This window comes from Coregonus clupeaformis, unplaced genomic scaffold, assembly GCF_020615455.1.
Source record: "Coregonus clupeaformis isolate EN_2021a unplaced genomic scaffold, ASM2061545v1 scaf0048, whole genome shotgun sequence".
Lineage (NCBI taxonomy): Eukaryota > Metazoa > Chordata > Actinopteri > Salmoniformes > Salmonidae > Coregonus > Coregonus clupeaformis.
In genome coordinates, this window is record NW_025533503.1 from 267,501 (window position 1) to 329,480 (window position 61,980).

At 45.2% G+C, this 61,980-nt stretch overlaps 2 protein-coding genes across 2 annotated transcripts; both read left to right on the forward strand.

The window, feature by feature from the left end:
• Positions 1 to 18,588: 18,588 nt before the first annotated feature.
• LOC123483220 (tripartite motif-containing protein 16-like) lies at positions 18,589 to 38,424 on the forward strand. Its single transcript, XM_045212745.1, has 6 exons — positions 18,589 to 19,185; positions 25,089 to 25,184; positions 35,376 to 35,609; positions 35,704 to 35,863; positions 35,989 to 36,048; positions 37,893 to 38,424. The coding sequence occupies exons 1-6, from the start codon at positions 18,589 to 18,591 to the stop codon at positions 38,414 to 38,416; spliced, it is 1,671 nt and encodes a 556-aa protein (XP_045068680.1). The 3' UTR covers positions 38,417 to 38,424.
• A 4,917-nt stretch (positions 38,425 to 43,341) lies between these two features.
• LOC123483221 (tripartite motif-containing protein 16-like) lies at positions 43,342 to 59,217 on the forward strand. The gene is made up of 6 exons (XM_045212746.1): positions 43,342 to 43,938; positions 44,352 to 44,447; positions 57,801 to 58,034; positions 58,125 to 58,284; positions 58,410 to 58,469; positions 58,706 to 59,217. Exons 1-6 carry the CDS (start codon positions 43,342 to 43,344, stop codon positions 59,215 to 59,217), a joined length of 1,659 nt encoding a protein of 552 aa, XP_045068681.1.
• The last annotated feature ends 2,763 nt before the right edge of the window (positions 59,218 to 61,980 follow it).

The window sequence follows — 61,980 nt, forward strand, 5'->3', positions numbered from 1 at the left end:
AACACAACACTAAACAATACATTAATTGCACTATAACGCTGACAAACGGTGCCCACAAACTGATAGAGCCTCCATAAAGCAGTCCCAACAGCAGTCCCAACAGCAGTCCCAACAGCAGAGTCCCAACAGCAGTCCCAACAGCAGTCCCAACAGCAGTCCCAACGGCAGTCTCAATACCTTACCACTGCTACACCTTCAGCCTTGTCTGGCAGCGAAACAGTTCATTCAGCCTAATTTGCTGCCTTTAAAAAAAATATAGCTGATATGGCTGACTTGCTTAAACAAATGTGGTTTTCTACTGACAATTGAGATGTACAAACTATGGCATAAGGGGACGACAAGCGGATAAGAGGCAATCCGTAATTTCGATTAAGACATTAATGAGCGATCTAGGACGGAGGTAGTCAATATAACTATTTGTTCAGCACTTTTGAAATGTACAGCAACAGAATTCAGAACATGGGCCGTTCTTACAGTGTTCTCCCTGTACACCAAGTCAGAAGCGTAGGATAAATAAAGGGGGCATATAAGCAGACAATGAAAGCTCTTACAATATTCGATGATTACATTTCTCTAAAAACAGGTTATAGGCTATATGTGCACCAACAAGTCAGAACAGTAGGCGAACTTAAGAGGTGAAAATATACCAAATTATTAGGGTGAGGCACATGGGCTATTAACAGCTTACTACACAACATACATCTCCCTGGCATATTAAATCATTTATGCAGCAGCATACAAGACATGTTTGGACTTGTTGTGCTGTGCTCACTTGAACAGGAAGGTGGCGTGGCGGTGTTGTCATCAAACTTTGTCATCAAAGTCTGGCATTCTCTGGATTTATGGTGCTTTCAAGACAACTGGGAACTCAAAGAAAAAAAAGGTTGAATCATGATGACGTCAGTGATCTTCAGGTCGTAGCTCTAGAAAGATGCCAGAGTTCCCGATTTACAATTCCGAGTTTGATGAAAGTTCAGAGCGTATTTTCCCAGCCGTAGCTCGTTTTTCCCGAGTTCCCAGTTGACTTGAACTCACTAAAGTCCGATTTTTCTTTTCTTTTTCTTTATTTCTTTTTTTTGGGGGGGATGGATCAGCTTAATATTGCAGATAGATTGTATCTTCTATCAATGTAATTTTCTGCATCACTTCCAATCCCCCATGTTTTTTATATATATACTCCCCTTTATTACTTTTCAACCCCGCCATCCTTTCCCTACTTGGAGTAAATTAGTGAACAACAATGCCCAGGCCTCTACTTCCGCCCTATACTTACTATCTACACCTTATGAACCTCGGCAAGACGGAGCTGCTCTTCCTCCCGGGGAAGGACTGCCCGTTCCATGATCTCGCCATCACGGTTGACAACTCCGTTGTGTCCTCCTCCCAGAGTGCGAAGAGCCTTGGCGTGACCCTGGACAACACCCTGTCGTTCTCCGCTAACATCAAGGCGGTGACCCGATCCTGTAGGTTCATGCTCTACAACATTCGGAGAGTACGACCCTGCCTTACACAGGAAGCGGCACAGGTCCTAATCCAGGCACTTGTCATCTCCCGTCTGGATTACTGCAACTCGCTGTTGGCTGGGCTCCCTGCCTGTGCCATTAAACCCCTACAACTCATCCAGAATGCCGCAGCCCGTCTGGTGTTCAACCTTCCCAAGTTCTCTCACGTCACCCCGCTCCTCCGCACACTCCACTGGCTTCCAGTTGAAGCTCGCATCTGCTACAAGACCATGGTGCTTGCCTACGGAGCTGTGAGGGGAACGGCACCTCCGTACCTTCAGGCTCTGATCAGTCCCTACACCCAAACGAGGCACTGCGTTCATCCACCTCTGGCCTGCTGGCTTCCTAACTCTCCGGAAGCATGGTTCCCGCTCAGCCCAGTCAAAACTGTTCGCTGCTCTGGCACCCCAATGGTGGAACAAGCTCCCTCACGACGCCAGGACAGCGGAGTCACTCACCACCTTCCGGAGACATTTGAAACCCCACCTCTTTAAGGAATACCTGGGATAGGATAAAGTAATCCTTCTACCCCACCCCCCTTTACTCCAACCCCCCAAAAAAAACAAAAAAACATTGTAAAGTGGTTATCCCACCGGCTATAGGGTGAATGCACCTATTTTTAAGTCGCTCTGGATAAGAGCGTCTGCTAAATGACGTAAATGTAAATGTAAATGTTATGGACACAGTTAATTTTACAATAATTATATTATACAGTGGGGAAAAAAAGTATTTAGTCAGCCACCAATTGTGCAAGTTCTCCCACTTAAAAAGATGAGAGAGGCCTGTAATTTTCATCATAGGTAAACGTCAACTATGACAGACAAATTGAGGGAAGAAAATCCAGAAAATCACATTGTAGGATTTTTAATGAATTTATTTGCAAATTATATGGTGGAAAATAAGTATTTGGTCAATAACAAAAGTTTCTCAATACTTTGTTATATACCCTTTGTTGGCAATGACACAGGTCAAATGTTTTCTGTAAGTCTTCACAAGGTTTTCACACACTGTTGCTGGTATTTTGGCCCATTCCTCCATGCAGATCTCCTCTAGAGTAGTGATGTTTTGGGGCTGTCGCTGGGCAACACGGACTTTCAACTCCCTCCAAAGATTTTCTATGGGATTGAGATCTGGAGACTGGCTAAGCCACTCCAGGACCTTGGAAATGCTTCTTACGAAGCCAATCCTTCGTTGCCCGGCGGTGTGTTTGGGATCATTGTCATGCTGAAAGACCCAGCCACGTTTCATCTTCAATGCCCTTGCTGATGGAAGGAGGTTTTCACTAAAAATCTCACGATACATGGCCCCATTAATTCTTTCCTTTACACGGATCAGTCGTCCTGGTCCCTTTGCAGAAAAACAGCCCCAAAGCATGATGTTTCCACCCCCATGCTTCACAGTAGGTATGGTGTTCTTTGGATGCAACTCAGCATTCTTTGTCCTCCAAACATGACGAGTTGAGTTTTTACCAAAAAGTTATATTTTGGTTTCATCTGACCATATGACATTCTCCCAATCCTCTTCCGGATCATCCAAATGCACTCTAGCAAACTTCAGACGGGCCTGGACATGTACTGGCTGAAGCAGGGGGACACGTCTTGCACTGCAGGATTTGAGACCCTGGCGGCGTAGTGTGTTACTGATGGTAGGCTTTGTTACTTTGGTCCCAGCTCTCTGCAGGTCATTCACTAGGTCCCCCCATGTGGTTCTGGGATTTTTGCTCACCGTTCTTGTGATCATTTTGACCCAACGGGGTGAGATCTTGCGTGGAGCCCCAGATCGAGGGAGATTATCAGTGGTCTTGTATGTCTTCCATTGCCTAATAATTGCTCCCACAGTTGATTTTTTCAAACCAAGCTGCTTACCTATTACAGATTCAGTCTTCCCAGCCTGGTGCAGGTCTACAATTTTGTTTCTGGTGTCCTTTGACAGCTCTTTGGTCTTGGCCATAGTGGAGTTTGGAGTGTGACTGTTTGAGGTTGTGGACAGGTGTCTTTTATACTGATAACAAGTTCAAACAGGTGTCATTAATACAGGTAACAAGTGGAGGACAGAGGAGCCTCTTAAAGAAGAAGTTACAGGTCTGTGAGAGCCAGAAATCTTGCTTGTTTGTAGGTGACCAAATACTTATTTTCCACCATAATTTGCAAATAAATTCATAAAAAATCCTACAATGTGATTTTCTGGATTTTTTTTCCTCAATTTGTCTGTCATAGTTGACGTGTACCTATGATGAAAATTACAGGCCTCTCTCATCTTTTTAAGTGGGAGAACTTGCACAATTGGTGGCTGACTAAATACTTTTTTTCCCCACTGTATATATATATATATGTTTTTTTTTGCTCCTGAACTTCTTCTACTCTCAACCTCTCCGATCATTTTCATGATGTCCATCCGGTTTGCTTCTATATGCCATATCTTTCTAACTGTGCTCTTTCCCAAAAGCTCCCAAAATAAAACATATATACTTATTATGGACACAGTATGCTTACATTATTAGCTATCTTTGTTAACAATATTCAAAACCTCCCATCTATCTCTTAACACCATCCATATAGGATTTCTATTTGCCATATATATTTCAACCGTACTGTGATGTTTTATAAAAGTTCTGAACCTTTCTATTGTCATTGCCTCTACAGATTGTGAATTAAAAATAAACATTTTTACTAAAAGTATTATTATATTATTGATCGATTGACTATGACTTTTCAGATCACCCAGTAATGCTATCTGCAAGGTTAGCTCCAGGTAAATATTGCAATCCTTTAGCCATTCCTGGACCTGTGTCCAAAAACAAGCTACAAATGGACATAATCAAAACAAATGATCTAATGATTCTGTCTCTTCACAGCAAAATCTGCAGAGCTGGGAAGATTGTATCCCCCATATAAATAACATTCTATTGGTAGCAAGAATTTTATATAATAATTTAAATTGAAAGATTCTAATTTTTGAATCCGGTGTCGTTTTGCGTGTCAGTTCATAAACACTATGCCATGGGATCGGAACGTCATGAATCTCTTCCCAACTATTTTGCAATCTATGGACGGCTGCCAATCCTTTGGTCCTTAAGTGAAACTGATATACCTTTTATTTATCACAGTTTTCCTTAACCAATTATGTTCTTTAATGCAAGGCCGACAGACAAGTTCCTTACTTTCTCCCCCTTCCACTTTCCTCTTCCACTTTTGCGGTAAGGCTGCAATTATTTGGTTGTAATTTTGGGTAGAGCAGACATTTCCATATGTTTTTGTTAGCTGCATATGCGACATAACTCCACCAGTCCTACCGATGATATCATTTACGAAGATTATACCTTTTTTAAACATTCTATCAAAAAATAAAGTTTTTTTGTCAATTAGTATATTAGAATTTAACCACAATATTTGTTGCATTATTTGTTCTGTTGTTTCTGGAGGATTAAATTGAAATTGCAACCAACTTTTTATGGCTTGTTTTAGAAATAGTGATATTTGGGAGATTATTTCCTTTTCAAATAACTGCAAATGAGTTGTTGTAATCTGAATAAGGGAAAAAAGGCCTTTCTTGAACATTGGGTGAGACAATCTTACTAATTTGCTTGAGAACCAATTCGGATTTAAGTATAACTTTTGTATGACTGAAGCTTTTAGTGATAGGTCTAATGCTTTAATATTTAGTAATTTCTGTCCTCCGAATTCATATTCATTATATAAATATGCCCTTTTAATTTTGTCTGGCTTGCCGTTGCAAATAAAATTGAATATTTTTTTCTCATATAATTTAAAAAGCTGTTCGCTAGGCGTAGGCAAGACCATAAGCAAATAGGTAAACTGGGATAATACTAAAGAGTTAATCAGGGTGATTTTTCCACAAATTGACAGGTATGTTCCTTTCCATGGTAGTAAGATCTTATCTATTTTTGCTAACTTTCTATTAAAATGTATTGAAGTGAGATCATTTATTTCCTTTGGGATATGTATTCCGAGTATATCCACATCACCATCAGACCATTTTATTGGTAAACTACATGGTAATGTAACATTTTTATTTTTTAGTGATCCAATACGTAATATAGTACATTTTTCATAATTTGGTTGTAATTCAGACTGTTTAGAAAATGTATCTAGATCCTCTGAGGCTGTGGAGGGATTCTAGTTGTGGATTTAAAAGAAAACATGAATCATCAGCGTACAATGACACCTTTGTTTTTAAGCCCTGGATTTCTAATCCTCTAATATTATTATTGGATCTGATTTTAATAGCTAACATCTCGATGGCCACAATAAATAGATATGCCGATAGTGGACAACCTTGTTTCACTCCTCTTGACAGTTTAAAACTTTCGGAGAAATAGCCATTATTTACTATTTTACACCTAGGGTTACTATACATGATTTTGATCTTTCTTTAATAAGTTTCTCCATTTCTTTTTGTTTTTCCTCTAATTTATTCTGAGCCTCTATGTTACAGTTTTTATTGCCATCTATCTGTTCTGTTAGACTTTCTATTTCCTTTGTTAGTATAAACTCTTTTGACCTAAATTGCTTTTGTTTTCGAGATGAGTACTGAATTGCATGGCCTCTAAAGGCACATTTAAAGGTGTCCCATACAATAAGGGGATTTGCTATGTTATGTTGGAAAAAGTCAGTTAAAAAATTCCTTTGTTCTAATTATAAATAAATTATCATCCAATAGGCTTTGATTAAATTTCCAATATCCTCGCCCACGTGGAAATTCAGTAAGAGTAATGTACAGTGAGGGAAAAAAGTATTTGATCCCCTGCTGATTTTGTACGTTTGCCCACTGACGAAGAAATGATCAGTCTATAATTTTAATGGTAGGTTTATTTGAACAGTGAGAGACAGAATAACAACTAAAAAAATCCAGAAAAACGCATGTCAAAAATGTTATAAATCAATTTGCATTTTAATGAGGGAAATAAGTATTTGACCCCCTCTCAATCAGAACGATTTCTGGCTCCCAGGTGTCTTTTATACAGGTAACGAGCTGAGATTAGGAGCACACTCTTAAAGGGAGTGGTCCTAATCTCAGTTTGTTACCTGTATAAAAGACACCTGTCCACAGAAGCAATCAATCAATCAGATTACAAACTCTCCACCATGGCCAAGACCAAAGAGCTCTCCAAGAATGTCAGGGACAAGATTGTAGACTTACACAAGGCTGGAATGGGCTACAAGACCATCACCAAGCAGTTTGGTGAGAAGATGACCAGAGTTGGTGCAAATTCGCTAATGGAAGAAACACAAAAGAACTGTCAATCTCCCTCGGCCTGGGGCTCCATGCAAGATCTCACCTCGTGGAGTTGCAATGATCATGAGAACGGTGAGGAATCAGTCCAGAACTACACGGGAGGATCTTGTCAATGATCTCAAGGCAGCTGGGACCATAGTCACCAAGAAAATAATTGGTAACACACTACGCCATAAAGGACTGAAATCCTGCAGCGCCCGCAAGGTCCCCTTGCTCAAGAAAGCACATATACATGCCCGTCTGAAGTTTGCCAATGAACATCTGAATGATTCTGAGGAGAACTGGGTGAAAGTGTTGTGGTCAGATGAGACCAAAATCGAGCTCTTTGGCTTCAACTCAACTCGCCGTGTTTTGGAGGAGGAGGGAATGCTGCCTATGACCCCAAGAACACCATCCCCCACCGTCAAACATGGAGCTGGAAACATTATGCTTTGGGGTGTTTTTCTGCTAAGGGGACAGGACAACTTCACCGCATCAAAGGGACGATGGACCGGGCTATGTACCGTCAAATCTTGGGTGAGAACCTCCTTCCCTCAGCCAGGGCATTGAAAATGGGTCGTGGATGGGTATTCCAGCATGACAATGACCCAAAACACACGGCCAAGGCAACAAAGGAGTGGCTCAAGAAGAAGCCCATTAAGGTCCTGGAGTGGCCTAGCCAGTCTCCAGACCTTAATCCCATAGAAAATCTGTGAAGGGAGCTGAAGGTTCGAGTTGCCAAACATCAGCCTCGAAACCTTAATGACTTGGAGAAGATCTGCAAAGAGGAGTGGGACAAAATCCCTCCTGAGATGTGTGCAAACCTGGTGGCCAACTACAAGAAACATCTGACCTCTGTGATTGACAACAAAGGGTTTTGCCACCAAGTACTAAGTCATGTTTTGCAGAGGGGTCAAATACTTATTTCCCTCATTAAAATGCAAATCAATTTATAAAATGTTTAACATGCGTTTTTATGGATTTTTTTGTTGTTATTCTGTCTCTCACTGTTCAAATAAACCTGCCATTAAAATTATAGACTGATCATTTCTTTGTCAGTGGGCAAACGTACAAAATCAGCAGGGGATCAAATACTTTTTTCCCTCACTGTATATGCCTATTATATGATGGTCCGACCGCATTCTGTCCCCTATCAACACTGTTTTTTACTTTTGGTGCCAACGAGAATGACATAAGAAAGAAGTCAAGACGACTAGCTTGATTGAGTCTCCGCCATGTATATCTCACTAGATCAGGATATTTAAGCCTCCATTTATCTACTAGTTCTAATGTATCCATGACGTTCACGATTTCCTTCAGAGCATGAGGGTGATTGTTTGTGGTGTGATTTCCTTTACGGTCAATTGAGCTTTTTAATACAGTATTATAATCACCCACCATAATAATATAGTCTTGAATTGCTTGCAGGGTTGATAATTTATTATATATTGTCAAAGAATTGTGGATCATCATTATTTGGTCCGTAAAGGTTAATGAGCCATATCTGTTTATGGTCCAATAACATATTTAAAATAATCCATCTACCTTCCGTATCTATTTGGACAATTTGCACATTCGGATCGAAATTACTATTAATTAATATCATCACCCCTTTTGAATTTTTTTGCCCATGGGAGAAGTATATATACACTCAACCCACCTCCTCCACAATCCACCATAAAATCAGATACTCAAAGGCTGTTATATCCCAGAGCCCAACTCAGAAATAACCTGATTTACGAGTGCACACATACAGTTAAAGCTTATTGAGAAAGCATGTAGATTGAGCAGAAATTGATAAGAATGTGAGATTTGATTAATCTACTTAATCTAAGTCAAGTCCTAGGTGATGGAGATCAGATCCACCCTCTTCACCTGAGACACAAACACTCTGATCCCCTGTTGTAACCATTTTCCCAAGCATCTCCGTACGGTCAGACCTTTGATTATTTTGTGCCACCTGGGCCACAATGATAACAGTTGTTTTGAGCTTGGCACAAATAATGCTTCATTGACAGCATGGCCAATGTTGAATGTTTATCATTTTAAACTAGGAAAAGAGACCCTTAATCTAAGACTTGGGACCACACAGCCACCACTGAAGCAATGCTTGCAGTTAGCCACTGATTCCTTCCAAACCACTCATTGTTGAATTTGCGATTTCCAACTTGTTGTGTAATGTTTATGTCCAATGGTCGATGAGCACCGATAGGTTTTATCTATAATTTCTCTTCATTATTTCTCTTCATATGACAAGGATTAAAATGATTTGCCAGTAGATTGTCGACTTGATTCATGATGATGACTGCTAGCTAAGATTTTGAAAGTATGATGTTGACATGATCAGTCCAATCAAAGCTACTGTAGATATAACGTGATTTGATGTGGTTTTATCTGTGGCCTATGACCTTGAGCCTTCTTGGATGGGCATTTCTAATGTAACTCCTATGGCAGCACCCAAGGGGCTTGAATTTTCTAGTTCTACCCTTAGACTTGGCGGTGACTAGTCTCCCCATGAGTGACAGAACACTGAGCCAATCACAGTGCAACGCTCCGTATTTTCTGCTGGCTTGTCCCACCACCACAGAAAGCACTGAGCTAGGCTGAAACACCTGCATTTTGGAGCTGCCTTACTCAAGAAAACAAAAAAGAGAACATGTTTGTATGCAGCTTTATTAATTCAATGACATATTATTATTTTATTTTTTTTACATTGTTTGCAAACTGATATGTGACACATTATTGCCAAAATAACATGCAAAACAGGCAAGCCCCCCCCAAAAAACAAAAAACATGTTTATTTTTTCATTTTCTTTAGCTAAATATGTGGGTCTCAAAACAGAATGACGGGTCGCCACTGGACACCTGTCCTTGTTCTCATCACATAAAGTGCTGTGAAAACAATGAACACAATATATTTTGGGATGTAAACCAGAAATATGAATCACTGATGATCCATACTGTTCTGATCTAATGAGATGGATGTAGGGTCTTCTGGGCCTTTCCCAGTCATGGAGGACAGAAACATGCAACTGTGCACCTCACTGAAGACCACTACTGAATTGGGGGTAGGGAGGATATTGTGTCAGTAAATACATTTATGACAGGTTAGGGTTAGGCAGGATATTCCATGTCAGACTCTTTAATGCCACTTTTCTCAACATCATAGACCCCAAAGGATGTTAATTAACCCTTTTTTAAGCTCATATGACTTGTAATATTTTGATGAGGGCTGAAAACCTCAGCCGAATGGGTTACAATTGACAATTTCTCTCTAGATATCGCCTCTTCCACAGATCGCAGGTTAGGGTATATATTCTGTCAGACTTTTTCAATACCACTTATCTCAACATATTAACACCCCAAAGGATGCCAGGTCAAGCTGTTTCGTAAGAAAAACCAACATGTACAGAAATACAGTGATGAAAAAAAGCAGAAGTCCATTTAATAAAAAAAGCATGAGTAAAAAAACACTGTCTAAGCTCTGTCCCACTCCCAAAATAATATGACCCAGGAATACACTGGGTATGTACCACACCGCTCATTCAGCTCTCCTCTCCTTCTTTCCTCTCCTTCTCCTCCCCTCTCTCAGCTCATCCTCCACTCTCACCCCAATCTAGGTCAAGTTAGGGCCGAAGGAGAGCGTGTTGAGAGACCTGCTGCTGACTGTCATGCAGTGAGTGATGCGGAGGGCCGAAGGAGAGTGTATGAGACCTGCTGCTGACTGTCAGGCAGTGAGTGATGCGGAGGGCCAAGGAGAGTGTATTGAGAGACCTGCTGCTGACTGTCAGGCAGTGAGTGATGCGGAGGGCCTAAGGAGAGTGTATTGAGAGACCTGCTGCTGACTGTCAGGCAGTGAGTGATCGGAGGGCCGAAGGAGAGTGTATTGAGAGACCTGCTGCTGACTGTCAGGCAGTGAGTGATGCGGAGGGCCGAAGGAGAGTGTATTGAGAGAGCACAACAGCTATTGGCTGAGTCACGGGAGCGAGAGGAATGAGAGCATTACGCACGTTGTTAGAACATTTTACCAGTTGTAGGTAGGATATTTAGGTTCTCATTATGGAGACACCTAATTCCAACCCTTTTCCCATTAAACATATTCATACGCTACAACTGATGCACGTCAAGAAATAATGGAGACAAAGCACTGGAAAACGACTCTGAGGTGGTTTAAACTGCATTCTAATGTTGACTGCTTAAAGAAAACATTATCAAGTGAAGCGCTTTATGCATGTTCAGTTCTTGGGTCTCAGGGGCTGCCAGAGTGGAACTTTGAAATGGAAGTTATGGAACTCCCTCGCGTGGTTCTTTTTATGGGGGAAAATCCTCAATGAAACTGACATTAAATGAGGAGAATGATACATTTGCCTCTGTTGGCCATCAAGTAGCCTATTAATGTATATGCCATTATAGGCTACCATTTGATACAATAAATATGTTGAAATGACGATATCACTCAATTAGTGCCACTTGTGTAGCCTACCTGGAGCTGAAAAACCTATTTAATAAGTAGCCTATAACTTCAGTTTGTTGTTGTTGTAGACTTGTGTTATTATGCAATTATTAATGGACATTTTTAGTTAATTAAATTGGAAATTATCAAAGCCGATCAGTTGTTAGAACGCATTAGATTGATGGTAACAGTAGTCAGATTAGGCTATAGGTAAAACAAATTCTAAAAAATAAACACTGGCTGTTGTTGACAAGCATATTTAATTCATATACATATTATTAATATTTAAATCAGTGATTGGTGACCAGTTTATAATAGTAATAAGGCACCCCGGGGTTTGTGTATATGGCCATATACCATACCCCATTGTGCCTTATTGCTTAATCATAGCAGTTAAACGAGTTAAATCAACATCCATTGATGGAAAATGATCTGCCGATTTTAATTAGGGCGAATTATATTTTCTCTTGCCACATATTCAAATTCCTTTATTATGTTATGTCATAGTCGCATCAATGCCTCTGCCTCGTCATTGAACATTCAAACATGGTGTCAGAGTCGGATAACTAACCATGCTTTCCGCAAATTAGATTCACCTGTTCTGGTTTACAAAAAAAAAAAAAGCTTAGTTGAGTAAAACTTTGCCGGAATTGTCCTTAGCTAGATTGAGTTTGCTAGTTAGCTTCCGTGTTGTTAGCACCGTTTAGACATTGCAGCGAACATTCCCCCTCCCGCCGTTATGAAGCTCAGCGGAGATTGGAGCACAAACTGGGATACGTTTAGAGGTGAATGGGAGGACTATGCACTAGCAACGGGACTTCGGGAAAAGGACGATGAGGTAGTGGCTGCCACTTTGAGGACTATAATGGGAGCTGAATGCCGACACGTATACAAACACAACCTGAACCGAACAGCAGCTCAGCAAGGTAACGCTACAGCTATTCTTGATGCTCTCGAACTTTACTTTAAGCCAGCAAAGAACGTTATCTACGAGCGTTATGTTTTCGGTTGTTGCAAACAGGAGGACGGGGAGTCCATTGACAGCTTTGTCACTAGGCTAAGGGAAAAGGCAGCTACATGTTACTATGGTGCTTTAAGAGATGAACTGATCAGAGATAAGATAGTGCTTGGCATAACTGATGAGGGCACCCGCAGACGTTTGCTGAGAGAACGTGACCTGACACTGGTCTTGGCAGTGGAGACATGCCGTGCAGCAGAGCTTACTGATATACGGATACGGTCCATGGAGCTAGAAAGGCAACATATGGACAATGTCAATGCTACATTCAGGCAGCCAGTAAAGAAATTCCCTTTTGCCACAGCTAATGCTAATACTACAGCCAACTCTGCAATAGACAACCCCAATGCATGCCGATATTGTGGCATTTCTCATGGACAGAAAGAACACTGCCCAGCCTATGGAAAAATATGCAAATCCTGTGGTACAGCCAATCACTTCGCGAAGGGCCTGCATGAAAAGCAAGAGAAAGGAGGGTAAAGTGCACTCCATTGAAATAAACACAGATGAAGGGAACAACAGCACAGAGGATGTATATGCTGGCGAGTGCATAGGGGCAGTAAGGGCAAAAGGAAAAAAATGGTTTGTCACTCTGCTACTTAATAATAAACCACAGCAATGCCAGCTAGATTCAGGGGCCACATGTAACGTTATGAGCCTTAAAGATAAAAAGGAGGCTCGCGCCCAGAGACAAACTCACACAGAGTAGCACCAAGCTGAAACTGTATTCAGGCCAGTTCATGACCTCTTTAGGCCTGTTTGTGACAGAGTGTGTTTTACGTGGCCAGAAACACACTCTTGAATTTGAAATAGTTGAGGCTAGTCAACAGCCATTACTGTCAGGTTCTACATGCGAGCGCCTTGGGCTTATTAACTTCACCATCCCAGCTGATCTTAACATTATAGACAAGGTCCAGGCTGGGCCCCTGAGCAAGGAGACACTCTTAAGCAAGTACCATGATGTCTTCAATGCACCGGTTGAGTCAGTTCCCGGCGAAGTCCACTTTGAGTTGGACGCAGCAATCCAGCCTGTCCAGTGTGCACCCCGCAATGTACCAGTGGCCATGAAAGCAGCTACGAAGGCTCAGCTTGACAAATGCGAAGCAGATGGCCACATCATATCCGTCACCGAGCCTACAGACTGGATAAGTAATATGGTTATCGTCAAGAAACCAGACAAGCTACGGATATGCATTGATCTTAAACACCTCAACCGGGCTCTGAGACGTTCACATTACATTATGCCCACGTTGGAGGATGTTCTTTACAAGCTCCCAAAGGCCAGAGTCTTCACGCTCGTGGACGTCAGAGATGCCTTCCTGCAGTGCAAGCTTGACGAGCCCAGCAGCTACATTACCACCTTTTGGACACCCTGGGGCAGGAAGAGGTGGTTGAAGCTCCCGTTTGGTGTCTCCGTGGCTCCAGAGGTGTATCAGCGGAAACAGCACGAGCTGTTGATGGGACTCAGTGGCGTGGAACCCATAGCAGATGACATCCTCGTAGTGGGCTGTGGGGACAGTGATGAGGAGGCAGAATGTGACCATGACGCCAAGCTGCTGGCCCTGATGGTCAGATGCAGACAGGTCAAGCTAAGGCTAAGCATAAAAAAGCTTCAGTTTAAAGTGCCAGACGTTCGCTTTCATGGGCACATCTTGTCCTCCACCGGATTGAAGGCGGATCCAGAAAAAGTGAAGGCTGTCTTGGATATGCCCCACCCATCTAACGTGAAGGCAGTGCAGCGCCGTCGGATTCGTCACCTACCTGGCCAAGTTCCTACCGCGGCTCTCTGAAGTGTGTGAACCACTAAGGAGGCTCATGGACAAGGACACCATCTGGCATTGGCTCCCAAAACATGACACAGCGGTGAGGGAAATAAAACAACTGGTCACCCAGACACCTGTACTGCGATACTACGATGTGTCAAAACCTGTCACGATTCAGAGTGACTCAAGCCAGTATGGACTGGGCTGTTGCCTCATGCAAGAGGGCCAGCCTGTGGCATTCGCCTCTAGGGCACTCACTCCAACAGAGCAGAACTATGCCCAGATAGAGAAGGAGTGCCTCAGCATTATGTTTGCATGCCAATGCTTCCACCACTACCTGTACGGGCGTGACAATATTACCGCAGAGACAGATCACAAGCCCTTATTGCTATATTCAGCAAGCCTCTCCTGAATGCCCCGAAACGACTGCAGAGCATGCTACTGGCCCTACAAAACTACAACCTCAAGGTGGTGTATAAGCCAGGGCCAGAGATGTATGTGAGTGACACGCTCAGCAGGGCTACTGCATCAGGCACTCACACACGCTCCATGCATGAACAACACGCAGTGTGCAGCTTACAAACAGAGCAAGTGGATGTTGAACACATCAACCAGGCTGACTACCTCAATGTTACGGACCAGCGCCTTATACAAATCAGACAGCACACAGACAGGGACGAGCAACTCCAGGCATTGAGGTCTGTGATTCTGATGGGCTGGCCCGACTGCAAGGAAGAAACTGCTTTAGCCACCAGAGAATATTGGCCAGTCAAAGAAGAGCTCAGTGTTCAAAACTGAGTAATATTCAAGGGTCAGAGAGTCGTTATTCCCCGGTCTCTGCGCCCTGAGATGTTGGCGCGCGTGCACTCAGGTCACATAGGAGGTGAGGCCTGTTACAGACAAGCATGTGACACACTGTATTGGCCAGGAATGCAGAGTGAAATCAAAGACTATGTCAGTAAATGCACAATCTGCAATGAATATGCCATTGAGCAACAGAGAGAGATGATGATGTCCCACAAGCTACCAATGCGCCCCTGGCAGATAGTGAGTCTAGATCTCTTCCAGCACAGTGGCAAAGACATTCTGCTGGTAGTTAATCATTACTCAGACTTCTGGGAGATTTACCTCCTTCCCGACCTCTCAGCAGAGACAAGAGAGTATCAAAATGTGTTAAGTGGTTAACTGAAAAAAATAATAATTCTGAACTGTTCATATTGGAAATTACTACTAGGTTTGTTTTGTTAGTGAATTGACAGTTCCTGTCCTATTTTATAAAAGGGAAGATGTTATGGGTGGAAGATGGCACAATGATTCCATCTGTTGGTAAATGTTAATTACTGCAACTCCAGTGTTTTACCGGTGTACTTGAGATACCCGGATGTATTGCAATATACTGAACAAGACTGGTTACTCGCATCAATGCCTCTGCCTCGTCATTTAACATTCAAACAAAGAGTGGGAGATCTCAGCTTAATGCACGATACTTGTACGGCTCCGGTTAACTTGAATAAAGAAGTACTTATGCAACATGGTACCAGGAGTGAAATAACTCGCCTTTGACTCGCAATCATGGAGTTTTGGTCGAAAATGCTGAACGCCGCCAAGAGGCTTCACGTCAACTAGCTAACTTGACTAACGTTAGCTAACTAGCCACTGGGCTAACGAGACTGAGGTAAAAAATAACCACGCCGGAGCTAACGGAGCGTGCAGTGCATGTAGCTAGTCATTTTGCAGTGCTAGCTGGCTAACGACATGGAGCAGCTAAAGCCTCCAACAGAACTGAAACTGAACGTCAACGTTGAAGAGCAATGGAAGCGGTTCAAGCAGCGTTTCACCCTCTATCTGACGGCGATAGGAGCGGCTGGAAAAGACGACGCACAGAAGGTCGCACTGTTTCTCACAGTCTAGGACACTATTGATGTCTACAACAGCTTTCAGCTAATGGATGAAGAGCAAGCAGATTATGAACTGGTATAAGTCAAATTTCTGTCTTTTTGAACTCCCAGAATAAATTATTATGGACTTGAATCTGAAATGTCAGTGGTGTAATTTCAGTCAAATTGCAGACTTTCTGATATGAGAGAATTGTCATGGCGGTGAGAGACAAGGGGCTGAGAGAAGTTATTTGGTGAGAATGAATTGAAACTAGAAAGAGCGATACAAATGTGTCAAGGTACCCAGGGCGGCAGGTAGCTTAGTGGGTAAGAGCGTTGTGCCAGTAACCGAAAGGTCGCTGGTTCTAATCCCCGAGCTGACTAGGTGAAAAATCTGTCGATGTGCCCTTAAGCAAGGCACTTAACCCTAATTGCTCCTGTAAGTCGCTCTGGATAAGAGCGTCTGCTAAATGACTAAAATGTAAAATGTAAATGTAAGGTAGAGAGGTGACTCAGAGTCGCATTCGGCCAATGGACAGCGGTGTTCTTAGTGACACCGTATGCAAAGTGGAGTACGTTAGCGAAGGAAGAGCTACAGCTAAACGGCTAACTTCAAAGGACAGCATCACACTTCAGGGAACCAGCGCTCCTGCAGCAGCTGTGGAGGAGAGCACAGACCTTGCCAGTGCCCAGCATATAGAAAGGAGTGTTACAACTGTGGCATGAAGAACCCCTTCTCACTCAAATGCAGGCAGCTGAGACAACAAAATACAGTACACTGTGTCAACGATGACCAGGACAACAGTGGTGACAACAAGTACAGTGAGGGGTCTTTGGGTGACCTCTTTGTGGGAACAGTCGCACTTGCAGGACCAGACGAGGACTGGACTGCTACCTACAAGACTAATGGAAATGATATTGTGTTCAAACTTGACACTGGAGCACAGGTCAACATCATTCCAGAGACAGTGTCATAAGTAAAGTACCATTTACATTTTTACATTTTAGTCATTTAGCAGACGCTCTTATCCAGAGCGACTTACAGTTAGTGAATACCTTCTTTTTTTTTTACTCCATGCTTCACGGTGGGAACCACACATACACCTACTCTGTGTCTCACAAAGACACTGCGGTTGGAACCCAAAATATCAAATTTGGACTCATCAGACCAAAGGACAGATTTCCACCGGTCTAATGTCCATTGCTTGTGTTTCTTGGCCCAAGCAAGTCTCTTCTTCTTATTGGTGTCCTTTAGTAGTGGTTTCTTTGCAGCAATTTGACCATGAAGGCCTGAATCACACAGTCTCCTCTGAACAGTTGGGCTGCAATCTGAGGTGCATTTAACTCTAATGAACTCTGCAGCAGAGGTAACTCTGGGTCTTCCGTTCCTGTGGCGGTCCTCATGAGAGCCAGTTTCATCATAGCGCTTGATGGTTTTTGCGACTGCACTTGAAGAAACATTCAAAGTTCTTGAAATGTTCCGTATTGACTGACCATGTCTTAAAGTAATGATGGACTGTCGTTGCTCTTTGCTTATTTGAGCTCTTCTTGCCATAATATGGACTTGGTCTTTTACCAAATAGGGCTATCTTCTTATACCACCCCTCCCTTGTCACAACACAACTGATTGGCTCAAACGCATTAAGAAGGAAAGAAATTCCACAAATTAACTTTTTAAGAAGGAACACCTGTTAATTGAAATGCATTCCAGGTGACTACCTCATGAAGCTGGTTGAGAGAATGCCAAGAGTGTGCAAATCTGTCATCAAGGCAAAGGGGTGGCTATTTGAAGAATCTCAAATATAAAATATATTTTGATTTGTTTAACACTTTTTGGTTACTACATGATTCCATATGTGTTATTTCATAGTTTTGATGTCTTCACTGTTATTCTACAATGTAGAAAATAGTACAAATAAAGAAAAACCCTTGAATGAGTAGGTGTTCTAAAACTGCCTTATTGCTATTAACGTACCAATGTAATTAGAGCAGTAAAATAAATGTTTTGTATACGGTCTGATATACCACGGCTGTAGGCCAATCAGCATTCAGGGCTTGAACTACCCAGTTTATAAATATATTTACACTCCAGACTCCTACATTGCTCGTCCTAATATTTATATATTTCTTAATTCCATTCCTTTACTTTTTAGATGTGTGTATTGTTAGTTATTACTGCACTGTTGGAGCCAGGAACACAAGCATTTCGCTACACCTGCAATAACATCTGCTAAATAAGTGTATGCGACCAATAATTTGATTTGATTTTTGAAAGTGTTACATAATTCTCAATCCGCATTGCGTTGTGGCTAAGAACAGCCCTTAGCTGTGGTAGTGTATATTGGCCATATACCACACCTCCTCAGGCTTTATTGCTTAATTATAACACATAAGTGTATTATAAGGCATTATAAAGGTCATTCAAATAATTATACCTATGTTCTTCATAGAAACTGTTACCCTTTATATATTCTAACAACTCACATTTTAAGATTCATTATTTCATTTGTTCCATGTTAAGGACTGTAACCTAGGAACAAAACTATTTGTCTCCCTCGTCCTGTTGCATGCAGTTCCTCTCTCTCTTCCTCCATTCCTCTAACCCCTCCCTCCCTCCTTTTAACCCCACCCCTCTCGCAGAACCAGTAAGTCCCTCCCCTCCACAAACTCTCTTCTGAGGAAACGAAACTGATCTGAGTCTCTGTGTCATCTGTCTGTGTGAGAGTGAACAACTGTCCAAATGGCTCAGCAGGGAGTTCTGCTGGACCAGGACCAGTTCTGTTGTTCTGTCTGTCTGGATCTACTGAAGGAGCCGGTCACCATCCCCTGTGGACACAGTTACTGTAGAAGCTGTATTGAGGGCTGCTGGGATCAGGATGTTCTGAAAGGGGTCTATAGCTGTACTCAGTGCAGACAGACCTTCACTCCAAGGCCTAATCTGACGAAAAGTAAAATATTGGCTGAGGTGGTGGAGAAACTGAAGGAGACAGGACTCCAGGCTGCTCCCCCTCCTGATCTGTGCTATGCTGGACCTGGAGATGTGGCGTGTGATTTCTGCACTGGGACCAGAAAGCAGAAAGCCCTTATGTCCTGTCTGGTGTGTCTGGCCTCTTACTGTGAGACTCACCTCCAACCTCACTATGAATTTCCTGCTTTCAAGAAGCACAAGCTGGTCAAAGCCACCACACAACTACAGGAGAAGATCTGCTCTGATCATGACAAACTGCTGGAGTTTTACTGTCGTACCGATCAGCAGTGTATCTGTTATCTGTGTACAATGGATGAACATAAAGGCCATGATACAGTGTCAGCTGCAGCAGAGAGGACTGAGAAACAGGTAAGACCAGAACTACTTGTTGGTGACTGTCTGATAAACAAATAATTAAAGATACAGTAGGAACTAAGGCTGTTTGAATATGAGATCATTCAAGTGATATCGATCCACAACAGAACAAATATGAACACAAACCTTGATTATATAGATATGTTAACCCAGATTCTCCAAATGTTTCACCATTTTCTAAAGTCAAACACCATTATCATTCGTTATCAAACTCCCAATCAGCTCCCTGATTTGTGTACTGTTAAATCTATAATCATTCACATAACAACATAATAATATAATTTCACATTCACTCTTCCTGTAACGATCCCGGCAGTCTGAGTCGGGTCCTGTCTGTGTACTAGTTTTTCCGCTCGTGATCTCCAGTTTCCCGAGGGTTCTGGAACGCTCCCTGCCTGGTTGCCGGGCAACATTGCTAGGCGGGAGCTCTCTTGATTTCCGCACCTGCATCCCATCAGCAATCTGCACACCTGGTCCTGATCATCACCCTTCTTAGGCTCTGGCCTAACATCCATTCCCTGCCGGATCGTTAGCCATGAACAGTATGTTTATCAGCGGATCAGTCTTAGAGCTTAGAGCATTAGTTTTGTTGTTTTGCACCTTGGTTGCTTGTTGTATGCTTACCTCCGTTTTGTTCTCCCTGCAGTCACTTTCGTCCGGAACCTTCACCCAACCTCTGCCTGATGGTCGGCGGCTGCCGAGCCATCATTGGACCAACTACTGCACCCTCAACAACTCATCCACGCCGCCCGCTCTGTTCCCTGGATTATTCAGCAGCACTCGTGGATCAGTTAAATAAACACTCACCTTTGACACCACTTACCTTGTCCTGGTCTGCTTCTGGGTTCTGGCTTAGTAAACCGTGACAGAGCGATCCGGCCAGTAATGAACCCAGCGGACCTGGACTCTGTTCGCCATGCCATTACCCATCAGGAGAAGATGTTGGGCCATCATAGCACGGTACTACAGGGAGATCGCGTTGTCAGTTCGGAACCTTTCTACCGGTCTGACGGAGGTCCAGAACCAGCGCAAGTTTCCGGTGGAGGATCCACTACGGTTTCACCCATCTCGCCTGCCGCTTCTGGAGCTGTGTCCTTCCGTGAGCCCAAGGTTCGCGCCGGATAAATATGAGGGGAGCTGGGAAGATGCCGTTCCTTCCTTATGCAGTGTGGATTAGTGTTCGATCTACAGCCCTACTCTTATGCCACAGACAAAGCTAGGATAGCCTTTGTGATTGAGTTGCTGCGTGGTCGAGCGCTGGAGTGGGCTTCAGCCGTTTGGGAGCGACAGGATCCCTGCATGGCTTCATACCAGGGGTTCACGGCCGAGATGAGGAAGCTCTTCGACCATTCCGTCCGAGGAGGGACGCAGCTAGGCGCCTGTTTTCGCTCGCACAAGGAACTCGCAGCGTGGCTGACTTCGTGATCGAGTTCAAGACGTTGGCTGTGGAGAGTGGGTGGAATGAGGAGTCTCTGCAAGCGGCCTTTTACCAGGGTCTGTCGGAGCAGCTCAAGGATGAGTTGATCTCCTATCCGGAGCCTAGTGACCTGGACAGCTTGGTAGCCTTGTCTATTCGGGTGGATAATCGAGTCCGAGAGCGAAGGAGGGAGAAGCAATGGGTCCCGTCCAACCGATCAGCTTCTCAGGTTCCAGTCGGGTCGGGGATTGGACCAGAATACGTCGATCATCGTCCACACACAGGATTAGTGGAGAGGTCCTGTCTCCCGATTCTGAACCCATGCAAGTGGGGGCGGCACGGGTTAACCAAGGAGGAGCGCCAACACAGACGTAGGACTAACTGTTGCCTCTACTGTGGTGGTTCGGGACATTACCTCGCCACTGGTTCCCGGGCCGGTCGTCAAACTGCGCGGCTCGCTAAAGTTGGGAGGACTTTTAGCGAGCCAGTTTCGACCTCTCAATACCTCTGTCAGACCCCGTTTCCCGGCTACCCTTATGAACAGGAATCAGAGCTTAGCGGTTAACGCTTTTATCGATTCAGGTGCCGATGGAAGCTTTCTTGATGCCGAGTTGGTGGAACAGCTGGGGCTTTCCAAGGAGCAATTGCCGGAAGCCATTGAAGCTACCACTCTGGACGGCAGTAGTCTGGCACGTATCACGATGAGGACTGAACCGGTTAAGATGCTGTTGTCGGGAATCATTCTGAGATGATTTCATTCTTCATTCTGCCGTCTTCCCATGTTCCTCTGGTCCTTGGATACCCCTGGCTGAAGGAACACAATCCCACGTTCGATTGGGTGACGGGCAAGGTAACGAGTTGGAGCCTTGATTGTCATGCTAACTGTCTCAAGACTGCCTGTCCCCATTCGGTTCCCAGTCAGGTGATGGAGGCTAAACCCCCAGATTTGGCCCTGGTTCCCGAGACATATCACGATTTGGGGGAAGTGTTCAGTAAGCAGAAGGCTCTGTCACTCCCTCCCCACCCGACCATATGATTGTGCCATCAACCTGTTCCCTGGAGCTGTCTACCCCCAAGGGAAGGTTATACAGTATCTCCCGACCTGAACGTGAGGCTTTGGAGACCTACATCAAGGAGTCCCTAGCTGCTGGTCTCGTTCAGTCCTCGTCATCACCCCTGGGGGCAGGATTCTTCTTTGTGGGTAAGAAGGATGGCTCTCTTCGACCGTGTATTGATTATCGGGGTTGAATGACATCACGGTCAAGAACAAGTATCCCCTGCCCTTGATGAGTTCTGCCTTCGACTCCTTACAGGGTGCTACGGTGTTCACCAAGCTAGACCTACGCAATGTCGTATCACATGGTCCGGATCAGAGAGGGGGACGAGTGGTTGACGGGTTTCAATACACCGATGGGTCACTCGAGTATCAGGTGATGCCGTTTGGACTGACCAATGCTCCAGCGGTATTCCAGAGTATGGTGAACGACGTCCTGAGAGATATGATCGGTCTCTTTGTGTTTGTTTACCTGGATGACATTCTGATCTTCTCGAAGGAACCTTCCGACCACGTCCAGCATGTCCGGCAGGTTCTGCAGCGATTGTTGGAGAATCGCCTGTTCGTGAAGGCCGAGAAGTGCGAGTTTCACGCCCACACGACATCCTTTCTCGGGTACATCATCTCCAGGGAGAGATTAGGATGGACCAGGAGAAGGTTAGAGCGGTTCTGGAATGGGCCCAGCCCGGTACGAGATTGCAGCTCCAGAGATTTTTGGGGTTTGCGAATTTCTACCGCAGATTCATCCGGGATTACAGCCGTGTGGCCGCTCCGTTAACTGCCTTGACTTCCAGTATCAGGACCTTCAAGTGGAATCCGGAGGCGGATCGAGCGTTTCTGGATTTGAAGAGGCGATTCACCAACGCACCGATTCTCTCTCAACCGGACACGGCCCGTCAGTTCGTCGTTGAAGTGGGCCGCGTCTGATGTGGGAGTTGGCGCCATCCTGTGCAGCGATGCTCCACGGACAGTAAACTCCATCCCTGCGCCTACTACTCTCGTCGCCTTTCGCCTGCGGAGAGGAATTACGATGTGGGTAACCGGGAGCTTCTCGCGGTGAAACTTGCCTTGGAGGAGTGGCGCCACTGGTTGGAGGGGCGGAGCAACCGTTTATTGTGTGGACTGACCACAAGAATCTTGCTTACGTGCAATCGGCTAGACGTCTCAACTCCCGTCAGGCCAGGTGGTCGTTGTTTTTGGACGATTCAATTTTTTCCCTGACGTTCCGACCTGGATCTAAGAACGGCAAGGCGGGACGCCTTGTCCCGGAGGTTCTCCAAGACGGAAGAGAGTGGGTCCAAGACCGAGACAATTCTCCCCCGGAACTGCGTCGTGGGAGCAGTTATGTGGAAGATTGAGGAGGAGGTGATGGCGGCCCTTCGGACGCAGCCCGGTCCCGGGTAACGGGCCACCCGGTCGGTTGTTTGTGCCTGAGTCGGTTCGTCCTGCTGTCCTCAAATGGTCCCACGCCAGCAAGATGGCTTGTCACCCTGGCGTGGCTCGGACGATGGCGTTTCTTCGCAGACGTTTTTGGTGGCCTGCCATGGCCGAGGATACTCGGGGGTTTTGTTGCTGCCTGTCCAGTGTGTGCGCAGAATAAGAGTACCAATCGGCCCAGCTCTGGACTACTTCACCCCCTTCCTATTCCCCGGCGACCATGGTCGCATCTGGCCCTGGACTTTGTCACTGGGTTGCCCGCTTCTGAGGGGAACACGGTCGTTCTGACTATCGTGGACAGATTCAGCAAGTTCGCCCACTTTGTGCCAATTGCCAAGCTTCCCTCTGCCTCGGAGACGTCCGAGATCCTGGTTAGGGAGGTTTTCAGGGTCCACGGTTTGCCCAGTGATATCGTTTCCGACCGTGGCCCTCAGTTTACCTCTGCTGTCTGGAAGTCCTTCTGTTTGGCCATTGGAGCTACAGTCAGTCTCACATCTGGTTTTCACCCCCAATCTAATGGTCAGGCGGAGAGAGCCAACCAGAAGATGGAATCCACGCTACGCTGCCTGGTCTCTTCCAACCCCACCTCCTGGGTCTCTCAGTTGCCTTGGGTTGAGTATGCCCACAATACTCTCCCCTACATCTGCCACTGGGATGTCTCCCTTCCAGTGCCTGTATGGCTACCAACCTCCCTTGTTCCCTTCTCAGGAGAAGGAGCTCTCAGTGCCTTCTGTTCAGGCCCATATTCGTCGTTGCCACCGGACCTGGCATCGGGCCAGAAAGGCACTCCTTAGAGTCTCGGACCGGTATCAGCTCCAGGCGAATCGTCGCCGGATCCCGCTCCCACCTATACCATCGGAGATAGGGTCTGGTTGGCCACACGGATCTTCCTCTACGGACTGAGTCTAGGAAGTTGTTGCCAAGTTCATTGGTCCGTTTGTGGTGGAGAAGGTGATCAATCCGGTGGCAGTTCGACTCAAACTACCGAGGACGCTCAGAGTCCACCCCACCTTTCATGTCTCCTGCCTCAAGCCTGTTTTCCTCAGTCCTCTGTTGCCTCCTCCGCCTCCTCCTCCTCCTCCTCGGATGATCGGAGGTGGTCCTGCCTACACGGTGCGGCGCATCATGGATTCCAGACGGCGGGGCCGGGGTTTCCAGTATCTCGTGGACTGGGAGGGGTATGGTCCTGAAGAGAGGAGTTGGATTCCGCGGCGACAGATCCTAGATGCTGACCTCATTCGTGACTTCTACCGCCTCCATCCTGGCGCTCCGGGGAGTCCGCCCGGTGGCGTTCGTCGGAGGGGGGGTACTGTAACGATCCCGGCAGTCTGAGTCGGGTCCTGTCTGTGTACTAGTTTTTCCGCTCGTGATCTCCAGTTTCCCGAGGGTTCTGGAACGCTCCCTGCCTGGTTGCCGGGCAATATTGCTAGGCGGGAGCTCTCTTGATTTCCGCACCTGCATCCCATCAGCAATCTGCACACCTGGTCCTGATCATCACCCTTCTTAGGCTCTGGCCTAACATCCATTCCCTGCCGGATCGTTAGCCATGAACAGTATGTTTATCAGCGGATCAGTCTTAGAGCTTAGAGCATTAGTTTTGTTGTTTTGCACCTTGGTTGCTTGTTGTATGCTTACCTCCGTTTTGTTCTCCCTGCAGTCACTCGTCCGGAACCTTCACCCAACCTCTGCCTGATGGTCGGCGGCTGCCGAGCCATCATTGGACCAACTACTGCACCCTCAACAACTCATCCACGCCGCCCGCTCTGTTCCCTGGATTATTCAGCAGCACTCGTGGATCAGTTAAATAAACACTCACCTTTGACACCACTTACCTTGTCCTGGTCTGCTTCTGGGTTCTGGCTTAGTAAACCGTGACACTTCCTCAACATTTTAATCCCTATCTTCTATGGGCCCTATGTCCCATTACTATACTATTGATCTACTGGACAAATAAAGCTTGATAGCTCATTGAAGAGTGATTCTCCACAGAGGCAGCTGGGGATGAGTCAGCAGAAGGTCCAGCAGAGATTCCAGGAGAGAGAGAAGGAGCTGAATGAGCTCCAACAGGCTGTGGAGTCTCTCAAGGTGAGTATTGTTGACCTGAGGAGAGGCATCATTTCACATCTCTCCTCCAGTCAGAGAGAGAGAGAGGGGCCCCTCTCCAATCCCACTGACGGGAACAGGCTGTCTGGACCCCTTTCAGAGAATATACTGCTTAATGTAACCGGCGGGATATGAACCCGGGTCTACTGCAGGAGAAAACAACATATTGACCGTTACACCAAGAGGACATTCCCTATTGGGCTGAGGGCCGACACTGATTTTGAAGTCGAATGCGGGGCTACCTCATCACAAAACCTTGAGTAATCATGACTGACTCATGTCCCCTATACATTAACATGAAGCCCTCTCTCTCTCTCTCTCTCTCTCTCTCTCTCTCTCTCTCTCTCTCTCTCTCTCTCTCTCTCTCTCTCTCTCTCTCTCTGCCTCTCTCTCTCTCCCTCTCTCTCTCTCTCTCTCTCTCTCTCTCTCTCTCTCTCTCTCTCTCTCTCTCTCTCTCTCTCTCTCTCTCTCTCTCTCTCTCTCTCTCTCTATCAATTCAATTGAATTCAAAGGGCTTTATTGGCATGGGAAACATATGTTTACATTGCCACAGCAAGTGAAATAGATAATAAACAAAAGTGAAATAAACCACCAGAAATTAACAGTAAACATTACACTCACAAAAGTTTCAAAGGAATAGAGACTTTCACATGTTATATTTCAAGTGCAAACAGAGTGAGCCGTGCGCCAGACTGAGTTCTGGAGGTGAAATGGAAATGAATGAGGGAGAGTTAAGTGAGGTAGAAGGTGTGGTGATGAGCTCAGAACCAGAGCCTGGCATCAATGGACATGATAAAGAAGAATCTGGTGCAGTAGGAGTTACATTGTTGGAGAACGTGGATCCATACCTTTTGACAGATTCATTTGTGGTTTCAGGGTTGGTGGAAAAGGAGTTAGGTGCAGTTGAATCAGTGAAGGTAACCTGTAGTGGACTTGTGATATTTGTTTGTGTTTCTTCTGACCAGAGGGAGTGGGCGCTCCGTGTCACGCAACTTGGGTCAAGATCTGTTTCTTGCTTTGCTCTTAGGAACAGGGCACCATTGAAAGGAGTGATTTCTGGGGTAATGTTAAGAGTGGAGGTGGAGCAATTCAAGTTGAAGCTTCTTGGTGTTTGTGATGCCCGCCGTTTGGTGCAACACAGACCCGGTGGTGAGCGTGGTGAAACAGAGGAGTCACTGTCAGTCCTTTTGAGTTTTGAGTCTTTACCCGATAAAGTCATGGTAGGATATATCAGTTATCCTGTTAGAGTCATTGTGCCGAATCCACTGCGCTCTTTCAGGTTGTAGATCTGTGCCAGCACAGAGGGATAGGTCAACGAGTGATATATGCTTCAGTAAAGTTAGCTTCTTGCCGTTCATAGCAATGGTTATCAACTGTACAGCAGAAATTGAATGAAATTGAATGTAAATCACAGAAAATAGATGTTGTGGTGGCAGCTTCAGAGAAGTATTTGGGCATACAAGATTAGACTTCAGAAGAGTTACAGGGTGTGTTGAGTGGTGGTGTCCTGTCCTCCCAGGCCGTTGGCATGGTGCAGGAGCAGATAGGGTCAAAGTAGTGGAATGGGGTAGTGGGTATTTAATGAGTGTAGGGTTAGTTGGAAGGGTGTTTTTTTAAATTATTATAATTTCCCCTTTTCCCATTTTGTGTCACAAAGTATAATGGATTTATATTATAGTCCAGTTGGGGGCGGTAATGCAACCGCCGTTAAACTCCAAAGAAGAAGAAGAACCGTTATATTATGGCTATGTACAGTGTTGTAACGATGTCTCTGTCTCTCTCATTCCATCACTTTTACGGTAGTTGGTTGTGTGGGTCTCTGGTTATGAATGGGGTGCTGACAGACAATCGTTGATGGATATTTATAGAGCTCTGATCAGGACGACAATTGATTACGGGTGTATAGTTTATGGAACAGCGGCATGGACAGAATCCAGTAAATATCTTAAAGGATATGTACTGGTGCATTTAAATCAACATCTGTATGTGCCTTACTGGTGGAGGCAGGTGAGATGCCTTTGGATATACAGCGTAAAAAATTGTCATCATCTTATTGGGTTGAAAGGCTGTGAGGTTGAGCATCCCACTGCTACTGTTCTAGATGACTGTTGGGAATATACTAGTAGACAAGGCAGTGGTTTTGGTTGGACAGTTGGAAAGCTTGCTGATGAGAGTGGTTTGAGGGAGTTGGAGGTTGGCCCTTCTGTGGTGATAGGGGATGTTCCTCCATGGTTACTCCCAGACCCTGTTGTTGATCTAACCTTGGTAGAGAAAAGGAAAGATTGGTCAGAAGTCAGTGATATAGAGAAACTGGTTGACAATTACATTGTTAGAAGTTTTTATGCTTTTTTACCGCTTTTCACAGATGGATCCAAGGACCCAGATAGTGGGCTCACAGGAGCAGGCGTTTACGTTCCTGAATTTGATGTGCAGATATGTAGAAGACTAACAGATGAACTGTCAGTATACTCAGTTGAACTGTTGGCGATAATAGTTGCCCTCCAGTGGGTGGAGGACGTACAACCTGTTAGAATTATAGTATTCTCAGATTCTTTGTCTGTATTGAATAGTTTAATATCTGGTAAATGGGTGTAGTAGTGAGATTCTGCTGGGTCCCAGCACATTCGGGTGTGGAAGGGAATGAAATTGTAGACCAGTTAGCTAAAAGAGCTTTGAAACTAGATATAATTGATATTAATGTTCCACTGGGTAGAGATGAGGCCAAATGTAAGATCAGAGCCATTTTGATAGATGTGTGGCAGAAGAGATGGTACTCTGAGCACAAGGGCCGGCATTTATATGTCCTCCAAAGAAAGGTCGGTGGACCAAGATTCAAATGTCAGATTAGGAAGGAAGATGTGGTGTTTACTTGATTGCGCTTAGGACATTGTACATTGATCTCGTCATTACATCTGGTTGGCAAGCATGGGAATGATTTGTGTGTGGAGGGAATGGTCAATGAAACGGTGGAGCATGTGTTGTTATATTGTTGTAAGTATGTTGAAGAGAGGGAAAGATTGAAGTGTAGGGTCATTGAGGTTGGACGGGGTTGGGGGGGGTTGGAAGGGATTTTGGGGATGGGGGAGGGTCTATTAGAAGTTAGTAGGGCTCTTCTTTATTTTCTCAGAAGTACTGAGTTAGGTAGGAGGATTTAGAAATGTTGGAAACCGTGATTGACCACACACTCCAGCACAGTAGATGGCGGCATGCACCTTTAACGTTGATTTGTGGACCGCCATTACATCATAGAAGAAGAAGTTGTTGGTGTGAGAGATTTGTGGTTCGTGAGGAGGGCTACTATTCCTTTTTCTTTTGGTTCTTGCGTATTTTATGAATGTATTTTCTCATGGTGGAGGGTTTCTTTATTGGTTTCCACTGTTTATCGTTTAGAGTTGAGGGGGAGTAGGGGTAGTTTGTTAGGCGGCGTGGTGGCCTCAACCGAGTGGAGAAAGAAACGCTGTCGCCTGGGGTGCGTTCCGGAGAAAGGTGTGGAGGAAGTTTAGCTCATGGTCGGCGAACAGGTTGGAGCAGAACATCTCCACTCTGCATCCAGAATGAACAAGGCGGTGGTTGTGTTAATGAAAAAGGTTTGTCTTGTTGCGAGTGGGATTTTTGTGAGGGGTGTGTTGGTGCAGATTTCGTCTCTTTCGACAAGAGTTGTGGTGGCTAGTCTGCCTCTGTTTATTACTTACGAACAGACCGCAAGTAGTTGGTTCGTTTTGGTAAATTTGCAAGTGGTTTTCGTGTGCTCTCGGCTGGGTGCCAAGCGGAATCCGTTAAACATGTTGTCTCTTTTCGTAGACAAGTGTTTGTTTCTTAACAAACTCCAAGGTTACGCAGGGGAGGGGTGGAACACAGGGTTTGCTAGCCCAGATAGTTTTGGGTGTTTCTAGTGTGGGGATGTAGGGCATAATGTTAGTGCAGACAAGCGCGACCAGCCGGCAGCGGGGGCTAGGACTAGGCTGGATACAATACATTTTTAACGCCTTTTTCTGATAAAACTACTTCATTGCATCCGCCATGGAGCCCATTTCTATAATATTACCATACGTCCCAGATGCTTGCCGTAGTTTAGAAATAATAGGGCATGTTTCACCCTGCCAGCTCCTATTAGTTGTATTGAGCTCTGTGGCACCAACTCGTCTAATGAAAGTTCTATTCCCAGCCCATTATTCTGCGTCACAATGCCAGCTTCACTATTGTTGGTAATGAGACCAGCCCGTATTAACATTGTAGCTTTACCTCAGGTAACTTATTATTAACAAGGTTATGACTACTTGGTTAGCAAACTCACTGTTCACCTGGGTACACTTTGTGGTGACCCACAGTGCTAGCGATGGTTAACCATATTTATTTCAGAAAAAGGTGTAAAACCTAAACAGAAACGCATGTCCCTGTCCTCCTTTTCAAGATGTGGCCGATTTAAAAAGACAGAATACATTTTTTAAACGAAGAAACACATTTTTTATGGGACGATTTGTAAATGGCTGCTGTGTAATTTGATATGGGTCGAAATCTGTAAGTTCATAGGCATTGAATTGAGCGAATGCTGCGCAGGTTCACTGAGTTGTAAACTAAATGGATAGGTGCAGCTCATTGATTTTTTTTAGATCTGACACAGTTGCTACCTCAGATTATGAGCCTAGCAAGTGTCGTGAATGAGGTATGTAGTACCCACAGAAGGCCATAGGGAGGAGCAAGAGGGCTATAAACATACCGTTTTGTTTTTTTTATACGCTAAACCTAACAATCAATCAATCTAATGTGTTTATAAAGTCCTTTTTACATCAGCAGATCTCACAAAGTGCTATACAGAAACTCTAACCCTACGTATAACCTATTTTAGCATTAACCCTGAGCGGCTCGATGCTGGTTGATGAATTTGACTATGAATGTACTAGGAAAATACGTTTTTGTCGAGCAGAGGTGACTGAATTAATATTCAGGCTTATTGATAATCGTAATAATAATGAAGTATAATTTCAAAACATGACCATAAAAACAGGTAATAATAAACATGATTCATCATTATATTAGTTCACAGTAATCTGTTAAATGCTTTTTCAGTCCTTCCTCTTGCGTTAGCAGTGTGGAAAGGGACAGTAAAAAGTGCAGGCAGGAGTTTTCCTGTGAGGTGGAGTGGTGTATCCAGGGAGAGAACTTCTGAAATGTCATTGGTGGTTTTATGCTGCCATCTATTGGAATTATTTAGCAACTGCAGTAGTACTGAATAAAGTGTGTGTATCCTTACTAAGTGTATATCCTTACTAAAGTAGTAATTACTCAGAACTGCAGAATATATGGAGGGGGTACCAGGAGGGAGGAGAGTAGTGCAGGGTCAAGTGGTGGTGGTACCAGGAAGGAGGAGAGTAGAGCAGGGTCAAGTGGTGGTGGTACCAGGAGGGAGGAGAGTAGAGCAGGGTCAAGTGGTCGTGGAGAAAGCGGTGGTGGGGAGGGTTGCAGCTGGGCTACATGAGCTGAGGCAGGTTTCTGTAGTAACAGAGACTCCGGTGGGCGAAGGCTTGGTGGGCTCATCCCAGGAAATATTGCCTGTCATTGGGGAAGAGGCACTGATCAGGGGGGAAGTGCAGGGGGGCAGAATGGGGAGGAGGAGGACGGTATCGTGCCAATGGAGGAGGAGGAAGAGGGGGGAGGCGGTCTCGTTTTCAGAAGGCTCATTGGAGCCAGAGCTGACATCCATTCAGGCAGAGGGCCCAGTATATACGGTGAGATAACTTTCTAGGTTCCTGATGGAGACTAAAGGGGAAAAATAAGGTTCTGCTGGAGTCTTATTTGATTGATCCTGGAAGGCTTGTAAGGTCAGTACAACACGTGATGAAGAATGAGGGGTTTAGTGTCCTCTCACCCAGGAAGCAGTATAGGCTGAGAAAATGGGTCATGGGTTCTTAAGGGCATGTCTTCAGAATCTGCTTAAATTGATGTTTTTTTCTGGCATGGCAGCTTTATGGGCTTTTCTACTGGTTTCTGATTGCGGTGTTTTACCTCCCACCTCTTATGGAGATTTCACGGTTAGACTTCCTTAACATGAACATCGGCAGAGACTGGGGGAATATGTCAAACAAAAACATTGAAATGCCATGGCACAATTCTTAGTTCAGGGGTAGCAAAAGAGGTGTGTAAGGGTAGGTTGTTAGTGTTTAGAGCCCAAATAATGACCGTGTCTTTGCTTTTATACATGTGTCTGCACCTAGTATAGGGCTCAGTTCTCTGTTTCACCAGGGCCCAGGCAGGTGTCCTATTGGAAATTCCATGTAAAACTCTTACAAGATGTCACTTTTGCTCAAGCTTCCAAGGCTTTTTGGGAGAGGTGGGGACAGCAGAAGGGGGAGTTTGAGTCTCTCAGTCAGTGGTGGGATGTAGGGAAAGCCCAGAGCTTTAACATGTTGAGAGAGATGGATGCTTCCAGCACTTTCTTTTTTGGGTTGGAAAAACAGAGTGGGGAAACCAAGAAAATCAATTTTATGTTTGTCTGATGGGTGGGTAACTTCTGTTGTGGGGAGATGAGGGAGCCTGATGGGTGGGTAACTTCTGTTGTGGGGGAGATGAGGGATCCTGATGGGTGGGTAACTTCTGTTGTGGGGAGATGAGGGAGCCTGATGGGTGGGTAACTTCTGTTGTGGGGAGATGAGGGAGCCTGATGGGTGGGTAACTTCTGTTGTGGGGAGATGAGGGAGCCTGATGGGTGGGTAACTTCTGTTGTGGGGGGAGATGAGGGAACCTGATGGGTGGGTAACTTCTGTTGTGGGGGGAGATGAGGGAGCCTGATGGGTGGGTAACTTCTGTTGTGGGGAGATGAGGGAGCCTGATGGGTGGGTAACTTCTGTTGTGGGGAGATGAGGGAGCCTGATGGGTGGGTAACTTCTGTTGTGGGGGAGATGAGGGAGCCTGATGGGTGGGTAACTTCTGTTGTGGGGGAGATGAGGGAGCCTGATGGGTGGGTAACTTCTGTTGTGGGGAGATGAGGCAGCGGCTGTGGAGTTGTACTCTGATTTATAGAGGGCAGAACTCTGTGATCCTGGTTGTTCTCAGGTTCTGCTCACAGACCTTTCCAAACTCTCTTTGTCACAGAGAATTGACATTTCCCTGGCCTTTCACAAACTCTCAGCTGCCGTCTCTCAGACGGTCTGCCTCTGATTTTTTTTTCAAAGGTCTGGGAAATTATTGGACAGGACGTGTGTTGCGTGAGTGCGTCGGGGTGGGGGAGCTGTCGCTAAGCTGTAGACGGGAGGCTTTGACTCTCTTGCCCAATAAAGGGGATTTGAGCAACATAAAGAACTGGAGGCCTGTGGCATTGCTCTGTGTGGACTATAAGATGGACGGGTAACTGTGTATCAGGACACCTAATCACAGACAATCTGTTCATAATCGGGAGTGAAGGGGCATCAGTGGCAGGGGGTTGTGGGGGCTGAGAGCATGGCAGGGTATAGGTGGAGGGTGCTCTATAATCTCCCAGTGCTGGAAAGGTCAGGGGTCCTCCAGTGGAGGGTATTACATGGAGCCCTGGACACCAATAGCTGGTTGGCTCGGGTTGACCTGGGAGTTGGGGAGGGGTGTCCGTTTTCTGCAATGACAGACTGTTCATCATGTTTTTTCTGTGTTGCCAGGGTAATGCCATTACTGTTGACGCCTTAGGGTTGAGTTTGAGTTGTACAAAATGATCAACAGTGTGGAGATGTTTCAGGAGGTATGGGGGCTCAGGGGGGCTGTCTGTACAGACCACAATGTGGTCTACCTCAGGCCAATTTACTGTCGCCTCCTGGAGAGGGAGAAACCCACAGTTAAAACTGTCCAGATCTGGAATGACAACAGTATCACTTGTCTCCAGGGGTGTTTTGACTGTACAATGTGGGAGGTATTTGAGGACAGCAGCTCTGATCTGGATGAACTCACAGAGGTTATTTCAGACTATGTAAACTTCTGTGTTGAGTCAGTTGTGCCTACTAAGACCTGTAAAATCTTCCCTAAGAACAAGCCTTGGGTATCAAAACATCTAAAATCACTACTTGATAGGAAGAAGGCAGTTTATGCTGGGCGTGATAGACAGGCTTTAAGAGATGTACAACGTGAGATAAAAAGACAGATACTGGTGGACAAGGAGGCATACAAGCAAAGGGTGGAGAGGACCCTCTCCTCAGGAAACGCAAGGGTGGCCTGGCAAGGGATTAAATCCATGGCTAGGTGCCCCCCATATAGGCAGGGGAAAAACCAGTGCTGACCTTGGGGGATATGAGGGCCAGAACATGGCTAATGAACTGAATGTTTTCTTCTCAAGATTTGAATCAGACAACTTCGTGTCGGAGGTAAAACAAATGAAAGCATCATTACAAATGTTTGAGAGAGTTGTTGTTCAACAGTCTGATGTTCTAAAGTTGTTCAGGGATGTAACACATACAAAAGCCCAGGCCCAGACAAAATAAGTGGGCATGTGTTAAAGCACTGTGCTGAACAACTGGCTGGTGTTTTTACAGACATTTTCCAATCTTCACTCAACCAGCAACACGTTCAGTATTGTGGAAAAAATCAATAATTATACCAATTCCTAAAGTATCAAATCCCTCTGTGCTGAATGACTATCGCCCTGTCGCTTTGACATCCTTAGTTATGAAATGCCTTGAGAAAATTGTAGTCATATTCTCAGTGTCACCCAGAAGCTCCTCGACCCATTTCAGTTTGCCTATCAGACCAGCAGAGGAGTTGATGATGCCATTCTTACCCTCCCCAACATGGTCTATAGACATCTAGAAGGTGCCAAATCTCATGGCAGGGTTCTGTTTGTTGACTTTTCTTCTGCCTTCAACACAATCCAGCCTTACATTCTGGCACAGAGACTCATTCGGGACTTTTCCTTAGATGGGGGCTGGTTTTGTGGCTGTTGGACTTCCTGAGCCAACGCTCACAGCGCAGTCAAAATAGGTCCCCAATGTGTCGGATATACGCAATACCAACACAGGCTCTCCTCAGGGATGTGTTTTGTCCCCACTTCTGTACATCTTGTACACTAATAGTTGTACTAGTTCCCATACTGACAGACACCTCGTTAAGTTCGCTGATGACACTGCCTTGATCAGCCTGTTGCATGATGACGAGGAACATCATGGCCCGGTCCTAGATGACTTTGTAGAGTGGTGTGAGGAATCACACTTGGTCCTCAATACTAACAAGACCAAAGAGATGTGCATAGACTTCAGGAAGCCGTACAACACCTACCTCTGCAACATCTATCAGAGGCCAGAATATAGAAATTGTAGAGGAATATAAATATCTGGGTGTCTTTTTGGACAGTAAGCTTCAGTGGAGTAAATGTACAGACCAGATCTACAAAAAGAGCCAACAGAGACTGTACTTTCTAAAAAAAGTTGGGTTCTTTTAATATAGACTGTACTATATTGACTCTGTTTTACAAATCCTTTATTGAGAATATTTTAACTTTTTGTATTGTTTGTTGGTTTGGCAATGCCACTGTCAGTCAGAGAAACATGCTGAGAAGGATTATTACCACAGCAAGTAAGGTACTTGGGAGTCAAACAGACAGGCCTGGATGAGATCTTTAAGGTCAGGGCCCTCCGTAAGGCTCACAAAATCATTTTAGACCCAAGTCACCCCCTGTACCTGGACTTTGAATTACTCCCTCTCTGGGCGTAGGTATAGGGCACCCCTCAGCAGGAAAAATAGAACGAGACAATCATTTGTGCCAGGTGTGATATCCCCCTCTTAAATAGCTCGGGCAAATGTTCCCATTGACCCCCGTAAGGCCAGCAGGCTAGTCTTTGTTTTAAATGTTTTAAATGTTTTATTTCTTATTTCTTACTTTTATTGGTGCGTGACTGTTATTGAAAGTTGTATTGTCAATCTTGTTTTGTATTTAACGCCACTTTAAATGTGTACATGACACTGCAACAAAATTTCCCCATGGGGACAATAAAGTAAGTAAGTAAGTAAGTAAGTAAGTACGGCTGGAGAGGAGGGGTTGGATGGACGGTTGGAATGTGGTGCTGGATGGTGTATTGTACTGTGGTGTTGGGTACTGGATAATGTGACTGTGTGGAGGTTGTGGTGGCACACATTGTGTTTTTAGGGGTGGGGGTGTTAGTGTAATGAGGATGGCTCATTAAAGTAAGACAAGTCAGTCTCTCTCTCTCTCTCTCTTAACAGAGCTCTGCACAGGCAGCAGTGGTGGACAGTGATAAGATCTTTACTGAGCTGATCCGCTCCATTGAGAGAAGGCGCTCTGAGGTGAAGGAGCTGATCAGAGCCCAAGAGAAGGCTCAAGTGAGTCAAGCTGAAGGACTCCTGGAGCAACTGGAGCAGGAGATAGCTGAGCTGAGGAAGAGAAGCACTGAGCTGGAGCAGCTCTCACACACAGAGGATCACATCCATCTCCTCCAGGTAACTCAACTGCCTTGATACATGTGATATGAAACTAAAACTCAATGTGAAACTCTCAATCATTTGGTTCTGTTCTCTCTCTCTCTCTCTCCAGAGTTATCAGTCTCTCTCCAACACCAGTGTATCTTCAGACTTACCCAGCATCGTTGTCCGTCCTCTTCAGTACTTTGGAGATGTGAGTAAGACTGTGTCTGAACTGAGAGAGAAACTTGAAGACGTCCTTAAAGGAGAATGGACCAAGATCTCCACTACAGGTGTGTTGAAAATAATAAGAACATCAACTTTAGACCATTGAAAGTTCCCTACTAGTCATATACATGTGGAATATGGTATGATGATAACATTCCCTCTCTCTGTGAATGTGTTTGTGTGTCTGTAGTGAATATAGTTGATGTTGTACTGCCTCCAGAGCCCAAGACCAGAGAACAGTTCTTACAATGTGAGTCTCTTTATTCTGAAGTAACTAACAGTCTCTTTTTACTGACACTCCTAACAATCCCTCTAGAAATATATAGCAATAGTAGATCTAATCAAAGACTGGGTATCTACAGTGGGGAAAAAAGTATTTAGTCAGCCACCAATTGTGCAAGTTCTCCCACTTAAAAAGATGAGAGAGGCCTGTAATTTTCATCCTAGGTACACGTCAACTATGACAGACAAAATGAGAATTTTTTTCTCCAGAAAATCACATTGTAGGATTTTTAATGAATTTATTTGCAAATTATGGTGGAAAATAAGTATTTGGTCAATAACAAAAAGTTTCTCAATACTTTGTTATATACCCTTTGGTGGCAATGACACAGGTCAAACGTTTTCTGTAAGTCTTCACAAGGTTTTTCACACACTGTTGCTGGTTTTGGCCCATTCCTCCATGCAGATCTCCTCTAGAGCAGTGATGTTTTGGGGCTGTCGCTGGGCAACACAGACTTTCAACTCCCCTCCAAAGATTTTCTATGGGGTTGAGATCTGGAGACTGGCTAGGCCACTCCAGGACCTTGAAATGCTTCTTACGAAGCCACTCCTTCGTGCCCGGGCGGTGTGTTTGGGATCATTGTCATGCTGAAAGACCCAGCCACGTTTAATCTTCAATGCCCTTGCTGATGGAAGGAGGTTTTCACTCAAAATCTCACGATACATGGCCCCATTCATTCTTTCCTTTACACGGATCAGTCGTCCTGGTCCCTTTGCAGAAAAACAGCCCCAAAGCATGATGTTTCCACCCCCATGCTTCACAGTAGGTGATGGTGTTCTTTGGATGCAACTCAGCATTCTTTGTCCTCCAAACACGACGAGTTGAGTTTTTACCAAAAAGTTATATTTTGGTTTCATCTGACCATATGACATTCTCCCAATCCTCTTCTGGATCATCCAAATGCACTCTAGCAAACTTCAGACGGGCCTGGACATGTACTGGCTTAAGCAGGGGGGACACGTCTGGCACTGCAGGATTTGAGTCCCTGGTGGCGTAGTGTGTTACTGATGGTAGGCTTTGTTACTTTGGTCCCAGCTCTCTGCAGGTCATTCACTAGGTCCCCCCGTGTGGTTCTGGGATTTTTGCTCACCGTTCTTGTGATCATTTTGACCCCACGGGGTGAGATCTTGCGTGGAGCCCCAGATCGAGGGAGATTATCAGTGGTCTTGTATGTCTTCCATTTCCTAATAATTGCTCCCACAGTTGATTTCTTCAAACCAAGCTGCTTACCTATTGCAGATTCAGTCTTCCCAGCCTGGTGCAGGTCTACAATTTTGTTTCTGGTGTCCTTTGACAGCTCTTTGGTCTTGGCCATAGTGGAGTTTGGAGTGTGACTGTTTGAGGTTGTGGACAGGTGTCTTTTATACTGATAACAAGTTCAAACAGGTGCCATTAATACAGGTAACGATTGGAGGACAGAGGAGCCTCTTAAAGAAGAAGTTACAGGCCTGTGAGAGCCAGAAATCTTGCTTGTTTGTAGGTGACCAAATACTTATTTTCCACCATAATTTGCAAATAAATTCATTAAAAATTCTACAATGTGATTTTCTGGAGAAAAAAAATCTCAATTTGTCTGTCATAGTTGACGTGTACCTATGATGAAAATTACAGGCCTCTCTCATCTTTTTAAGTGGGAGAACTTGCACAATTGGTGGCTGACTAAATACTTTTTTTCCCCACTGTATCTGACTCCTCATATTTCTCTGATTTGATCTCTGCTGTGCTCTAATCAAAGACAGGGTAGATACAGTATCTGACTTAACTTATTGTTCTAACTCCCCTCATTGGTCTCTGCTCTGCTCTTCTCCCAGATTCCTGTCAGCTCACACTGGACCCAACCACAGCACACACACACCTCTCTCTGTCTAAAGGGAACAGAAAGGTGACACGTACAGACCAAGTCCAACCATATCCTGACCATCCAGAGAGATTCACATACTACTGTCAGGTTCTGTGTAGAGAGGGTCTGTCTGGACGCTGTTACTGGGAGGTGGAGTGGAGTGGGAAGTGTGTTTATACAGCAGTCTCATATAAAGACATCAGCAGAACAGAGACAGGTAATAGATTTGGATACAATGACAAGTCCTGGAGTTTAGAGTGCTATAGTGGTGGTAATTGTTTCATCCACAATAATGTTGTGACTAAAGTATCAGGCCCTCAGTCCTCCAGAGTAGGAGTGGACCTGGATCACAAGGCAGCTACTCTGTCCTTCTACAGTGTCTCTGACACAATGACCCTCCTCCACAGAGTCCAGACCACATTCACTCAGCCCCTCTATCCTGGGTTTCGTTTAGATGGTTTTTTCTCTGGTGCTGCTGAGCTGGTTAAACTGTAGTAGGGTCCACATAGATACTAGTCATGCTGGTGTAGTCTATAGCTGAGCTGGTTATACTGTAGTAGGGTCCACATAGATACTAGTCATGCTGGTGTAGTCTATAGCTGAGCTGGTTAAACTGTAGTAGGGTCCACATAGATACTAGTCATGCTGGTGGTGATGGTCCCCAGATGTGATGATTCATTCTGCTCTGTTTTTATGTACAATGATTTGATTGATTTGATCTTCAGAATATGTTATGAATTACAATTCAATGCATTCATATTTTTTTTAAAGTGCAATGTTTTAATCTTATATATTCACATTAATCATGATGTATGCTGTTAATGTATGTTGGTTGTCATTCAGAACCATTGAAATGTTTTCTCAATTGGTTCTCTGTCTCAATGTCATTTTCCTCAGTATCATGGAACAGGTAGTATTACTTACTTGCTAATTGAACTATATGGGCCGGTTTCCCAGACGCAGATGAAGCCTAGTCCTAGACTAAAAAGCATGTTTAATGGAGATGTCCGGGAAACCGACCTTAAGTTTGGCATCTTTTATTCTCCCATTCTGCTCAGTCAAGCAACATTAAACCTGTCCAGCAGGTGGTGCTATTAACCAAACAATAAAAACCCAGCACATATCTTGACTTGCCACTCAGTATATCAGTAATGTTCAGAATTGTACTTTAATATCGTTGGAGATTGATCGTCTTTTTAATCCACTACCCAGAGTCAGGAACAGATTAAGTTAGGTCTGCTACTGTTCAGTTATTAAATATGATTCATGGTGATGGGAAATCAAAAATACATCTAGTAGTAGTTTTCCTTTGCTATTTATTCCAAGGTGTGTGTTTAACTTGTAAATGGATTGTGTTGAAGCTGGCATGTGGTGTGGATGATAGAATAGAGTGAATAGAGGAGAGAAGAGAGGAGGAGAGGAGAACATAATATAGAAGACAGATAAGATAGAGAGAGAATTCATACCCAGGGGAGTTACTGACTGGCCCAAATGACACCCTGTTCCCTACGTAGTGCACTAGGCTACTTCTGACCAGATCTAAAGTAGTGCACTACATAGGGAATAGGGTGGAGATTGGAGATTTGCTCACTGTCATTAGAATGAAGATTTCCATACAGGAGTTACTGTCTCTGTCCCAAATCTCTCCCTGTTCCCTATGTAGTGCACTAGGCTTCTTCTGACCAGATCTAAAGTAGTCTTCTAGATTTAACATGTTTTCTCCCTGTCATTAGAAAATGACAATATGGTAATGACTTTAGTGGTTTCCTCCCCCTTTGTTTTTATTGGTTGTGTGTTATGTGAGTTGTTGTGTTAGGTTTTCCCCCTGTGTTCCTAATGGAAAATCCATTAACAATGAATCAGAAACAAATTATTTTCCATTTGTGTTTAGACAACTTCATGGCTGACATCCCCCAGTTCTGTTAAGACCCATTGAACTGGGTCACATTCTAAATGGTCACTTGTATTGATAGTCCATACTGGGCCTATCTGTGGTTAACCATACTTGAGGGTTTCTTTCTGCACACATATTCCCTCATCTCCAGAACTTTACCTGATGTCATCTCTCTCTCTCTCTCTCTCTCTCTCTCTGCTTGGCTTGACTCAGCTCTGTAGTGTTAGCCAGCCCAGTTTGGCCCTGCTTGACTCAGCTCTGTAGTGTTAGCCAGCCCAGTTTGGCCCTGCTTGACTCAGCTCTGTAGTGTTAGCCAGCCCAGTTTGGCCCTGCTTGACTCAGCTCTGTAGTGTTAGCCAGCCCAGTTTGGCCCTGCTTGGCTTGACTGTTCTCTATAGTGAGAAACAGGCATCAGTGTGTTGGAGGGGATCAGTCTGATCAAGGAGAGGCGCAGAATCACTGATCTGGACCACTTAGTGAGTCAATATTTGAGATGCAAGTGGATTTGTAGATTAGTGAGTCTGTGCAGTTGACCGCAAAGGATTTGATCTAAAACATGCACAATGTCATGAAGACCACTGCTACTCCATAGAATGAAACCATCCCCTATGAGGACTAATGACCAACTCTGAAACTCACCACACTATGCTGTACTGACAGCATCATCATCACACTAGCATTCATGTTCACACTCTGGGGCTCATTTGTCCACATTTAAACTGGTCTAGGTCTCCTTACAGGTTGGACACATTTAAACTGGTCTAGGTCTCCTTACAGGTTGGACACATGGGTCTAGAGGTCTCTAGTGGTTGAGTCTTGGTCTGGGTCTCACTGGTTCTGTTCCAATCAGTCTTGTCTCCATCTATGGTATATTCAGTACCAATACACCAACGTCATACACTCCAGACCTGGGTTCCAGTGCTTAATTTGAGCCGGATCCGGCACCTCTCAGATTTGACCTCATTTGTTCCAGCACCTATTTGCCCGGCTCCGGTACCTCACACATTATTTATACAATTTGTTCACTGTTTGCACTGTAAACATCTAAAAAAGCGATCAGAGTTAAATCAAGTTGCCTCCTGGTTATTTCTCCAGCCTCCCAGAAAAACCATCATGTAAAAGCGCGGTGATCCTTCTGTGCAATCATCCTAATCCTTCCCCACTGATTACAGACCTGCTCTCTTATTTGTACATATGTCCATCCACCGACGAAGTGCACGGGGGGGCAGTGCCCGGAGCAGGTGCAATTTGGACGGAGGCTCAGTTCAAGACCAAACAAACGTATAACCCCTGGCTTGTCAAGCAACATTCAAAGCTTATAATTGTAATAACCAGTTATAATTGTAATGGCTTAGCAGATAATAACAAAAGAAGAACAATATTTACATGGCTCAAAGAGAAGGAATATAATATATATTGTTTACAGGAAACCCATTCAACAATTCTAGATGAAGTTGGGTGGAAAAATGACTGGGGGGGGCGAAATATACTTCTCCCATGGGCTAAGAAACTCAAAAGGGGTGATGATATTAATTAACAGTAATTTCAATCCGAATGTGCAAATTGTCCAAACAGATACGCAAGGTAGATAGATTATTTTAAATATGTTATTGGACCATAAACAAATATGGCTCATTAACCTTTACGGACAAAATAATGGTGATCTGAGGATGCCTCCCGTGACGGCGTGACCCGTCAGAGCTATAGTGGCCTTGCCATGCGGATATCCTCGCATGCGTTTGTTAACAATCTAGGTCTTAGTTGTTGAAGTGCATCACACATATCTGAATTGTCACCCCAGCTCCAAAAGAGAGACACACAGGGCAGTCACCAGGGAAGTGATGGTGTTATTACTGCACACAGGGCAGTCACCAGGGAAGTGATGGTGTTATTACTGCACACAGGGCAGTCACCAGGGAAGTGATGGTGTTATTACTGCACACAGGGCAGTCACCAGGGAAGTGAGGGTGTTATTACTGCACACAGGGCAGTCACCAGGGAAGTGAGGGTGTTATTACTGCACACAGGGCAGTCACCAGGGAAGTGATGGTGTTATTACTGCACACAGGGCAGTCACCAGGGAAGTGATGGTGTTATTACTGCACACAGGGCAGTCACCAGGGAAGTGATGGTGGTATTACTGCACACAGGGCAGTCACCAGGGAAGTGATGGTGTTATTACTGCACACAGGGCAGTCACCAGGGAAGTGATGGTGTTATTACTGCACACAGGGCAGTCACCAGGGAAGTGAGGGGTGTTATTACTGCACACAGGGCAGTCACCAGGGAAGGAGGGTGCTATTACTGCACACAGGGCAGTCACCAGGGAAGTGAGGGTGTTATTACTGCACACAGGGCAGTCACCAGGGAAGTGAGGGGTGTTATTACTGCACACAGGGCAGTCACCAGGGAAGTGAGGGTGTTCAGTGCCATGGCAGAGCAGCCAGGCCGACACACAACTCAGCCAGAGAGGGATTCAGGAGAACTCTTTCCAAGGAGTCAAACTGAATGGTGGAAGACCCAGCGACAGAGTCCTTAATCAGAGGGAGTTTTTCTAGAGCTTGGCGAGGAACATGGAGGCTAGAAGGTTCTCTCAAGGAGGACGGGCGGTGGACAATACAGGATACAGCCAGTTCATAGAGGAGCTGAAGGTGCTTTATGCTCAATACTGGCCAGAGGATGCAGGAGCACTGTATGGAGAAACAGTGATAGAATCTCTCTGCCAGAGGTTTGGCATTGACAGTCCACGTACGGTCATACGGGCCTACAGGCAGTACAGGGACACTGATGGTAATGATAAAGGAGACTTTCCAGATGGACTTAAAGAGATGTTGATGGAGGTCAGCACCATCCCCATCTCCAGATGTACTTAAAGAGATGTTGATGGAGGTCAGCACCATCCCCATCTCCAGATGGACTTATAGAGATGTTGATGGAGGTCAGCATTGGGTGAGTCAGTGAAACTGGAAAGCATTTTTAGGACTATAATTTCCTCATCATATTGTAGCCTACAATATGTGTCTCCACACACCTAGGCCTAGGCTATTGATGGATTCAAGACAAGGTCGTTTTTATTGATCTCGGATTCTCAGTTTGTCAGTGTCAAAGTAGCATTTCGATCCTAGGGTTAGAGTTAGTTAGGGTTAGAGTTAGTGTTAGGGTTACTGCTGCTAGTACAGTGTAAGAATGAGGCATCACAGTACTTTTACACCACTGTACTAACAGGAATAATTACACACCAATAAACACACTGTAATGTAAAGTGTTACATCATTCTCAATGATCAGTCAATACATACGGTATTCATTTCAGCTACAGTACATTGTATCCCCCATTGTAGATAATTATCTCTCTCTCTCTCTCTCTCTCTCTCTCTCTCTCTCTCTCTCTCTCCCTCTAACCCCTCCCTCCCTCTAACCCCACCCTTCTGGCAGAACCAGGAAGTCCCACAAACTTTCTTCTGAGGAAACAAAACTGATCTGATTCTCTGTGTCGTCTGTCTGTGTGAGAGTGAACAACCGTCCAAATGGCTCAGCAGGGAGTTCTGCTGGACCAGGACCAGTTCTGTTGTTCTGTCTGTCTGGATCTACTGAAGGAGCCGGTCACCATCCCCTGTGGACACAGTTACTGTAGGAGCTGTATTGACGGCTGCTGGGATCAGGATGTTCTGAAAGAGGTCTATAGCTGTCCTCAGTGCAGAGAGACCTTCACTCCAAGGCCTAATCTGAGGAAAAATAACATGTTGGCTGAGTTGGTGGAGAAACTGAAGAAGACAGGACTCCAGGCTGCTCCCCCTCCTGCTCTGTGCTATGCTGGACCTGGAGATGTGGCGTGTGATTTCTGCACTGGGACCAGAAAGCAGAAAGCCCTCATGTCCTGTCTGGTGTGTCTGGCCTCTTACTGTGAGACTCACCTCCAACCTCACTATGAATTTCCTGCTTTCAAGAAGCACAAGCTGGTCAAAGCCACCACACAACTACAGGAGAAGATCTGCTCTCATCATGACAAACTGCTGGAGGTTTTCTGTCGTACCGATCAACAGTGTATCTGTTATCAGTGTACAATGGATGAACATAAAGGCCATGATACAGTGTCAGCTGCAGCAGAGAGGACTGAGAAACAGGTAAGACCAGAACTACTTGTTGGTGACTGTCTGATAATCAAATTATTAAAGATAGAGTAGGAACTAAGGCTGTTTGAATATGAGATAATTCAAATGAAATCAATCCTCTGCAGAACAAATATGAACACAAACCTTGATTATATAGATGTGTTAACCCAGAGTCTCCAAATGTATCACCATTTTCTAAAGTCAAACACCATTATCATTCGTTATCAAACTCCCAATCAGCTCCCCTGTTTTGTGCACTGTTAAAACTGTAATCATTCACATAACAATATAATAATATAATTTCACACAGACACTTCCTCAACATTTCAATCCCTATCTTCTATGGGCCCTATGTCCCATTACTATACTATTGATCTACTGGACAAATAAAGCTTGATAGCTCATTGAAGAGTGATTCTCCACAGAGGCAGCTGGGGATGAGTCAGCAGAAGGTCCAGCAGAGATTCCAGGAGAGAGAGAAGGAGCTGAAGGAGCTCCAACAGGCTGTGGAGTCTCTCAAGGTGAGTATTGTTGACCAGAGGAGACACACCATTTCGCATCTCTCCTCCAGTGTGACACTCTGGCTCCGGGACTTTTGTATTTGAGCCAGGGTGTATTTTGTTTTGTTGGGTATTTGGGTGTATTTCTATGTTGGTAGTTCTGTTGTGTGTATTTCTATGTTTGCAGTTCTGTGGGGTTCTTTTCTAGGTTTGGTCTATGACTCCCAATCGGAGGTAACGAGTGTCAGCTGTCGGCTCGTTATCTCTGATTGGGAGCCATATTTAATCTGTATGTTTTCCGGTGGGAATTGTGGGTTTTTGTTCCAAGTTTAGTCTTTGTTACTGTTGGACTTCACTTTCGTCTTTTGTTTTGTATTGACGTGCTTTTCTAATTAAAAGTCATCATGTTCACTCAACGCGCTGCGTATTGGTCTGCTCCCTTTATAGACGATCGTGACAGAAAAACCCACCATCATAGGACCAAGCAGCGTGTCAAGCGGCAACGGGACCCTGCTCCTAAGGATTCATGGACGCCTATAAAGGATTCATGGACATGGGAGGAGATACTGGCTGGAAAGGGTCCTTGGGCACAACCGGGAGAGTATCGCGCCCTCGTGAAGAGCTGGAGGCAGCTAAAGCCGAGAGGAGGCGGTATGAGGAGGCAGCACGGAGTCAAGGCTGGAAGCCCGTGGGTACTACCCAAAAATTTCTTTGGGGGCTTAAAGGGGAGTGTGGCGAAGTCAGGTAGGAGACCTACGCCTACTCCCTGGACTTACCGTGGAGAGCGAGAGTACGGGCAGACACCGTGTTACGCAGTAGAGCGCATGGTGTCTCCTGTACGCAGGCATAGCCCGGGTTCGGTACATCCCAGCTCACGTATCGGCCGGGTTAGAGTGAGCGTTGAGCCAGATGTCATGAAGCCGGCCCAACGCATCCAGCTACCAGTGCGTCTTCTCGGGCCGGCGTACATGGCACCAGCCTTACGCATGGTGTTCCCGGTTCGCCCACATAGGCCGAGTGCGGGTTATTCCACCTCCCGTACTGGTCGGGCGACGGGAGCATCAACCCGGGTAAGGTTGGGCAGGCTCAGTGCTCAAGGGGGCCAGTAAGCCTGCACGGTCCGGTATTTCCGGCGCCACCTCCCCGCTCCAGCTCAGTACCACCAGTGCCTACACCACGCACCAAGCCTCCTGTGTGTTCCCCGAGTCCTGTGCGTCCTGTTGCTGCTCTCCGCACTAGGCGTTATGTGAGTCCCCAGGGTCCAGCATGCCCTGTTCCGGCTCTCCGTACTAGGCGTTATGTGCGTTCCCAGGGTCCAGCATGCCCTGTTGCTTCTCCCCGCACTAGCCCTGAGATGCGCGTCCTCAGCCCGGTACCTCCAGTTCCGGCACCATGCATCAGGCCTACGGTGCGCCTCAGACGGCCAGAGTCTGCCGTCTGCCCAACGGGGCCTGAACTGCCCGTCTGCCCTAAGGCGTTTGAACTGGCCGTCTGGACTGAGCCTGCAAAGCCGCCCGTCTGCCATGAGCCGTCAGAGCCGTCCGCCAGACCGGAGCCGCTAGAGCCTTCCGCCAGACAGGATCAGCCAGAGCCTTCCGCCAGACAGGATCAGCCAGAGCCTTCCGCCAGCCATGAGCAGCCAGATCCGTCAGCCGGCCATGAGCAGCCAGATCCGTCAGCCAGCCATGAGCAGCCAGATCCTTCAGCCAGCCATGAGCAGCCAGATCCGTCGGCCAGCCACGAGCAGCCAGATCCGTCGGCCAGCCATGAGCAGCCAGATCCGTCAGCCAGCCATGAGCAGCCAGATCCGTCAGTCAGCCATGAGCAGCCAGATCCTTCAGCCGGCCATGAGCCGTCCAGCCAGGATCCGCCAGAGCCGTCCAGCCAGGATCCGCCAGAGCCAGCCAGCCAGGATCCGCCATTGAGTCTGGTGCTGTCCCTTAGCCCGGTGCTGCCCCGTATCCTGGTGCTGCCCCTTAGTCCGGTACTGCCCCTTAGTCCGGTGCCGCCCCTTAATCCAGTGGGGTTTAGTTGGGGGGTGGTCATGTGGAGGAGGCTACGGAAGCGGATAGTGACTAAGGTGGGGTGGGGACCACGACCAGGGCCAGAACCGCCACCGTGGACAGACGCCCACCCAGACCCTCCCCTAGACTTTATGCTGGTGCGCCCGGAGGTCGCACCTTTAGGGGGGGGTACTGTGACACTCTGGCTCCGGGACTTTTGTATTTGAGCCAGGGTGTATTTTGTTTTGTTGGGTATTTGGGTGTATTTCTATGTTGGTAGTTCTGTTGTGTGTATTTCTATGTTTGCAGTTCTGTGGGGTTCTTTTCTAGGTTTGGTCTATGACTCCCAATCGGAGGTAACGAGTGTCAGCTGTCGGCTCGTTATCTCTGATTGGGAGCCATATTTAATCTGTATGTTTTCCGGTGGGAATTGTGGGTTTTTGTTCCAAGTTTAGTCTTTGTTACTGTTGGACTTCACTTTCGTCTTTTGTTTTGTATTGACGTGCTTTTCTAATTAAAAGTCATCATGTTCACTCAACGCGCTGCGTATTGGTCTGCTCCCTTTATAGACGATCGTGACATCCAGTCAGAGAGAGAGAGAGAGAGAGAGGCCCCTATCCAATCCCACTGACCCCACTGTTGGGACATTACCAAAGCAAGTGAAATAAATAATAAACAAATCAGAAATTAACAGTTAACGTTACACTCACAAAAGTTTAAAAGGAATAGACACATAAAAATAAATAAAAATAAAAATCAAATGTTATAATTCAAGTGCAAACAGAGTGAGCCTTGCACCAGACTGAGTTCTGGAGGTGAAATGGAAATGGATGAGGGAGAGTTAAGTGAGGTAGAAGGTGTGGTGAAGAGCTCAGAACCAAAGCCTGGCATCAATGGACATGATAAAGAAGAATCTGGTGCCGTAGGAGTTACATTGTTGGAGAAAGTGGATCCATACCTTTTGGCAGATCCATTTGTGGTTTCATGTTGGGTGGGAAAAGAGTTGGGTGCAGTTGAATCAGTGAAGGTAACCTGTAGTGGACTTGTGATATTTGTTTGTGTTTCTTCTGACCAGAGGGAGTGGGCGCTCCGTGTCACGCAACTTGGGTCAAGATCTGTTTCTTGCTTTGCTCTTAGGAACAGGGCACCATTGAAAGGAGTGATTTCTGGGGTAGCGTTAAGTGTGAAGGTGGAGAAATTGAAGATGAAGATTCCTGGTGTTTGTGATTCCCCCGTTTGTGGGACGCAGACCCGGTGGTGAGCGTGGTGAAACATAGGAGTCAGTCCTTTTGAGTTTTGAGTCTTTACCAGAGAAAGTCATGTTATGATATATCAGTTATCTTGATTCAAGCTTTTGTGGCAAATCCATAAATTCAGGTGCAACGTTTATGGTCATTTCGCAGCAGTTTGTGGGAGGGAAATTCCAAGATGTTTTATGTGTGCGGAAGAGAATGGGATACAGGATTGTTCTGTTGAATAAAGTGTGTGTCAACTGTTGGGATACCCATGTTGCTGGGGATTGGAAGTGTCCGGTGCGAGAGAGGCAGGTTGAGGTGCCTAGAGTCAGAGTAGTGCAGAAGGTGTCGTATGCTGAGGCAGTGAAGGAAGTAGAGGAGGATGGGTCAAGGGTGAGAGATCCTGAGAGGATCCCTGTGAGTAGTAGATCTGTGCCAGCACAGAGGGATAGGCCAACGAGTGATATATGCTTTAGTAAAGTTAGCTTCTTAGAGTTCATAGCAATGGTTATCAACTATACCACAGAAATGGAACGTAAAGGTGTCGTATGCTGAGGCAGTGGTAATCATCTGGTAAATCTAATAGGAGTTACCTGCTATTGGAGGTATTAATGTTATTATGGAGAATTGAGAGAATGGGTGTAGTAGTGAGATTCTGCTGGGTCCCAGCACATTCTGGTGTGGAAGGGAATGAAATTGTAGACCAGTTAGCTAAAAGAGGTTTGAAACTAGATATAATTCATATTAATGTTCCACTGGGTAGAGGTGAGGCCAAATGTAAGATCAGAGCCATTTTGATAGATGTGTGGCAGAAGAGATGGTACTCTGAGCACAAGGGCCGGCATTTATATGAATAGACTACAGTTTTACAGAAAGGTCGATGGACCAAGATTCAAAGGTCAGATTAGGAAGGAAGAGGTGGGGTTTACTCGATTGCGCTTAGGACATTGTACATTGAACTCGTCATTACATCTGGTTGGCAAGCATGGGAATGGTTTGTGTCTGGAGGGTATGGTCGATGAAACGGTGGAGCATGTGTTGTTATATTGTTGTTAGTATGTTGAAGAGAGGTAAAGATTGAAGTGTAGGGTCATTGAGGTTGGACAGGGTTGGGGGGTTGGAAGGGGATTTTGGGGATGGGGGAGGGTCTATTAGAAGTTAGTAGGGCTCTTCTTTATTTTCTCAGAAGTACTGAGTTAGGTAGGAGGATTTAGAAATGTTGTAAACCGTGATTGACCACACACTCCAGCACAGTAGGTGACGGCATGCACCTTTAACGTTGGTTTGTGGACCGTCATTATATCATAGAAGAAGAAGTTGGAGTTGACGGGGGAGTAGGGGTAGTTTGTTAGGGCGGCGTGATGGCCTCAACCGAGTGGAGAAGAAACGCTGTCGCTTCGGGTACGTTCCGGGGGAAAGGTGTGGAGGAAGTTTTGCTCATGGTCGGCGAACAGGTTGGAGCGGAACATCTGTACTCTGCATCCAGAATGAACAAGGCGATGGTCGTGTTAATGAAAAAGGTTTGTCTTGTTGCGAGTGGGATTTTTGTGAGGGGTGTGTTTGTGCTGATTTCGCCTCTTTCGATAAGAGTTGTGGTGGCTAATCTGCCTCCGTTTATTGCTTACGAACAGACCGCAAGTAGTTGGTTAGTTTTGGTAAATTTGCAAGTGGTTTTCGTGTGCTCTCGGCTGGGTGCCAAGCGGAATCCGTTAAACATGTTGTCTCTTTTCGTAGACAAGTGTTTGTTTCTTAACAAACCTCAAGGTTGCACAGGGGAGGGGTGGAACACAGGGTTTGCTAGCACAGATAGTTTTCGGTGTTTCTAGTGTGGGGATTATCAGTTATAGGCTACAAGCAGCAATATGATTGATAGGTAGGACAGGTATTGAACCCAAATAATCCCTACTCAGATGCGCTAACCTCAACCCTAGTAAACATGCATTATAAAAACCTTTTATGTAAAATTATCTCATATTGGGAGTAAATAGCCTCTGAATAGCCGTCTGCCTGTAGCTTCTCAACACCCTAACAGAACAATGGCGGACGGAAGACAGGGTGGTGCGGCAGGTGCCGCTTCTCATTCGAATGCTGTAATTTTATCTAAACCATCAGGTGTACGCCGACCCCAGCTAAGTAACTCATGCAAAGAGTTAAAGCGCAATTATGTGTTTTATCTCCAGTACTCTGCCATGATTGTCAGTTATGTAGCTGCTCTACTGATAATATCAGTGCGTCCTTGCTGGGAAGACACAATCAGTCTACTACCAGAGAATATTAACACCAAACACAAACACATTGGTTCACCGTTCCACGGGAGCGGACAGTACACAGCATACCATAATGTTCTGAATAATGGCCAAGTCTACCTCGCTCCTTATTCTACTGAACCGCTTAGGCGCAACAAACACAAGTCCAACATTTATCGGAAACTGTTAAACTACCTGTTCACTACCCTCCTGCTCTCCGGGGATGTGCAACTCAATCCTGGGCCCAACATCACCGAGCCAGCGATACGCACCGGAGTGGAGGGTGGTGGATGGCCTCGTCCACTGATCGTCGCCGCTGTGGAGGTGGGTGAGTGCTATGGTCCTGTGGTTTCTCTCGACTCACCCGGCTCCAGGATGGATTTTGACTCTTCAAACATGCCAAAGTCGCTATGTGCGATCCCTGACTCTGCTTCTGGTATGCAAGCTGTTTTAATTGGTTTCCCGCATCCAGTGCAGGCGGGAGGGATTGTTAATTGCGCTACCGAACTGCCCCTAATCAAAACGAAACAAAACGGCCTAAACCCAGCCGTCAGAAAACACAGAAAATCTTGAGTCATCTGGGACCCACGAGCTAAGCCCAAGGGACTACTAGGGGGGCACTTGAACATTCGTAGTGTCATTCCAAAAAGTGATCAAATTCAACATCTACTTACAGACTCCAACCTTGACTTTCTCTGCCTCTCAGAGACATGGCTCCATAGAAACTCTCCATCTGCTGCTTTGATTGTGCCTGGCTACAATGTTTTCAGGAGAGACAGGACTGAAGGAAGAGGAGGGGGTGTGATGATTTATATTAAAGAACATATCCGATGTAAACAAATTGAGTGGTCAGGTGATAATGAACTAGAATGTATTGGCCTGAACATTACACTGTCTCCCCAAATGTATTTTACCCTCATTGGAATGTATAGGCCACCTTCCACCAAAAGTGTGTTTTTTGATCAGTTTAATAACATGCTTAGGGAATGTGATTTTGGGAAAGAGGTCATCTTAATGGGAGATTTTAACATTAATTATGAAGACAAGTGTTGTAGGAAAACCCTCAAACGGATCACTAATACCTTTGACCTTACACAGCTAGTTAAATGGCCAACCAGGGTGACTTGTTGCTCTAAAACACAGATTGATTTGGTGTTCAGTAATAAACCAGAGAGAGTGACTAAATCATTCAATATGGTTACTGGGCTATCTGATCATAATCTGACACTTATAGCCAGAAAGCTGTCTAAGAGCAGGTTTAACCTCTCTACTGTTAGAAAGCCTGATCAACTAAGAATACCTAAGAGTGAATTAAGCTATTTTGAAAATGCAATTAAGGGAATTAACTGGAATGATCTCTTGTCCTATGCAGACGTGGAAGCTGATAGTCAAGTTTTTCTATCCACAATCCAGACTACATTAAATGGTTTCCTAAAGAAAATCAAATCCAAACCTGGCCAAAAGAACACTCTTCCTTGGCTAAATGGAGAAATCTGGAAATTGATGAAAGAACGAGATTATTATCTAAAAATAGCCCTAAGATCCAAATTAGAGCATGACAGACGTAGGTTTACCATGTTGAGAAATAAGGTGATGAAAGAAATCAGACAGGCCAAGGCAAACTTTTTTATTAACATAATTGGTGAAGCAAAGGGAAATTCTAAACTGATCTGGGAGAATCTAAAAAAGTTAACAGGGAAAGACCATAGTAACACTGCAAAAAGACTAGAAATCATGGTGAATAAAAATCGAACACAGGATGCAGTCGAAATAGCAATAGCCTTCAATTCCTAATTTATTGACTCTGTCAGGGTACTGACACAGAACCCCTCCACTGGTTTCTTGGGCTCAGTGCTAGTAAATGATGCTCAACCTGTCTTCATCATAATGGAGGTTTCTGAGTCAAAGGTAGACAAGGTGATTAGCTCACTAAAGAACTCTAAAGCCAAAGATGTGTTTGGGATGGACTCTACCTTTCTTAAAAACTACAAAGAGTCACTCATTGGCCCCATTACTAAGGTCACCAACACATCTATTGGTCTCGGGGTGTTTCCCAAGGGTATGGAAGTCGGCCATAATAACGGCCATCTTTAAATCAGGCGACCCTGCTGACGTGAGTAACTACAGGCCCATTAGTATACTACCTGTTGTGTCAAAGGTTGTTGAAAAGTGTGTAGCAGAACAACTGATTGCCCACCTCAACAACAGCCCCTTCACATTACATTGCATGCAGTTTGGCTTCAGAGCGAAACACTCCACAGAAATGGCCAACTGCTTTTTTCTGGAAAATGTGAAGTCCAAGATGGACAAAGGGGGCGTTGTTGGGGCTGTGTTTCTGGACCTAAGGAAGGCTTTTGATACTGTTAACCATGAGATTCTCATCACAAAATTGTCCAAGTTCAACTTTTCCCCCGATGCCTTGAGATGGATGAAATCATACCTTGAAGGCAGAACTCAGTGTGTCAGAGTGAGCAATGAGCTGTCGCCCACTCTTAGCTATAATGTGGGTGTGCCCCAAGGGTCAATACTGGGGCCCCTCCTGTTCAGCCTGTACATTAATGATCTGCCTTCTGTCTGTACTGGGTCTGAAGTTCAAATGTATGCAGATGATAGAGTGATATATGTGCATGCAAAGAGCAAACAACAAGCTGCACAAGAACTCACTACTGTAATGGTCCAGGTTACAAAGTGGCTCAGTGACTCGTGTTTGCATCTCAATGTGAAAAAAACTGTTTGCATGTTCTTCACAAAGAGGGCAACAGATGCTACTGAGCCAGAAGTCTATGTGTCAGGGGAGAAGCTCCAGGGGTATCTGATTTTAAGTACCTTGGCATCATACTTGATTCCAACCTCTCTTTTAAAAAGCATGTGAAAAAAGGTAATTCAAATAACCAAATTCAACCTAGCTAATTTCCGATTTATACGAAATTGTTTGACTACAGAGGTAGCAAAACTGTACTTCAAATCTATGATACTCCCCCACTTAACATACTGTTTGGCTAGTTGGGCCCAAGCTTGCTGTACAACAGTAAGACCTATTCAGTCTGTCTACAAACAGGCTCTCAAAGTGCTTGATAGGAATCCCAATAGCCATCATCACTGTCACATCCTTAGAAAGCATGAGCTCCTTAGTTGGGAAAATCTTGTGCAATACACCGATGCATGTCTTGTATTCAAGATCCTAAATGGCTTGGCTCCCCCTCCACTCAGTATTTTTGTTAAACAGAAAACCCAAACATATGGCAGCAGATCCACAAGGTCTGCCATGAGAGGTGACTGTGTAGTTCCCCTAAGGAAAAGCACCTTTAGTAAATCCGCTTTTTCTGTGAGAGCTTCCCATGTCTGGAATACACTGCCATCAGACACACATAACTGCACCACATATCACACTTTCACAAAATGCTTGAAGACATGGCTAAAGGTCAATCAGATTTGTGAACATGGTCCCTAGCTGTGTGTTGCCGCTTTCCATGTCTGTTGTCTGTAACTTGTGAGGTGAGGAAACACTTTGTTGCTTTTATGAATTTTGTCTTGCTGCTTTTTGTTCTATGTTGCTCTATCTGTATGCTACGTCTTGCTTGTCCTATGTTGCTATGTCTGTATGCTATGTCTTGTTCTATGTTGTTATTGTCTATATTGTAATTGTTTTTAATAACCTGCCCAGGGACTGCGGTTGAAAATTAGCCGGCTGGCTAAAACCGGCACTTTTACTGAAACGTTGATTAATGTGCACTGTCCCTGTAAAAATAAACTTAAACTCAAAAATAAACTTAAACTCAATAGAAAAGAAAAAACACTGCATCTTCCAGCCACCAATAAATTACATAATGCAACCGTCGCGGTTAGCATATTTACCTCAACATGCCCCTCGCTTGCGTGAGAAGGCAGAGTGCTCGATGCTGGTTGATGAATTTGACAATTAATGTACTAGGAAAATAAGTTTTTGTCGACCAGAGGTGACTGAATTAATGTTCAGGCGTATTGATAATCATTATAGTATTAAGTATAATTTCAAAACATGACCATAAAAACAGGTAATAATAAACATGAATCATCATTATATTACTTCACAGTAATGTGTTAAATGCTTTTTCAGTCCTTCCTCTTGCGTTAGCAGTGTGGAAAGGGACAGTAAAAAGCTCAGGCAGGAGGAGTTTTCCTGTGAGGGGGAGTGGTGGTGTATCCAGGGAGAGAACTAAACTAATCTTCTGAAATGTCATTCATGGTCTTATGCTGCCATCTATTGGAATTATTAAGCAACTGCAGTAGTACTGAATAAAGTGTTTTTCCTTACTAATCCTTACTAAAGTAGTGATTACTCAGAATTGCAAAATAAATGGCAGGGGTACCAGGAGGGAGGAGAGTACATTTTTTACATTTTAGTCATTTAGCAGATGCTCTTATCCAGAGCGACTTACAGTTAGTGAGTGCATACATTTTCATACTGTCCCCCCATGGGAAACGAACCCACAACCCTGGTGTTGCAAGCGCCATGCTCTACCAACTGAGCTACGGTAGTAGTTCATGGCCAAGTGATGGTGCGCAGGCCGTGGAGAAAGCGGTGGTGGGGAGGGTTGCAGCTGGGCTACATGAGCTGAGGCAGGTTTCTGTAGTAACAGAGACTCCGGTGGGCGAAGGCTTGGTGGGCTCATCCCAGGAAATATTGCCTGTCATTGGGGAAGAGGCTCTGATCAGGGGGAAGTGCAGGGGGGCAGAGACTGGGGAGGAGGAGGACGGTACCGTGCCAATGGAGGAGGAGGAAGAGGGGGGAGGTGAGTCTGCGGGAGCGGAGGACAAGGCGTCTCGTTTTCAGACGGCTCATTGGATCCAGAGCTGACAGCCAGTCAGGCTGAGGGCCCAGTATATACGGTGAGAGAACTTTCTAGGTTCCAGATGGAGACTAAAGGGGAAAAAAGAAGGTTCTGCTGGAGTCTTATTTGATTGATCCTGGAAGGTTTGTAAGGTCAGTACAACACGTGATGAAGAATGAGGGGTTTAGTGTCCTCTCACCCAGGAAGCGGTATAGGCTGAGAAAATGGGTCATGGGTTCTTAAGGGCATGTCTTCAGAATCTGCTTAAATTGATGTTTTTTTCTGGCATGGCGGCTTTATGGGCTTCTCTACTGGTTTCTGATTGTGGTGATTTCCCTCCCACCTCTTATGGAGATTTCACGGTTAGACTTCCTTAACATGAACGGCGGCAAAGACTGGGGGAATATGTAAACCAAAAACATTTAAATGCCATGGCATAAATCTTAGTGCAGGGGTAGCAAAAGAGGTGTGTAAGGGTAGGTTGTTAGTGTTTAGAGCCCAAATAATGACCTTGTCTTTGCTTTCATAAATGTGTTTGCACCTGGTCCTCTGTAGCTCAGCTGGTAGAGCACGGCACTTGTAACGCCAGGGTAGTGGGTTCGATCCCCGGGACTACCCATACACAAAAAATATATATATATATATATATATGCACGCATGACTGTAAGTCGCTTTGGATAAAAGCGTCTGCAAAATGGCACATTATATTATATTATAGTACAGGGCTCAGTTCTCTGTTTCACCAGAGGGGTTGGAAAAACAGAGTGGGGAAACCAAGAAAATCCCTTGTTTTACGTTTGTCTGATGGGCGGGTAACTTCTGTTGTGGGGAGATGAGGGAGCCTGATGGGTGGGTAACTTCTGTTGTGGGGAGATGAGGCTGTGGAGTTGTACTCTGATTTATAGAGGGCAGAACTCTGTGGTCCTCTGTAGCTCAATTGGTAGAGCATGGTGCTTGTAATGCCAGGGTAGTGGGTTCGATCCCCGGGACCACCCATATGTAAAAATGTATGCACATGACTGTAAGTCGCTTTGGATAGAAGCGTCTGCTAAATGGTATATTATTATTATTATTATTATCCTGGGTTTTCTCAGGTTCTGCTCACAGACCTTTCCAAACTCTCTCTGTCACAGATAAATCAAATAGACATTTCCCTGGCCTTTCACAAACTCTCAGCTGCTGTCTCTCTGCTGCCTGTGGATTTTTATAAAAAGTTCTGGGGAATTATTTTACAGGACGTGTGTTGTGTGAGTGCGTCGGGGTGGGGGAGCTGTCGCTAAGCTGTAGACGGAAGGCTTTGACTCTCCTGCCCATAAAAGGGGATTTGAGCGACATAAAGAACTGGAGGCCTGTGGCATTGCTCTGTGTGGACTATAAGATGGACGGGTAACTGTGTATCAGGACACCTAATCACAGACAATATGTTCATAATCAGGAGAAAGCCTTTGATAGGGTGGACCATGAATATCTGTTCAATGTGTTGTTTTGGTTGTGGGGAGAATTTTGTGGCCTGTGTTCAAATGCTGTACGCTGGGGCTTCATGTATGGTCAAGGTGTGGGGAGGGCTCAGTAGGCCAGTCTGGGTAGGGAGGGGCATTCACCAGGGATGCCCTCTGTCAGGACAGCTATACACTCTTGTTATTGAGCCCTTTCTGGGCCTGCTACGCAGGAGTCTACAGGGAGTATGGGAGCCAGGCATAGGGTTGGGGACAGGCATAGCAGTGTCAGCATACGCTGATGACGTCTGTGTTGGTTAAGGATGAGCAGAACCTACAGGCCCTGGAGAATAGTTTGAGGGTGTACGAGGGGCGTCTTCTGCTTAGGTAAACTGGGGCAAGAGTGAGGCTCTGTTATGTGGGGCATGGAGGGACAGGGCACCTCCCGCAGCTTCCAGGGGGTTGCAGTGGGGCTGTGAGTGGCTTAAGATGCTTGGGGTGTATCTGGGCTCGGAGGGTTGGGATAGGAAGAACTGGGAAGGAGTGTCACAAGCGGTGGTGTCGAGGCTGACGAAGTGGAGGTGGCTCATCTCCCAAGTGGCATACAGAGGGACGGTGCTGATCATCAACAACTTGGTGGCATCCTCTCTATGGCTTAAATTGGCCATTCTCAACGCCCCCGGTGGTCTGCTTGTGGACCTGCAGCGCAAGTTAGTGAATTTTTTCTGGTCAGGGTGGCAGCGTTCTGACTCAGCAGCACAGAGGCTACTGTACCGTACGGAGGTGGGCTGGAGGGAACCAGCATGTGCTCTGTTGAGCAGGGCTGGTGGTTTGGGGCTGGATCAGCAGCTCTTCATCATGCGGCAGGAGAGACTCAATACAGCAGGGGTCTCTGATTTCATGCTGCAGTACTTAGGGCTGGAGCAGCCTGAGGAGGGGCCACCACCGTTTCCACCACTGCAAGTGACAGCAGAGACTGGGGACTGGCAGGAGAGTCCGGAGGACTTACTGACTTTTAACACTCTGAGCCTGGGGAGTTTGAGGAGGTGGGGGGTAAGGTGCTGCACCTCAGTGTCAAGGTTAGACACATCAGGAGCTTAGCGGGAGTGAAGGGGCATCAGTGGCAGGGGTTGTGGGGGCTGAGAGCATGGCAGGGTATAGGTGGAGGGTGCTCTATAAGCTCCCAGTGCTGGAAAGGTCAGGGTCCTCCAGTGGAGGGTATTACATGGAGCCGTGGACACCAATAGCTGGTTGGCTCGGGTTGACCTGGGAGTTGGGGAGGGGTGTCCGTTTTCTGCAATGACAGACTGTTCATTATGTTTTTTCTGTGTTGCCAGGGTAATGCCATTACTGTTGACGCCTTAGGGTTGAGTTTGAGTTGTACAAAATGATCAACAGTGTGGAGATGTTTCAGGAGGTATGGGGGCTCAGGGGGGCTGTCTGTACAGCTGGAGAGGAGGGGTTGGATGGACGGTTGGAATGTGGTGCTGGATGGTGTATTGTACTGTGGTGTTGGGTACTGTATAATGTGATTGTGTAGAGGTTGTGGTGGCACGCAATGTGTTTTTAGGGGTGGGGGTGTTAGTGTAATGAGGATGGCTCAATAAAGTAAGACAAGTCTCTCTCTCTCTCTCTCTTAACAGAGCTCTGCACAGGCAGCAGTGGTGGACAGTGATAAGATCTTTACTGAGCTGATCCGCTCCATTGAGAGAAGGCGCTCTGAGGTGAAGGAGCTGATCAGAGCCCAAGAGAAGGCTCAAGTGAGTCAAGCTGAAGGACTCCTGGAGCAACTGGAGCAGGAGATAGCTGAGCTGAGGAAGAGAAGCACTGAGCTGGAGCAGCTCTCACACACAGAGGATCACATCCATTTCCTCCAGGTAACTCAACTGCCTTGATACATGTGATATGAAATTAAAACTCTCAATCATTTGGTTCTGCTCCCTCTCACTCTCTCTCTCTCTCTCCAGAGTTATCAGTCTCTCTCCAGTACCAGTGTATCTTCAGACTTACCCAGCATCGTTGTCCGTCCTCTTCAGTACTTTGGAGATGTGAGTAAGACTGTGTCTGAACTGAGAGAGAAACTAGAAGACGTCCTTAAAGGAGAATGGACCAAGATCTCCACTACAGGTGTGTTGAAAATAATAAGAACATCAACTTTAGACCATTGAAAGTTCCCTACTGGTCATATACATGTGGAATATGGTATGATGATAACATTCCCTCTCTCTGTGAATGTGTTTGTGTGTCTGTAGTGAATATAGTGGATGTTGTACTGCCTCCAGAGCCCAAGACCAGAGAACAGTTCTTACAATGTGAGTCTCTTTATTCTGAAGTAACTAACAGTCTCTTTTTACTGACACTCCTAACAATCCCTCTAGAAATATATAGCAATAGTAGATCTAATCAAAGACTGGGTATCTATCTGACTCCTCATATTTCTCTGATTTGATCTCTGCTGTGCTCTAATCAAAGACAGGGTAGATACAGTATCTGACTTAACTTATTGTTCTAACTCCCCTCATTGGTCTCTGCTCTGCTCTTCTCCCAGATTCCTGTCAGCTCACACTGGACCCAAACACAGCAGGCACACTCCTCTCTCTGTCTGAAGGGAACAGAAAGGTGACACGTACAGGCCAAGTCCAACCATATCCTGATCATCCAGACAGATTCACAAATGACTTGATGGTTCTGTGTAGAGAGGGTCTGTCTGGACGCTGTTACTGGGAGGTGGAGTGGAGTGGGTGGTGTGTTGATACAGCAGTCTCATATAAAGACATCAGCAGAACAGAGACAGATGGTGGATTTGGATACAATAACAAGTCCTGGAGGTTAGAGTGTTATAGAGGTAGTTATTGTTTCAGACACAATAATGTTGTGACTACAGTACCAGGCCCTCAGTCCTCCAGAGTAGGAGTGTACCTGGATCACAAGGCAGGTACTCTGTCCTTCTACAGTGTCTCTGACACAATGACCCTCCTCCACAGAGTCCAGACCACATTCACTCAGCCCCTCTATCCTGGGTTTTGGCTCTGTGGTACTGCTGAGCTGGTTAAACTGTAGTAGGGTCCACATAGATACTAGTCATGCTGGTGTAGTCTATAGCTGAGCTGGTTAAACTGTAGTAGGGTCCACATAGATACTAGTCATGCTGGTGTAGTCTATAGCTGAGCTGGTTAAACTGTAGTAGGGTCCACATAGATACTAGTCATGCTGGTGTAGTCTATAGCTGAGCTGGTTAAACTGTAGTAGTGTCCACATAGATACTAGTCATGCTGGTGTAGTCTATAGCTGAGCTGGTTAAACTGTAGTAGGGTCCACATAGATACTAGTCATGCTGGTGTAGTCTATAGCTGAGCTGGTTAAACTGTAGTAGGGTCCACATAGATACTAGTCATGCTGGTGGTGATGGTCCCCAGATGTGATGATTCATTCTGCTCTGTTTTTATGTACAATGATTTGATTGATTTGATCTTCAGAAGATGTTATAAATTACAATTCAATGCATTCATATTTTTTTAAGTGCAATGTTTTAATCTTATATATTCACATTAATCATGATGTATGCTGTTAATGTATGTTGGTTGGCATTCAGAACCATTGAAATATTTTCTCAATTGGTTCTCTGTCTCAATTTAATTTTCCTCAGTATCATGGAACAGGTAGTGTTACTTACTTATTAATTGAACTATATGGGCCGGTTTCCCGGACACAGATGAAGCCTAGTCCTAGACTAAAAAGCATGTTCAATGGAGATGTCCGGGAAACCTACCGTAAGTTTGGCATCTTTTATTCTCCCATACTGCTCAGTCAAGCAACATTAAACCTGTCCAGCAGGTGGTGCTATTAACCAAACAATAAAAACAGCAGATATCTTGACTTGCCACTCAGTATATCAGTAATGTTCAGAATTGTACATTAATATCATTGGAGATTGATGGTCTTTTTAATCCAATATCCAGAGTCAGGAACAGATGAAGTTAGGTCTGCTACTGTTCAGTTATTAAATATGATTCATGGTGATGGGAAATAAAAAATATATCTAGTAGTAGTTTTCCTTTGCTATTTATTCCAAGGTGTGTCTTTAACTTGTAAATTGATTGTGTTGAAGCTGGCATGTGGTGTGGATGATAGAATAGAGTGAATAGAGGGAGAGAAGAGAGGAGGAGAGAGAGAACATAATATAGAAGACAGATAAGATAGAGAGAGAATTCATACCCAGGGGAGTTACTGACTCTGGCCCAAATGACACCCTGTTCCCTACGTAGTGCACTAGGCTTCTTCTGACCAGATCAAAAGTAGTGCACTACATAGGGAATAGGGTTGAGATTGGAGATTTGCTCACTGGCATTAGAATATTCGAATATCATACTGTAATGTTAGTGGTTGCCTCATTCGAATATTACAGTTTTTTACAATCACTTTGGCACTAATTTCAGAACCTTGACGTCATTTTTCAAAACTCACAACCAATGATCAAAATGCACATTTTTCAAAATAACACTTTTTTCAATTGCTTGGATACAATACACATAAAACTAAGATCATTTGTTCATTTAACAAAAATCACCTGTTCAATATGACACAACTAACATCAAAGTACTACTATTTCAAAAGGCAATTCACACATTACATATCAGATGAGTGTCTATTCATTTCATTACAATTTTTCCAACTATCAATTGATACAACTGCTCAAAATCATAAGTAACTGTTGCATTACTCTTAATGCATAGTTGTATGGAAACAGACAAACAATATTCCATGTTTAGATCATGAAAGTTTCAAGATAACGAGATTCATTGTCACCAATTAGTGTGGAGCATGAACCAATTAGACTACATTATCTATGGATGTAATATTTAATCATCATTCTTTATCAGACACCGTTTCTATGGTCCCATGTACCACCTTTTCAGACTATTTACAGTAGTGACAGTACTGCACTGTATGGATGCAGGCCCTTGTAATTGCTTATCCAATTCTGCCAACTCGTTACTGTTGATTGAGTTCACTTTGTGGAACGAGTATATAAAGAGTTGATTGGGCTCCACTTGCAACAACATAGCGATACGTACTGTAACATGGAGCCGGCAGGTGATCCAGGTCACAATAGAGGTCAAGCAGTGGTGGGAGGAAGACGTGTTGGTCAAAGGAATGGCAGGGGACAAGCACCACTTCTGAGAGGTGTGGGGGAACGTGGTAGAGGACAAGGCCACGGATCAAGACAGCGGCAGCAACAGTAAAGAGTGTCCAATGAAATCCGAGCAATAGTTGTAGACCATGTCATAAATCATGGCATGACAATGAGTGAGGCGGCTACAATGATACAACCAAACCTCAGAAGGTCAACCGTGGCCTCAATAATCAGAACTTTCCGCAATGAGAACCGGTAAGTCGTCAGCATGCACTAAACATTATGCTACTCTCAATTGTCAAATGACTGCATACCAATGTGTATCACAGAGTAGGTGATGTGAAAAAGTGTCTTCTTACTGTAATGTTCCCTGTAGAATTGAGACTAGGCCAAATAGGGGAGGCAGAGGCAAAATTCTGACTGACCAACAAGAGCAGGCTGTGGTCGATTTGGTTCGGGCCAGAAATGATATTCGCCTTACAGAAAATCGCCAGCATATCTTAGACAATGAAGATATGTTTAACAATGTGGAATCCATAAGTTTGCCGACCATTGCACGCATGCTGAAAAGGCACCAGGTGTCTTTAAAACAACTATACCGTGTGCCTTTTGAAAGAAATGCAGACAGAGTGAAGCAAATGAGGACTGAGTATGTTCAGGTATGTTCAGTTTCAAGATGGCTGTTGCAA

Bases quoted from the DNA above. Each gene is read 5' to 3' on its own strand.
- LOC123483220 (XM_045212745.1), top strand. From the start codon at position 18,589: ATGGCTCAGCAGGGAGTTCTGCTGGACCAGGACCAGTTCTGTTGTTCT. The intron at 25,185-35,375 runs GTGAGTATTGTT...CTCTCTTAACAG, and splicing joins AGGCTGTGGAGTCTCTCAAG to AGCTCTGCACAGGCAGCAGT. The intron at 36,049-37,892 runs GTGAGTCTCTTT...CTCTTCTCCCAG, and splicing joins CAGAGAACAGTTCTTACAAT to ATTCCTGTCAGCTCACACTG.
- LOC123483221 (XM_045212746.1), top strand. From the start codon at position 43,342: ATGGCTCAGCAGGGAGTTCTGCTGGACCAGGACCAGTTCTGTTGTTCT. The intron at 58,035-58,124 runs GTAACTCAACTG...CTCTCTCTCCAG, and splicing joins ATCACATCCATTTCCTCCAG to AGTTATCAGTCTCTCTCCAG. The intron at 58,285-58,409 runs GTGTGTTGAAAA...GTGTGTCTGTAG, and splicing joins GACCAAGATCTCCACTACAG to TGAATATAGTGGATGTTGTA.